Source organism: Vanessa atalanta, chromosome W (assembly GCF_905147765.1).
Source record: "Vanessa atalanta chromosome W, ilVanAtal1.2, whole genome shotgun sequence".
NCBI lineage: Eukaryota > Metazoa > Arthropoda > Insecta > Lepidoptera > Nymphalidae > Vanessa > Vanessa atalanta.
Window position 1 is genome coordinate 9,164,941 of NC_061901.1, and position 72,089 is coordinate 9,237,029.

General features: G+C 38.1%; 2 protein-coding genes and 2 pseudogenes across 2 annotated transcripts; 3 read left to right on the forward strand and 1 right to left on the reverse strand.

The window, feature by feature from the left end:
* The first annotated feature begins 4,560 nt into the window (after positions 1-4,560).
* Positions 4,561-5,388, forward strand: LOC125075662. Its single transcript, XM_047687371.1, has one exon. The coding sequence runs from the start codon at positions 4,561-4,563 to the stop codon at positions 5,386-5,388; it is 828 nt and encodes a 275-aa protein (XP_047543327.1).
* A 4,599-nt stretch (positions 5,389-9,987) lies between these two features.
* Positions 9,988-31,805, forward strand: LOC125075663 (annotated as a pseudogene).
* Positions 31,806-34,592: 2,787 nt separating this feature from the next.
* On the forward strand, positions 34,593-36,836 carry LOC125075664 (annotated as a pseudogene).
* Positions 36,837-39,991: 3,155 nt separating this feature from the next.
* Positions 39,992-42,033, reverse strand: LOC125075665 (piggyBac transposable element-derived protein 3-like; the record flags this gene model as incomplete). The annotated part of the gene is made up of 2 exons (XM_047687374.1): positions 41,562-42,033; positions 39,992-40,182 (listed from the first exon to the last, which is right to left on the reverse strand). Coding segments are annotated over exons 1-2 (618 nt in total), but the record flags the coding sequence as incomplete, so codon positions are not given.
* Between the last annotated feature and the right edge of the window lie 30,056 nt (positions 42,034-72,089).

The window sequence follows — 72,089 nt, forward strand, 5'->3', positions numbered from 1 at the left end:
TCTGATCATTTTTGTATAATATTACTTATTTTATACATAGACTTATTAGGATATAAATATATACATAATTCGACATGTAGTATTAAAGAAAATAATAATACTAAATAAAAATAGTTATCATAATAATTATAATATATACTCCGTATGACTATAGTACTAACTGTTTTATTCTGTGCCTCAGAATTACAATTAATAAAGTTTTCATAGTAACATATAATTGATATATAGAGGAACTCATCTGCCAAGGACACGACTACAAACGTGTGCGTGTGCGTGTGCGTGTGCGTTTGCGTGTGCGTGCGTGTGTGTGTGTGTGTGGCTGAAGCTGTTCGACATACGTTTTTAATGACACGTTGTTTACTGTATTCGTCGGCATGATAGGGGGTTATTCTATGTTGTATATATGTTAGACGTATAGTTGCCTAACCGTTAGGAGTTGACATTTTTCATACAACTTAATTGTAGAAAATCTGTATGGGCTAGAGGTCATGACTTTTAAGATAGATCTATGCGCTCTTTCCAAGTCTAATATAAAGGTTTTACAAGCACCACCCCAAGCTTTTATACAATATCCAATGACTGACTGAACTAGTGCGTAATATATTGTGCGCAGAAGATCTAAATCAGCAACGTGCCTCAACTTCTTGAAAACCCAAATAAATTTTCTGGTGCGCGTAGTTGTGATGTCTATATGACAGTGCCAGCTAAGTTTTTCGTCCAAAATAACTCCTAGATATTTGACGGTCGTACATTTAGCTATCTCAAAGCATGAACAGGAAGCAAGAGAATCACTGGGGTAGTTACATGTGTGAAACTTAAGACTAATGTTATCTGGTTTTGTTTTGGCCACAGAAAACTGAATAAATGAGGTTTTGGAGAGATTCAATGTCAACAGGTTTACACTAAGCCATTGATTGACTCTGTGGAGTCCTACATAACATAAAACATACATAAGCAGCCCGTAAATGTCCCACTGCTGGGATAAAGGCCTCCTCTCCCTTTGAGGAGAAGGTTTGGAGCATATTCCACCACGCTGCTCCAATGCGGGTTGGCGGAATACACATGTGGCTGAATTTCGTTGAAATTAGACACATGCAGGTTTCCTCACGATGTTTTCCTTCACCGCCGAGCACGAGATGAATTATAAACACAAATTAAGCACATGAAATTTCAGTGGTGCCTGCCTGGGTTTGAACCCGAAATCATCGGTTAAGATGCACGCGTTCTAACCACTGGGCCATCTCGGCTTTATCGGTGGAGTCCTAATTGAGCATAATACCGTACTTGTCCCAAGTCTCTCCGTGGAATACAAGCGCAGTATCATCCGCGTAGGTAAAAATTTTACCATTTCTTAAAATTTGTTCACATAAGTCATTAATATAGATCAAAAAGAGAGTTGGGCCAAGAATACTGCCCTGAGGGACGCCACAAATGACAGGTGCCTCAGAACTGACGTGATCACCAATTTTTACTTGTTGTGAACGATTAACCAAAAAGTCCTTAAATATCAGGAGCGGTTTGCCACGAATACCGAGGCATTCCAACTTGTTCACAATAATGGGAATTGAGACGGTATCAAACGCCTTAGCTAGGTCAAGGAATATACCTAAACACTTTTGATTTCTATCTACCGGAGAAGTAAAATAATTCGTTAATTTGATGACTGCGTCTTCAGTACTTTTCCCAGACCTAAAACCAAACTGTGAGGCAGATAAAATTTTGTTGTGTTCTAGAAAATTAATTAGTCTGTTATTTAGTAGTTTTTCTAATATTTTGGAAAGGGATGACAGAACTGATATAGGTCTATAATTAGAAACTTGGTCTCGCTTCCCACCCTTGTGAACAGGAGTGATAAGCGATCTTTTAAAGACCTCAGGGAACACTCCCTGAATTATGCAAAGGTTAAAGAGCTTAGAAAGAGCTGGGACTATTATATGCTTAGATAATTTTAGAAGCTGGGCTGGTACTAAGTCCCAGCCTGTAGCGCAATTATTTTTGAGGTTCATTATTAACATTTCTATCTCTGCCTCATCTGGTGGTAGTAATACTATGGAATTACACTCTGGAGGAAACGTGAAGTTGTATGAATTAGTGTTATTTTCATTATACACAGTTGCAGTTTCGGCAAGCTGCTTCCCTATACTAGAAAAGTAATTATTTACAGAGTCTATGCTATTATTGATATTATTGTTAGGACTTAAAAGATTTTCAGCTGACGTTTTCTGTTTCGTATAATCTATAATTGATTTGATTGCATTCCAAGATTCTTTATTAGTTTTTGCATTACGTAAAAGCGTTTTTTCAAAGTTTCTTTTAAGCTTTCTCAACAGAGAGTTACAAAAGTTCCGGTATCGCTTATATGTAACCTCGAGCATTACGTTATTTGGTTCTTTTTTGTATTTTTTGTGTAGTTTATCTCTATTCCGGATACAGCGTAGGAGTCCAGTGGTTATCCATGGTTTAAGTGTTCTTTTCTTACTAGGTATACGGCTAATTTCAGAGTTCAGTTTAACAGAGCCAGACAGTATATCAACAAACCTTGATGCTGCTTCATTAGCATCGCAAGATAATGTGATAAAAGAGAAGTCCACTGTCTCTAAGTATTTAATTCAGGCATCAAAATTAATTCTTTTGTAAGTGATCGGTTTTTTAGACTTACAGGGGGCGAGGTCAATGCTGAGCAGTACTGAGGCATGGTCCGTTATGGTAGAATCAACTACAAATACCGATGCTCGAAATACTGTTTTTAGCATAATATGATCTAGACAGTTGTACAACCTAGTAGGATATGTGTGCCCAGGCAATAGTCCCAGTTCAGCGGTTACATTTAGGTAAGCTGCACAGTTCCTATCAATAGAACAGGCTTTAATATCAATGTTTATATCTCCGGCAATTATCAAGTTATTTAACATATAATTAACTCTCTTATGATGCCATTCATGTTAATATAAGCCACCGTATATTGTTCTATATTGATATTATTTACTAGATACATTATGTAAGTGTATTAATAATAAAAACTAAAAAACGAAACAAAAAAAATTTAATTTAATAACATAATAGTAAGGACTAACGAGTACCCAAGACTTTGCTTAATTAGTACGCATAAATATTTATTTCATTTTAAATTATATTTGTGCCAACCTGACTTGCACCAAAAATTTAATAATGTCCGTATCAGTCCAAATTCGGTGGGAGGATGAACCTGGTTCGCGTCGCACATATATTTTTCCATCTCTGGACCATATGTAACGCCAACCACATCTCTTTCCTTCTTCTTTAGCCCTGTGAAATAGATGTTGATTGGTGGCCGTTAACCGCTCGTTAATGTAGATGCGCTTCGGCGCTCCCTCCATGATGCCCGACGTATCTATAACGCGCCGCACTCGTGCCGCTTGTATTATAGCGTTTCTCAGTGTACGCCGCGCCAGTCTGACCACTACGGGCCTCGGACGCGCCTGCTCGCCATTGAGTGCTACGCTTCGCCTTGGTCCAGCTCGCTCGGCGCTAACTACATCACGGACGTCAATTTCGGTGCCAATTTTTTTAGTGATAACCTGACACAGGTGCATGAGGTTTTCACCCTGTTGTTCGGGTAGCCCACTGATTTGTATGTCGTTTAACATACTCTCCTGTTCTCTTCGGCTTAGGTCTGCTTTCAATTGCTGTAGTTGGGTTTGCAATCATTGCGAATTGTCGTGTTCGAAATTGTGATTCGAAACTTGTTGTTCCAGGGCGGTCATACGTTCCTCGACTTTATTAATTCTGTTATTGAACTCACTCATAGTTGAGTTCAATTTCGCCATTTCTTGGCAAGATGTCGCCATTGCGAGCCGAAGAAGTCTTATTTCCTGCACCAGGGTATTATCGGCGCTGGTTTCTCTCATGTCTGCATCTGAGTATTCCTCCGCTGGATTTACATTTAAGCTTAGAGGACTCTCAGTGGAAGTAGTTGGCTTAGTTTTACTGCTGTCAGTGTTACGATTCACTGTATTATCTTTTTCTGCACAACTTCGACAGAACCATTTGGCTGATATGCGAGAGTTAGGGCTTATGTTAGTACATTCTCGATGGAATACTGAAGTACACTTGCAACATTTCACGCCATCTGTTGGTGACAGGAATTTTCCACATTGATAACACTTGTTAGCCATAGTATGTGATGTACTAATATTGTAAGCTGTATCTAACAGATGTCGCTGTAAATTAGTTTTAACTATAATATTTATAATTTAATCCAAATAATACCCTTCACGCACTATATTTACTTGCTACAAATAGATTCCTTCTTGTTAATTGTTAAAATTTAGTTAATGACTATTGTATATGTGCCGTGTGCACATAGGTATTTAATTTTGTAACACTATATTTTTGTAATAAGATAGTCGTGCTCGATGTTGTAACTTCTCTGTACAGCCAGTCATACTGTAGAAAGCGCAATAAAGAGACGTAAAAATTGGATTCGTAGTTTGTTCTGCACCTCTTATAATATTTAATTAAATTATAAAAAATACCTACAGTAAAGGTATATTTGGTGACCCCGACACAAGAACCTACATAATGACGAGCGCCAACAGTTCAGGAGCAGCAGCGCAAAATGACTCCTCCGGTTTAGCATCGATAACAGTTTCGTCGAGGATTCCGGAGTTCTGGTGTGATAAACCCAGATTATGGTTTGTACAAACTGATGCAATACTTGGACCGCAGAAGCTGAGCGATGAAGCAAAATACAATTTGGTTGTTGCTAAATTAGGCAAGGAGGTGATTCAACAAGTAAGTGACATTTTATTAAAGCCGCCCGAGACTAAGAAATTTGAAGCTCTAAAATCACGCTTATTGCAAGTATATGAAGAATCTGAAATTCGGCAATTTCAAAAATTACTCAGCGAGATGGAATTGGGAGATCAAAAACCGTCTCAATTACTTCGAAAAATGAAGGAATTGGCGAGAGATAAAATTCCAGACGAAACCCTATCTATTATGTGGCAAGGACACCTTCCTGCCTCAGTGCGAGCTGTCTTAGCGGCTACAGATGTAAAGAATGTAGAAAATCTGGCCGCTATCGCTGACAAGATAATAGAGAGAGAGAGAGAAATTTCGGAAATAAGGGCTAATACTTCAAGTTCTAATGACACAGCTTTAATTTTGGCCGAAATAGCTAAATTAAATCTGCGGATAAATTATTTAGAAACACAAAAACCTATATTTAGAAATCGCATACACAACTTTCGGCGCGCACGCTCTCGGTCTACATCGCGACGGCGTAATATGAGCCGGCGCACGCCCGATAGTGCGGATTGGCTTTGTTTGTATCATTATCGGTACCGGAATAGAGCAACGAAATGTATGGAGCCGTGTGCTTGGAAAAAGATCAATCAGGAAAACTAAATATGGTGCAATCGGAGGCGGAGATTGGCACCATTTTGACTTCTAAACGCCTATGTGTTATGGACAAAAACAGTGGTTACAATTTTTTAGTGGACACTGGTGCGAATATTTCAGTTATTCCAGCGACTAAGTAACTAACTTATCGTAGTAACAGTTGTAGTGAGTACAGACTGTACGCAGCTAATGGGACCGAAATAAAAACATGGTGTAAAAACTCTTATTTTAGATTTAAATTTACGGCGACCCTACCGTTGGACTTTCGTTATAGCAGAAGTAAATCAACCAATTTTAGGCGCAGACTTTTTAAGCCACCATAAATTAGTAGTAGACGTATTCAGGAAGAAACTAATAGACGAAATGACGAATTTATCTGTGTTAGCGTCAGTGAGATTACATGGTCAAGGATCGATAACAACAATAAACTCTAACCATCCGTATAGTGACTTATTAGCATTATATCCCGATATTACTAAGCCAATGTGTTTCAAAGATACTCCACGCCACTCTGTAGTCCATTATATAGAAACAAACGGGCCGCCTGTGTTCACGCGCCCGCGTCCTTTACCACCGGATAAATTTGAAAAGGTAAAGGCTGAATTCCAAAGGATGCAAGACATGGGCATATGTAGACCAAGCAAGAGTAACTGGTCTTCTCCACTTCATGTAGTAGTCAAGAAAAATGGAGAATTACGACCGTGCGGAGACTATCGGCGTTTAAACTTTATTACTAAGCCGGACAGATATCCGATTCCTCATATACAGCATTGTGCATACTTATTAGCTAATAAAAACATATATACGAGATTAGACTTGCAAAGAGCTTATCATAATATCGGTATAGCGGAGCAGGATATAGAAAAAACTGCTATAACAACGCCATTTGGTTTATACGAGTTTCCACGAATGACGTTTGGCCTTAGAAATGCAGCTCAAACGTTTCAAAGATTTTTAAACAATGAAGTTTTTCAAAATCTCAACTTTTTATTCTCATACATTGATGACGTCATCATAGCGTCATCTTCAGAAGTCGAACATCAAGAACATTTAAAAATCGTATTTGAGAGGTTAAATAAATTCGGCTTAACGATAAATTTAGCGAAATGCGAGTTTGGGAAAACCGAACTGGACTTCTTAGGGTTTCACATTTCTAAAAAGGACTAAGCCCCTTAGAAGATCGTGTTAAGGCATTAAGTGAGTTTCCAAGGCCACAAACAGTTGATGAGTTAAGACGTTTTTTAGGGATAATAAATTTTTATAGACGTCTTCTCCCAGGTGCTGCAGGTGTTCAAGCAAAATTAAACATGTATTTGAGGAATAGCAAAAAGAAAGACAAAAGCTTGATACCTTGGACTCAAGAGACGATAGAAGCCTTTGAACAGTGTAAACAGAGCCTAAAAAGTGCAGTTACACTATCATTTCCTATCGCGGGTGCTCCTATCTCTATCATGACAGACTGTTCTAACACGTGTGCTGGAGCAGTACTTCAACAAAAAGAAGGTACCTCATGGAAACCTTTAGGTTTTTTTTCAAGTAAGCTTAGTGAGGCTCAACAGCGCTATAGTACATTCGACAGAGAATTATTAGCTATATATATGGCAATAAAGTATTTCCGATACTTAATTGAGGGACGACCCGTAACAGTTTACACGGATCATAAACCTTTAGTGCAAGCATTTTCGAAGAATTCTTTTGGAAATAACGATACCCCTAGGAGATTGAGACACTTAGACTACGTGATGCAATTTTGTACAAGAATTGACCATATTAGTGGTTCAGAGAATACTGTGGCAGATGCTTTATCTCGAATCGCTACCATTGATTTTTCATCCACAATTAATTATGAAGACCTAGCTAAGGCACAGGGTAAGGATGCAGAGCTACTAGAACTATTAAAGTCTAAAACTCTAAATATTAAAAAGGTGAAAATTCCTAACTGTAATGCATATATTTATTGTGAAACATCGCATGGAAAAGTTCGTCCTTATTTGCCGTTGGAATTCCGCGCATCGGCTTACAACGCGATTCATGGAATTAGTCATCCCGGCATACGAACAACGAGAAATATGATGCGAGAGAGATACTTCTGGAAATCGATGAACAAACATATTGCATCATGGACTAGATCATGTTTGGAATGCCAAAGGTCCAAAGTTCAAAGGCATAATATTTCACCATTTAAGTCGTTTGAAAAAAGTGATAGATTTGAACATATTCACATAGACATCGTGGGTCCTCTTAAATATTGCAATGGATATCGATATATATTAACAATGTTGGACAGAAGCACTGGTTGGCCTGAAGCGTATCCTTTAAAGGACATAACATCAGAAAGTGTAGCCAAAGTCGTTTATTATGGCTGGATTACTAGATTCGGTTGTCCATTGAGAGTAACGACAGATCAAGGACGTCAATTTGAGTCGAACTTATTTAACCAACTAGCCAGAAGAATGGGAATAACAAGAATAAGAACTACAGCATACCATCCACAGCCAAACGGTGCAGTTGAAAGGTGGCATCGTTCTCTTAAAACTTCTCTTATATGCAGAGGTAACACAGATAATTGGGTTAAAGAGCTACCTAGCGTATTACTAGGATTAAGAGCAAGTTACAGGGATGATACTCAGATAAGTGCAGCTGAGTTGGTGTATGGTGAATCTTTAAGACTTCCTGGTGATTTTTTTGAGCTGAAAAAGCCAGAAATCTCAAGTGAAGAAACATTTTTACAAGCGTTAAGGCAGAAAATAAGGCATATAGCAGCAATACCAAGGCGCCAATTACGTCAAAACAAAATTTTTGTACACCCGGAACTTGAAAAATGTTCACATGTATTTGTTCGTTGCGACCGAGTGTCAAGGCCGCTTACTCCTCCGTATTATGGTCCATACAAAATTTTAAGTCGAACAAATAAATATTTTAAAATTCAAGAGGGAGATACGCAGAAAATTATTTGTATAGATAGACTCAAGCCCGCGTTCACGTTACACTCTGATGACATAGCAATATCGGCCAGTATAGAGCCATGTAACATTAACAAGGAGCCCATGGTAACCAGATCAGGACGCATCAGCAAACCTACAGTAAGATTCACTCCCTAGTCGACTGTCATCGTATCGACTGTTTTAGCTGGATCTCTATATTTTAATAATTTTATTTTTCGAAAAATAATTAAATATGGGTAAATCAGTAAGTAAAGAAGAAAAAGAAGAAATCGTTATTGCACAGACAGGTGCTGGAAATAGCGCAACGGCTTCAGAAACGACCACGCATCTTAGCACTAGGGTAGAGTTGTATACTCTCACAATTCTGACCCTGGTATTGTGTGTTATTTTCTATATTGTATGGAAACGTGGCAAAATTCAATTCACAAACTTTATGAGAAGGACACTACTGGATACTTTTTTTGTCGTCAGGGGGCAACCAGAGAACCCTATCCCCCAGAAGAACCCGGGATGCCAGCAAGTGATTGTGTAGTGAAGTGTAATAAATTTAGAAAGTGTTAAATATAAGTTTAAGTCACATACATATTTTTAATATAGCAGTATATTGTGTACTTAATCATAATCGTATTTGTTAATTGTGTAACCATGATATTAGTTAATGAGTATGTTCGTAATATTATATATATATATATTTTTTTGTAATTGTTCAAAATATTAAATTGTACTAATTTTTTTTGTGTGACTAGGTGCAAAATTTATGTTTAATTATTTTAAGAATTTTGAACATTTTGTAACAATGCTTTCTACTTATAACAATTTTTTATACTTTTTCCTTTTTTTATGTTTTTTAAATTTTTTACAATATTTTTTGAAGGGGGGTATACTGTGCCGTGTGCACATAGGTATTTAATTTTGTAACACTATATTTTTGTAATAAGATAGTCGTGCTCGATGTTGTAACTTCTCTGTACAGCCAGTCATACTGTAGAAAGCGCAATAAAGAGACGTAAAAATTGGATTCGTAGTTTGTTCTGCACCTCTTATAATATTTAATTAAATTATAAAAAATACCTACAGTAAAGGTATATATATAACTAATGGCTTTTGGATAACAAAAGTATACTTTAGTGGGTACATACGATCAGCTGATTGTCCAGTTCTTTTTTATCGCACTGTTCTTTGTAAATATATATTTGTAATTTACACTTTTATTTTAAGTTATTGCACTTCACTAATATGCGTATGCGTTAATGTAACACAAATATGTTTATTAAACACTTTTTATAAACAAACTATTGTCTTTTTTTATTTTTAATACAATTTTATAATGGGAGTACTTGTCACTGCCGTCATGAAAAAAGCCGTCGTTATAATGCAACTTGGCATCAACAGTAAAGCTGAAGCCGCACTACGATGAAACCGCTGCAGTTTTTAATCGCGTGAGTTTGTGTATTAAGGAAACTAAAACAAGCGGCCGCACCTGCGACTGATATCAAAACCGTGAAATGGTAAACAAAATGCAAAAAACCGCGACAAAATTTGTAACCCATAGAATTTAACTAACGCGCACACACTTGCGATTACCGCGGGCGGTTTTTGGTCAGTGTTCGGTAGACCACCGCGCCGTAAGGAGTGGTTGCATTAGCGCGTCATTGCAACTATGTCGTCAACAGAGTCGGAGTCTAGTTTCAAACGAACCAGAATATGAAAGTTTATCTCAGAAAGTCATCGTGGAAGTACAGAAAAGACCAGCTTTACACGACACTAGTTTGCGTCAATATAGCGATAGAAATACGAAAAATAAACTTTGGGAGGAAGTATTTCAACACGTAATAAATAATTGGATGACACTATCGGAGGCTGAGAGAAAAAAGAAACGTAAGTATATAGGTATTTTATAATAATAAATATTTATTTATTTATTTATTCTTTATTGCACCCAAACTTAAAACTAAAAATTACATTATTGCTACACAAAGTTGCATGAGGTGCAACAGGCGGCCTTATCGCTCAGCAGCGATCTCTTCCAGGCAACCTTTGGGCAGAGGATCATAATACTTACATATATGGGAAGGGTACAGTTATTTAAATCATAATATAATACATACATAATACACAGATAACAATAAATATATATAATATAAATATATACTATTCTTAGAGGAAAATCCCTCTCAACCTAGTACATCGGCGCGATGACGTCAGGTGGAAGGGATAGCAACACGAGAACGGAGCAATACCGTGCGGCGCTTCACTTTTGCATCGGCGCTGGGGCGAGACGGTTGTGTGGTTGTGCTCTCTTTGCTGTTCGGCTGTTATCGGGCCAACATCTCGGCAACGTCATTCTGTCCGTTGGGTTTTTTTGTTAGATTGTTCCGTAATTGTTGTAATAGCTTCAGAGGTGTTTCATTATTAGTTTTCGTTTAAATTAATTTTGGTTTGTTAAATTTAATTGCTTTTAAATTTAATTTAAAAAAATAACTTCTGGTCTTATTTCTAAGACTATAATAAATATTTACATAAATAAATACATAAAATATATATAATAAAAGGAGATATAACAGAAGAAAAAAATTAACAACGACAACGACTGCTTAATGCGACAAGTAAAAGTCCTTAACCATACTTTTAAAAATGGCTAACGACTGTGCGCGTCTTATAGCTAAGGATAATAAATTCCAAATGCGAGAAGCTTCAACAGTGAAGGACTTAGAATAATAAGAAGAAGAGTGGGGAGGAATGGAGAGAATTAAATTTTCATTTGAGCGAAGAGCGCGATTATGAGTCTCCCTAAGGAGAGTGAAACGCTCTTTAAGATAGAAGGGTGTCGCTGGATTAAAAAGAATAGAATAGAGAAGAGATAAAATGTGTAATATTTAATATCATCATAATATTAAGTACGTATTTATTATATAGAACTCAAACTGTTGTGTCGGACCTTTACATTTAAGAAAAGCAACTTAGTAGATACCAAAATTAAAGTAGTATTATCGACCAGAAGTGAAATTAATTAAAAAAAAATACAAAACGAACACAAAATTATATTCACAGGTATTACAAAAATTATTAATTTAATTATATTTAACTATTACACAATTAAATGAATTTAGCAAGTAAACTACGTCCACACGCTCCGACGGTCCGAGCAAAAATGTGTCCACGACACCGCGAGTGTCCCCCATCTTGAAACCTGGCATGACTTGATGGCGTGATCGCTAGCCACGCCCCTTTCCTATGGCTTATCTTCTAACACGGCCTCTCCTGACGGGCGGTCGTCCACGTCCGCAACCCAGGTACGCTCTGTTATGCGATGTTTGAAAAATCGGTTTTAAAAAAAAAGAGAAATTATTTTCACTCACGAACTTTTATTTAATAACATTAATTACGGATATGGATAATTTTAAGTACGCGAGGAAATAAATCCTTAGGCAACCGCTCGAGTCAGAGGATAAAGACGAACTGAACTCTGGACTACAATTCGAAACTAGATTTACAGGAGAGGTAATATTTAAAACAATATATTTTGGTATTAGTGTAGTACTTTTACAATATCCGATACAATTCTTAGGGATGCTAATAATGCCTGTACCTAAAATATTTGTTTCATACAATTTAGAATTCAGACAGTCAATAGAAATTTTGTTAGGTTCCGATTGTATGAAGAGCCACTTATTGTTCGTCAACAATTTCCAAATGTCCAGTTTTCCCACTATGATTTTTGTTTCGCACTGTAATGGTTTTTCACTTATCACTTTTGCTAATAATTCACTTTCACAGGTAGGTTTCGCGTCAGTGGAATACACATTTTCGATGTCGCATATGAAGTTTCCTGGGCTTACTGATTTGCAAATTTCCAGAGTGTCGAATATACAGTAAAAGGATTTGTCTTTGGTCATTGCTATATATTTATTATTGGGTATGATTAAGCTAAATGAACTAGGTTCTTCCGGTCTATAAGGTGTAGGCATTGCAATACTATGGAATAATACGTATTCCCTGGTTTGGACCAGTGGCACTTGTAGAACAAAAACAATCTTATTATTAACATAGTAACAAACTAACTTAGATATATTTAAAATAAGATGGATAGAACTTATATCTAAAGCAACAGGCAATTCGAGGTCGTTTGGTAGACGTCTGTAGTTATCGGCGAGCTCTTTGTATAATTGACTTGGTGTGATTATTGCAGGATGCAGAATATTTTGACTACTAAATAAAATTGCGTTAGTTATATCTTCTAATTGAAATGATAAAGTAAGTATTGATGTTTCTAGGATGTCAAGTAATTCATTTATATTAGCAAGTATTTGTAATCCGTTAGTTATTTCAGAAATATTCTTGACACTAAGAGAGAGCTTGTCGATAGCTTCACCAAGATTAGCTTCGTTATTTTTAATTTTATGCAAGGTATCATTATAATAAGTCAATATTGAAGTAGTAACTAAGATATTTTCTTTCATCAGTGAAGTCAACTGCTTTTCATTATTTTGCAAGGATATTATCGCCTCATCGTATTTCAAACCATCGTTTTCATCTAGATTACCAAAAATCTGTTTTAGGATTGTTCCTATACCTCCAATCCATGCATTACGTTTGATTCTATTATCTATTAGGTGCGAAATGGATGCAAACTCTCTACTCATGTCTTGAAAGCGCGTTGTTAATGGTTGTAACAGACTTTTACATTCTGCATCAGCTTGAATAATATAAGTTTGAGAACACAAACGCCTTGTAGTTCCTAAAGCTGTTTCGATATTTTGTATGTGAGGGCCAAAATGTGAAATATCTACAGGTATTACAATTTTTAATTGGACATTATTAATTTTGAGTTTTCCTAAGTAGTCAAAGTAAAGACCCGAACTTGAAGTAATCGGCTGGATGAAATCTTGAAAAGATTGACCTCGAACCGAACTGCAAATCTTAATTAACAGTAAGCTAATATACGTAGGTTTATATAGGTATAGGTATATAATATATAAATATACTCTCTTTTACTTTATTTAAATTTTAAAACTTTATTTAATTTTAATTTTACCCATTACAAGTTATTATTATACGAGTTTGTTCCGATTTCGGCAGGTTTCACTTGGTCGAAGTGATGCGTGACGTGACGTCGGTTAATAAGTAAAGTAAGTGTACTGTTACCATTAATTCTTATTATTTTGTAGGGCCCTTTCCAAAGGGGTGAGAGTGCTTTACGCATTCTTAAATGATTTTTGAGATATACGTAATCGCCTGCCTTGTATTTAATTGTGCGTGTTCGAGTGTCATAATAAGTCTTTGAGGAGTCTTTTGATTTCCTTATAAAATCTAAGGCTTTCTCTCGTGAATATTTTAATCGGTTCTGAAGCATGCGGACATAATCAGGGTATGTTGCTCCTGATGATTCTTCATAGATGGAATTTGGAATGATTGGCTTACTCCCGAACATCAGTTCGTAGGGAGTGAAGTGGGTTGTTGTATGAACGGTTGTGTTATAAGTGAGCATAGCTGTATAAACATAACGAGGCCAATTTGACTGCTCTGCGTCAGTGAAAGATCTGAGATACTCCTTAAGAGTCGAATGGCTTCGCTCTAGAGCTCCTTGGGTTTGTGGATGATACGGGGAGGACCAAAGGTTCTTTATTTTGAGAAATTCGCAAGTCTTTTTGAAAAGGTCGGATGTAAAATTTGTTCCTTGATCTGTGAGGATTGTCTTAGAGATACCGAAGATAGATATGTAGTGAAGTAAACATTCACTCGTTTCCTCCGCTGTGGTACTACGGATTGGATATGCAGAAGAGAATTTCGTAAGGTCGTCCTGTATTGTTAGAATGTATTTTAATTTGGCTGGTCCTGCTTCAGGCAGTGGTCCAACGATATCAAGAGATATTCGTTGACAAGGTTCTGTTGACGTGCTAGTGATTTGCATCGGGGCACGATTTATTTGCCTGAGAGCCTTATTAGTCTGGCATTGCGGACACTTTTTAACAAAAGTTTCAATATCGCTACGCATGTTTTTCCAATAGAAGGTTTCCCGTATTCGGTTGTACATGCGACTGCTACCAAGATGTCCAGCGATAGGGATATCGTGGTTTTCCCTAAGAATTTTCGGAACTTCAGAGAGTGACGGGTATATTATTTTATTTTTATATATATATTTTTATGGATATTGATGTTCATATTATCGAATAAATACAGAAACATGTTATAAATTTTAATAAATTGATGAACTTCAAATGGGTTTTTAAATTCAGTTATTGCTATATCTGAAACAACATCGTTATCGAGATTGTTAACCAATTCGTTTCTGAGTGACTTAAGACTTTCATAAATGTCTTCGTAAGTGGATTTGTCGAAATGATGGACTTTAAAGAAGAGGAAGTAATACGTTTTGTCTTCGTGTGTGAAAGACAAGAATGAATTAAGAGTTCTTTCTTTACTTAGAATATCGGAGCTATCGGGTATGATGTCAAGAATATTTTGTACAAAGGGATTCGATTCGTCGAGGTCAATAGAAGTGGGTATAATAACGATTTTTTGTTTTGACTTTGTTATGTCTTCGTTATGTTCTTGAATGTCTGTGGTGAAAGTTTTATCTTTATTATTCATTACTCTTAGGAAAGTAGAATAATTATCATCAGGTAAGTCTAGAGGGGCATTTGCAGGTGACGTTGGAATAATGATTTGAGCATCAGTGGTTGGCGATTGTTCGGGAGCGGGCGAGAGTTCAGGCGGATTCGTCATTTCATTTTCAATTTCCTTCCTAAGGATATCAGGAATATTAGGAGGTAAGTTTATTTCAGGAGGTGGTACGATGTCCTCACTGGGATCAAGAAGATTCGGAAAAGGTGAGTTTATAGGTACTTCAGGTAACGATAAGGTATTTCTACCAAGGTCAAGAGGGTCAGATAAAGGTTGGTTTAATTCATCTGAATTAAATGATGGTGGTGATATTAGTAGGTCCATTAGATCCTTGTCTAATTCATGAGAGGGTTCTTCCTCTATATTAGGATTAGTTTTAGGGACATTTACAGGCTGGACTGGATTGACAGGGAATCGAGATAAAGCGTCAGCATTTGTGTTAATTTTCCCTTTCTTGTATTGAATTTTATATTCGAACTCCTCTAATTTCAGACGCCAACGGATTAGCCGTGATCCCGGATCTTTACAATTAAATAACCATTCTAGTGGTTTGTGGTCCGTCAGGACTGTGAAATTATGACCATATAGATATGGTCGGAATACTTTCGTTCCGAAAAGGACGGCTAGACATTCCTTTTCAGTGACACTATAATTGCACTCAGCTTTATTTAGGGTGCGTGACGCGTATGCAATCGGACGATCTTTTCCAATTGGTCCCTGTGACAATATTGCAGATATTGCGAAGTTGGAAGCGTCACATGTCAATAGAAAGGGTTGTGTGAAATCTGGGTATGCCAGAATTGGTGCAGAGACGAGTTTATTTTTTAGGGTATCGAAAGCAAGTTGTTGTTCATTGTGCCATTTAAATGGGGTATCTTTCTTTAAAAGAGATGTTAGAGGTTTAGCCAGCTTGGCGAAATCTGGTATAAACCTTCTGTAATACGATGTCAAACCCAAAAAGGATTTGATATCTTTTGGAGATTGGGGAACTGGAAATTCGGTTACGGCTTTGGTTTTGTCTGGATTTGGTTGGACACCATCTTCACTGATAATATGCCCTAGATAGGCAACTTCCTTCCTTAGGAACTCACATTTTTCCGGTTGAAGTTTTAGATTAAAATCACGGATTCTATCGAAGACAGCTCTCAGATTTTCGATGTGAGAACTTAGGTCATGAGAGTAGATGACGATGTCGTCTAAATAGACGAAACATCGTGAACCTTGAAGGCCAGAAAGACAGTTGTTCATAAGTTTTTGAAAAGTAGATGGGGCGTTTTTAAGCCCAAAAGGCATTCTATTGAATTGGAAGTGGCCTTGGGGTACGGAGAAAGCTGTTTTAGGAGCATCTTCGGGAGCAATGAGAATTTGATGGAAGCCGGAAGTGAGATCCAATGTTGAGAAATATTTACTATGTCCTAACTGGTCAAGAATTTCGGTTATTTGTGGAATAGGGTAAGTTTCTCCAATAGTTATGTCATTCAATTTTCTATAGTCAATTACGATTCGCCATTTACGTTGGCCCTGAGGGTTTAACTTTTTGGGCACTATCCAAATTGGCGAACTCCAAGGTGATGATGAAGGCTCTATGATGTCTTGTTCAAGCATCTTATTAATTTGAGTTTCAACCTCTTTCTTGTGGCATTCTGGAAACCTATACGATTTGGTGTGGACAGGGATATCACTACTCGTCTTAATTTGATGATTAAGGGCTGAAGTATAGGTTAGCTGATCGTTCGGCAAATAGAAAATATCGGAATATTGGGAACAGAGTTCTATAAGGCTTTCTCTTCCTGATTTAGGTGATCCTTTCTGAGTGAATTAATTACCTCGTCAGTTCGGTTGACCACTTCTTGGGTGTTCGTATTGATTGGATACGCAGTAGAATGCAAAGGTTCGATATTGAGATTTAAATTTGTTTTGACATTTACAAAGGTTTCTGATATATTGGCGACAGTTAAATTAACGCGGTTATTTTCTTTTATTTTTACCATGCAATTAGATATGAGTAAATTATCAGAAATATGTTGATCCATAATGATACCTTCTTTAAGATCAGTTTTTTGAATCGAGCATTCGATAACAGCTTCTGTACGAGGTGGAATGACGAAGAAAGGTTCAGAAAAATGTAGTTTAAGATCTAACTTTCCTATTCTCAAGATATCATGTGTATAATCTATTTTGCATCCAAAGGCGGTTAGGAAGTCGGTGCCTATGATGCCGTCATAAGGCAGATTGATGTTTTGGACTACATGGAATTTGAATGGTATGGATTTACTATCTTTCAATTTTAGTTTGAGTTGGAAATGACCTTCAGTCTGGGTCGATTCATCATTGGGGTCTATGCCTTTAAGTTTAATCGATTCTTTGACTAACTTCTGGGTTTTTTGGATGCTGGATTTCTTTAATAAACATATAGCAGAACCTGAGTCGACCAACAATGAAAGGGGTAGGTCTGATGCTTGTGTATCAAGTAACACGTGAGGTAGTAATCTTTTGGTAGTATCTATGTTCACTTCATAGATTTTTTTATGGATATTATCGTTAGACGAGGGAGGAATACTTGGATTGTTAACATCATGTAGGGTTGATTTGAATTTTTTCAGTTTGGGGCTGGTTACCCTGTTGATTGGCCTTATTTGGTTTCTGAATTAGGACTCTTGTTTGGGGCTGATTACCCGAGTGGTCCTTAGGATTAGAGAACTGGACGCTTGTTTGGGGCTGGATACCCGAGTGGTCCTTAGGATTTGAGGATAGGACGCTTATACGGGGCTGGTTACCCATGTGGTCCCTGGAATTAGAGGATAGGGCGCTTATTCGGGGCTGGTTACCCATGTGGTCCCTGGAATTTGAGGATAGGGCGCTTATTCGGGGCTGGTTACCCAAGTGGTCCCTGGAGTTTGAAGATTTTATTGGTGTGTCGACTTTTGGACTTTGTCTCGGGCGACACCGTGACGAGACTTCTATTCGTTTAAATTATCGGCGGGCGAGTCTACTTCGTCATAGCCGATATTTTCCTCAGATTGTTCGAGGAAGTTTACACGAGGGGAAGGCCTGAAAGGGTTGGATTAATCACTTGGTTTTGTTGAACCCTGAAACGATTGTTATTATATTCGCGTTTCTTACACACAGAGATATCGTGTCCAGCGGTTTTGCAGTAACGGCAAAATACATTGCTAGGACCTTGTGGCGAAGGGCTTGGTCTCTGAGGAGAAGGATACGTATTAAAATTTTGTTTAGAAGGACCGGCTTTGAATTTATTTATTTTTATTTTTTTTTTTTTTATTTTATTTTATTTGGGAAACAAACAGTACAATAAGTCTTAATATTAACAAATACAAATTAAATCACAAGCCAATCAAGTTTCCACTCATAAATAATATACATTATTAGAGCAACAAGAAAAAAAGGAGGATATTACATAATTACAATTTTATTTTAATTTAAAGGATAATTTATATAATTAACAAAATTAAAATAATCTGAGCTTGTCTATAAGATAAATTATGAAATCAATAAGCAATTATCAAGAATAATTATAAACATTAAATCAGTTATGTAAGATACAAAATTATAAATTAAATTATTAAACAAATAGAAAATTTATATATATTATTAAATTATAAATTATTATTATTATCATTAAGCAATTGCAATATCTTTATTTTCAATTTATTAGCATTATCTACTTCAAACAGATCAATATTATTAAATTTTTCATTATAATAATTACATGCACGATTAATAAAAACGTTTTGAGCATATTTACTTCGTGTTAAAGGCACATTAAACAGTAGATGTTTACGAGCAGCTAACCTGGGACATCGAAAGTTTACACAATTTAGCAAGTATGGAGAGTCTATGAAACCTCGAACCAATTTATACAGAAAAATTTGGTCCCTTAAAATTCTTCGATCAGCAAGAGAGAGTATACTAGTGCTGTTATTGAGCTTATGAGTGTTGTCATTAAATTTAAACTGTAGGTGTTTTAAGTACTTCCTCTGTACACTTTCCAAGCGGTTGATGTGCAATTTATAGTGCGGATTCCAAACAATGGATCCATATTCTAATATGGGTCTCACGAGAGAATTAAATAAATGAGAAAGTGTGGAGACGTTTTTAAAGTCCTTAGCAGTTCTAATTACAAAACCAAGCACACGGAATGCTCTTGCTACCGTCAGATTAATATGGGACTTAAAAGTGAGCTTTTGATCGAGATGTATCCCTAGGTCTCTCACCTCGGTCACACGATTTATTATCGTATTATTCAGACAATAGTCATGTGTAAAAAGACTATGCCTCCTAGTGAAGGAAATGATGTTGCATTTTTTTACATTTAAGAATAAAGAATTGTTCTTGCAATATGCACATAGGTTATCAAGGTCATCTTGAAGAAGTAAGCAGTCCGTAGGAGACGTAATCCTTTTACAAAGCTTAATATCATCTGCATATAGTAAGATTGAGGAATGCTTAATAATTTTTGAGATATCATTTACATACAAGATAAAAAGAAGAGGACCGAGGTGAGACCCCTGAGGTACACCTGAAGGAACTGGAGCAAAAGACGAACAAAAACCTTTGATGGTAACTGCTTGGCTTCTATTATGAAGGTATGATGTCAGCCACCGAAGAAGGTCACCATGTATACCGATTCCTCTTAATTTATTAATTAATATGTTATGTGAAATTTTATCAAATGCTTTAGAGAAATCGGTATACACGACATCCGTTTGGAACCCTCTATCCATGTCTAAAGTGACTTCATGGATAAGTTCACAGAGGTTGGTTTCAGTAGACTTCTTACTAATAAAACCGTGTTGTTGATCAAGAACTATAGACCGCAGCAGAGGAAAAATTTGATCGTAAATTATTTTCTCAAATAATTTAGCCAAAACGCATAATTTGGAAATCGGTCTATAGTTCTGAACGTTGTGTTTATCACCTGATTTGTACACTGGAACAACATACGATTTTTTCCAAATTAATGGGATTTCACCACAGCTCAAAGATTTATTGAATAATAAGAAAATTGGATAGGCAAGAGACATTTGACATGATCTGATAAATAAAGGAGGAAGACCATCTGGACCATAACCCTTAGTTATATCTAAAGCTTTTAGGTACTTATAAATTATCTCGAGAGATATTGACATGGATCCAATAGAAATATGGGTTTCAGAGGGGTCACTTGTAAGGCTCAACAAATCATAAGTATCCGGTGGTTCATACACTGATTTAAAGTAGGAGTTAAAAAGGTTGCAGATTTCAATACCTCCACGTCCGACAGTTCCATTAAAAAACATTGATTCGGGGAAATCATTCAATGTTTTTTTAGATTTTACAAAGTTCCAGAAAAATTTACTATTCTGTTTAATTTTTGTTTCGGCGTTATGGATATAGTTATTGTAACATGTCAGTTGTGCTTGTTTTTGTCTCCCCCTTAATAAACTAAACGTATCATAATCAATCTGTCTTTTGTAAAGCTTCCATTTTACATGAAATTTCAGTTTCTCCGCGATTATTTTTCTTAAAGATTTAGAATACCAAAAGGGATAGTTGTTAATATGTTTAACTGTCTTAGTTGGTACCATGTCATTAATTATATCATTAATGGTGGTATAAAATAAATCTACAGCATTAGTTATATCAGAATCATTAAGTAATTCAAACCAATCAATGCTAGCCAATGCACTATTTATTGCATCGTAATCTGCCTCACGGAACAAGCGTATTGTACGGGGAGCATATTTTATTGCAGACAATAATGAGACCTTAAGAGACAAGATTAATGCAGGGTGGTGTGGGTCTTCCGGTACTAGTGGATCATTACATCTACATACCAGACATTCACAACCACTTATAATTAGGTCAAGGTATCTACTATTAGCATTAGAAACTGAATTAAATTGTTTTAAATCATTAAAATTTAGAAAATAGAAAAGTGAGTTAATGTAAATGTCATCGTCATGAAAATTTCTAAGATCCATATAACCCATGTTATAAGAACACACCCAAGAAGCATTGGAGATGTTAAAATCTCCTAATATAAGAAAATTATCACCAGGGTGACAGATTATATCTATTGAGACTAAATCAAAAAATTCGCATAAAGCCTCGTAGTGAAATTTACTATGCGGGAAATAACAACAATAAATATGTAATAACTTAGATATTGGAAGAGAATTAGTAAATACAGAGACTTTGATAACCTCAGCTGCTGAATTTTTTAATTTAATCGGCATTGAGGAATGGACATTTAAATGTGACCGGAGAGCAATCAGCACTCCACCACCTAAGCTGTCTCCACGAAAGACATAGTCGCGGTCATTTCTATAAACAGAGTACCGCGAGTCGAAAAATTCAGTATCAAATATAGCATCATGCAACCAGGTCTCACTAAGACATATTACCTCATAATCTGTTTGGATCAGATTTCTATAAAAAATATTCGTCTTGGTCCTAAGTCCACGTACGTTCTGATAAAAAACACTCAAATTAGGCATAATTATAATAAGTAGAGTAAATAAAAATTCTCATCAACATAGACCATAAAAAATTTAGTACGTTCTTTTCAAAAAACTCTCCGCAAAGCAATTGTAAAAATATTTTTTCAGTGTATAGCCTACCAAAACAGAAGAAAAAAATATAAGTATAAGTATGAGCCCATTTTAACTGCTTGTCCTTAAACATTAACAATAATAATAAATTAATACCAATAAAGCAATCACAAAACAAAATATTATTACATAAAAAGTGCAATAATTTCTTATAATAAAATTCTAGAAAATATTCATTCATAATAACAGCTAAATTTAGTAAATGATAAAATGTTAAAAAAATATTATGAGACTGAAATAGATAAACAATAACACCTACACAATTTTTTTTACGTCACACATGTTAACAAAATGCAAAACCGGACTAGAGTCATTACGTCTCGCCATGATACAACAATTTTTGACCCACACGTATCGATACGCTTTGTCTTTAGCGGTTTTCTTAACAACTTGAAGGAGTGCCTTGTTTGAGCTGGTAAGATGATCATTAAAATATATATTGCTATTGCAAGCGGCGAACCCCAAATCATGGCACTTAAGTTTGAGTTTCCTTGCTTTAGCAAGAAAATCATCCTTCTTCCACCGACAGAGAAATTTGACAATGATGGGCTTAATTTTCTTTAAATCTTTATTTTTAGAGGATACTCTTGTAACAAAGTCAATGTCCGTGGTAACATTGAGATCAAAACCAGCCCGGTCAGCAATATTTTGCAAAATAACAAGTAGATTTTCATTCTTTTTTTCAGGAATGCCATAAATCTCCACATTAGACCTTCTCGCCCACTGCTCACGGTTGTTGGAATCCGTTTCAATTGTCTGTATTCTCGACTCTAAAGACATTACTCTGTCACAACGCTCAGAAATAAGTTTCAAATCCGATTCGCATTTGTCGATTTTACCTCTAAATTCCTCATATTTATTGTTAATAAAATCTAAACCATCTTTCAGACTTGATACCTCATCGCGTAACACTTTTAGATCTGTTTGGATAGGAGCAATAGTTGATTTAAGCTCAGATCTAAGTGATGACATTTCTGATGAAATGATCTGCCGTATCTCTCTCAAAAACGACTCATTGGAGTCTTCGGGACTACGGGGAGAAACCACTCCGCAGGTCGACCTACCTCTACGCAATGTGATGTTCTCACTATAGTCAGATTTGGCTTGTTATTGTTATTATTATTGGGTCTTTGGTCCACCTGTGGGCGTCTGTACAGCGTCTGCTGTATGCGTTCTTCGGAAATAGCGAAATTGATCGCCTCATTTAGTGATTTAGGAGATTTACATCTTACAATGTTCGAGATTCGGGGATGAAGTCCCATGACAAAGTGATGGAGAGCGAGGTCTTCCATGGCTGCAGTACGACCAGCTAGTTCTTTGGATTTAGTGTTGGATAAAGATATTTCCGTCAATAATTGTGAGAGACATGTCTCTGTGCGTAACGCGTATTGACTCACACTATCTTGTGGGTTTTGTTTATTTTCTTGGAGATCGGTAAGAAGGTGCGAATAGTGTTTACGCTCACTAAATTGCGTTTTTAGGAACTCTTTCAGCTGATCCCAGGATGCAAATTCTTTTATAGAGCAGGCAACTTCTGCTTTACCATTTAACTGGCTGAGAATAAATTTAAACAAAATAGGCTTTTGAGTGTCGGATGCAAGAGCGAAAGCATTATCGCAGTTTACAAGAAATGAGTTAATAGTTTCCCTACTACCATCGTATGGTTTAATGAATTTGAACAAAATATTTAATTCGAGCTCAGCCATTGCGTGAGCTGCTGCAGTTCTCCTGGTAACTCGAGGAGAAAGAGCAGGTGACTTCACTTCAGTATCACTTTCACCCTGATGTGGTTCAGGAATTTCAACAGTTAATTTACTTTCCTCAGTTTTGGGAACTTTTGGCATAATTGTATTTACGAAACGAAATTAAAAGTTCCAGGTATGAATACCAAACATCAAATTGTTTTAGCGATAAATAAAAAATAGCTTAAATTTAGTCTAGACAATGACCAAAGACTCACAGTAAGAGTAGCGCGAAGGCGGCCGATAAGAAAGCGCCGGTGACCGGGAGCATTCCGCTGAGATAAGGCACGTTCTTGTGACTTGATCCAGACGCCTTTCTCCAGTTACCGATTCTCGGATAATTTCGAGTGACGAATATGGTTCTCGGTCGTATTACAGATGCAGGATATATGTACGCCGAATGTATGTATGTATGTATGTATGTTTCAGATTTGGAGTTTAGAACACCTTTCACGTAGCCGAAGATTAGAAATTTTGGTTCACCCCACAATAGTTTTCTTTACAGGATATAGTAGATTGATGCCGGCAGTAACAGCTCAGTTATTGCAATGGTTTATTTCTCACTGAATAAGCAGACCTCTCACAGGATCTAGCAGGATTTCGTAATGAAACGTTAAGGATAACACCATAAGTATTATTTATTACACTTATGTTTATGCACTAACACAGGATATGGTTTAGAACACTTTGTCTTTGTTTTATTTTAATTTCGAGATACGGAACGAGTTCGCGGAGCGGTGCCTGGCAACTGGAAATTTCCACCGCTGCCACCAAAATTGTTATGCGATGTTTGAAAAATCGGTTTTTAAAAAAAAGAGAAATTATTTTCACTCACGAACTTTTATTTAATAACATTAATTACGGATATGGATAATTTTAAGTACGCGAGGAAATAAATCCTTAGGCAACCGCTCGAGTCAGAGGATAAAGACGAACTGAACTCTGGACTACAATTCGAAACTAGACTTATTGGCAAACCGCTGTACAAGCTAGTCAGAGTAGACCTGTCAGCAATAAGCCTAGCAGAGCCAGGGTATAACAGCTCGCAGCTCGGCCCTGGCTGACCCTCTGCCGACGCATCGTGCAACAAGTCATCTGATTCCGCTAAGAATAAAACAAATAAATATTAGAATTTATCTTTTAAATTCCTTAATAAGCACTCCTTTCATATACAAATATTCATACTTCATAATATTGCACACGAACATCTCTCATAAAGCATTCAAGCGATTAACTTCATACATACATATCGATCTATCGAGGGCCCCCATTCGCACACACATGTCAATTGACCAAATCACGCATATAATGGTAGTGACTAGTATACCATGACAGCGCTCCATCTGAGCTAACTGCCCTGCCGTGACAGAGATTACATCTCCATGTCAACGTGAATATGACAAATACTCCAATGAGTAAGTCATCTGCCGTGACAGAGAAAACATCTCAATGTCAACGTGAACATGGCAAATACTCCAAATGAGTAAGTCCATCTACCATGACAGAGAAAACATCTCAATGTCAAAATGATTATAGCAAATACTCCAAGAGAGTAAGTCTACCTGCCGTGACAGAGAAAACATCTCCATGTCAACGTGAATCTGGAAGGGGTTCCAGTGGAACATTCCATCTGTCGTGGTATATAATCACACTCAATACCATCACTCAAAATTATACGTTTCTATAAACAAAATAGAATTATATTTGCACAAATACACCAAAAAAAAAAAATGGCAATTGTAACTCACAGTCAAAAAATGCTGCGCAGCTCTCGGGAGTCCACTCGCCTGCCCATGCCACCATATTTTCCGCTGCGGCTTCTGTACGCTTTCCGTACGAGCCAGCTAACAACTCCAACTCATAGCGATGATGTGGAAGTTGTTTAAGGACCTTGTAGGGGCCACGCATGCAAGAATCTAATTTGCCTACTGACTGAGATGTTTTAATCACGAATACCAAATCGTTAACATTAAACACATTCGGTAATTTACGAGCTTTATTCACGTAATCATCTTGTTTTTGCTGATTAGTCGTCAAAAGTGACGTGGCACGTTGTCTACGTAGCGTCATGGTTGCCTCACGGTTAGGTTAGGTTAGCAATATCTATCGCAACATCTCGGACAAGGGCGCGTATTACTGGTGTTGAAGAGTCGCTACCAATAAGTAATTGAAGAGGTGACATATTAGTGGTGCTATGTTTAGTACTATTTATTATGAGTTGCGTTTTCCACAGCACATCAGACCAACTTTGATTTTTATGGTTCACTTCGATTCGGAGTAGATTCAATAACGTTCGGCAATACCGCTCAGCCTGTCCATTTTCGTGGTGCATACTTGGCGTGATAAGATGAATGTCACTACCAAATGATTTAACCATATCTTTAAACGCGGCGCTTTCAAACATCCGGCCTCGATCAGTGACCAAAAGTTTTGGAGACCCAAACAGTGAAATCGCGTCGGTAAAAACTCTTTTTAACTCATTTGTATCTTGACGGTAAAGTGAGTATAAGAGACAATATTTTGTGAAAGCGTCAATTATTATCAATATGTACGTATAACCTTGAGATTCTGGTAAAGGACCAAGAACGTCCATATGTACTACCGAAAATGGAGCATCAGGCTTAGACCAGGACTCTATAGGTTGATGAGGGGCTCGTGGTACCCGTTTGTGAGAAAGACATACGATACAGTGCTTTAGATATTTCCTTACAAAAGCACGCAAACCGGGGAACCAAAAATGCCGTAATATGAGTTCTACTGTTTTATCATAACCAATGTGGTCTTGGTCGTCGTGAAAAACGTGCAGTAAGCTTAATCAATACCCCTTAGGAATATAACATAATAGGGGGGATTCTTCACCAATGGCACAATATTTAACATATAAAAGTCCATTTTTAAGGACATATCGGGAAGAGTCTAATTGCCCATTATTAAGTTTATCAATAAGGTTAAGCGTCTCTTCGTCCGCGGATTGAGCTAATTTAGCCCAATTTTTCGGGTTTTGTATATGACATACATCGACAGGGTTCCGACTCAGATAATCGGCGTGAGACATAAAAGACCCCTTCCTATACTCAAATGTATACTGGAAGTCTTGCATGAAAAGCCACCATCTGGCTACACGCGGAAGTAAATCCTTTTTGCGTTCGGTTAATTTTAAGGCGTTACAGTCAGTAATAATTTTGAAGGATATTCCTAACAAGTATTTTCTAAAATTTTGAAGGGCCTTCACTACAGCCAAGGTTTCCAGTTCATAGGAATGGTACTTGGATTCCGCACCTTGAGTGGATTTACTAAAATACGCGACCGCGCGCCTGACTCCACCCGCGTGTATTTGTATTAATACCGCACCATAACCTATTGCGCTTGCGTCGGTATGCAATTCGGTCGGTAATTTAGGGTCATAAATAGCAAGGACGGGTTCGTTTGTCAAGCAATCGATTATGAACTCGCGTGCTTTATCTTGTTCTGGTCCCCACTCAAAGGACACATTATTTTTAGTTAGACGCGCAATACAAGCTGTTCGCTGAGCGTAATTCGGAATGTACCTTCTAAAATAGCCAGCAAGACCGAGAAACTGGCGAATTTGTTTGACGTTACGTGGCTTAGGCGAATCTATCAGTGCTTGTATTTTACGTATACTCGGCCTAACCTGACCATTTTTAATCACCCTCCCGAGATATTCGATTTCACTACTGAGGAAAGTGCATTTTTTCAAATTAATAGAAAACCCCGAAGATGTCAGCGTTTCTAAAACTTGTTTTAATAAAATTAACCCTTCAGATACCGAGTTCGATAACAAAAGGACATCGTCTATGTATACTAGAACCTGTTCCGAATCTATGAAACGCTTTAGTGTTTTTGAAATAATTCTTTGATAAACTACCGGCGCATTAGATAACCCGTATGGCATTTTAATATACTCAAAGTGACCTTCCGGCGTCACGAAAGCGGTTTTGGCAATTGAACTCGCTTCCATAGGTACCTGGTGGAAGCCAGTGGCCATGTCTAGGCTAGTAAAGAATTTACTTGATCCTAATCTGTCGATATGATCCTCTATTAACGGTAACGGGAATTTATCTTTAATAGTTCGTGAATTCAAAACCCTATAATCGACACACATTCGGTCGGTACCGTCCTTTTTCTTAACTAGGATCACGGGACTAGCATATGGAGACACGGATTCACGGATTATCCCTTTAGTCATTAAGTCCTTAATAATATTTCGAACGCGAACTCTCTCGTCATGTGACAACTTATACGGTCTATAACATACCGGTTCATTATTCGAAAGCTCTATTTTCATGCTACCCGTCGTAACTGTTGAAGAAGCTGTGCCACTTATAAATGAATTTGAAAAATTATTAATAACTGATAAGAGCTGCTCTTTTTCTTCACCTTTAAGAAGTGTGTTAACATTATTAACGTCAAAAATATTGTTTACGTCCATAGGCGTAATTGAATGCGTCAAAAGTTGGACTCCGTTTTGTCGAATATATGTGATGCCCTCGCGGTTTAATATATCAGTGCCAATAATAACCGGAGTACTAATACAACTATGCGGTACTACATAGAAATCAGCTTCGATAGATATGTGAGGTAGTTCAACAATTAAAGTTACAAACGAAGTACACTCGACAAGCTGACTTCCTATACCTCGTAAAGCGCGATAAGTTGGTTTGTGGCTAACATTAAAATGCTTTAATATTGAGTTAGAAATAAGTGATATACAAGAACCACCATCAATTAATATATCTATCGGCACACCGTTAATTACTGCGCTTGTAATATCAGTGTTAGATTTTAATATACCACTATCTGATTTCGTACAGAAATTAACATTACGTTGGTTAAGATTAGTGGATTCGGAACGCTGTTTTACGAAACAATCGTTAACTAAATGACCGCTCTTTTTACAAAAGGTACATATTTTCATAGGAACTGACTCGGTTTTAGGCGACTCTAAATGGTTAACTGGACGCATCCTTTTTGCGCTAATACAATCTACACGTTTGTGTCCGACTTTACCACAAAAATGACAAATTAAATTGTTAAAACCTCTCTTGTTCCCGTTGTTACGACTCATAGAATTAGTACTAAAATGCGGCACACGAGAAACATCGCGGGTAGAACGAAAATCATTTTTCGGCTTTACGTACATTGACATAAATTGCACTAAGTCATTAGGTTGTAATTTAGCATTTGTGGCTGCGGCTTTAATATGAGGGTCGGAAATACCTCTCAAAATAATGGCAACAATTAACTCATCGGACAACCCTTTGACCAAGCGCAATCTTAACAACGAGCGTCTAGCATATTCGGCATAAGAGGCATAGCTTTTGGAATCCTTGGTCATCACTTCGTAGAGAATGTTCGCAACATCGACGGCTCGCGGGCACAATGCTTTAAATTCACGTTTAAAGTTTGTCCATGAACGATCTTCACTGGACCACTCATTAAGCCATAAACGTGCTTCCCCTTTTAAACAATTTCCGATTCCCGATAAACACTCATTGTCGTCCCAACCGTTAATCTCTTTAGCCTTATCTACTTCCTCACACCAAGCGTCGATATTGTGAACATATGGGTCAAAGTTAGAAATAAAATAATTATGAGACCTTACTTTAACTAACGAATTGATGGCCTCCGCGATTCTGCCAGCTGTGTCCTCGCCTGTGGATATGCTGCCTCGTGACACCGAAGCCGGTTGCTGACCCGCGGTCGAGTCGTCATCCCGCGTATCGTCGGTGTTCACATCGCTCGTTAGTGTGGGTAGTATTTGCGGTGGCTGCGATGTGTGCCCCAAAGACGTTGATGGAACCTGTAACAATAGCTCGGACGACGGTGGCGGTGAAACAAAACGATCTTCAAGCGCGTTTAATCTTGCAAGGATGGTATCTAGTACATCCTTAGTTGACTCACGTTTACGTTTCCGAGAACGAGATTGATGCTCAGACATTTTTGTTTTCTCATTAATTAGCCAAAACTTAAACACAAATTAAAGCAAAATAAAAGTAATCTAAAGATATAAACAACAAAGTTAACTCTAATGTAGGTCAGGTTTACCAAAAGCGGGTAGGCAATCAGGCACTATCCCACTTCTGATATTATCGACCAGAAGTGAAATTAATTAAAAAAAATACAAAACGAACACAAAATTATATTCACAGATATTACAAAAATTATTAATTTAATTATATTTAACTATTACACAATTAAATGAATTTAGCAAGTAAACTACGTCCACACGCTCCGACGGTCCGAGCAAAAATGTGTCCACGACACCGCGAGTGTCCCCCATCTTGACACCTGGCATGACTTGATGGCGTGATCGCTAGCCACGCCCCTTTCCTATGGCTTATCTTCTAACAGTAGGTATTTTGAGTTAACAATGCAAGTCGGGTTTTTTTTACAAAAATAGTCACTTTTTGAGGGTTGGATATTTTAAATACTGTCATATTGCCAATTCAATGCGCCCGCAGGTGATGTAAAATAATCAGCATATAAATTTCTTATATTCATTGCTGAATTTCATTTGCTTAATATGTGTTTATAATTCATCTCGTGCTCGGCGGTGAAGGAAAACATCGTGAGGAAGCCTGTATGTATCTAATTTCAACAAAATTCTGCCACATGTGTATTCCACCAACCCGCCTTGGAGCAGCGTGGTAGAATATGCTCCAAACCTTCTCCTCAAAGGGAGAGAAGGCCTTAGCAGCAGTTGGAAATTTACAGGCTGCTAATGTATGTAATGTAATTGTTTGAGAGGATTCACTAAATTGTTTGCCATCATATTGTCTAACAAAGTTGTGCATTATGCAAAAATCTAATTTCACGTCTAATGGTCTATGCAAAATACGTCATTTATTTGCCATAATTCCAAATGCACATTTGACAGTCCTTCTGGCATAGGATAATCTGTAATTATAAACTCTTTGCTTTATGGACATTTTTATTTGGATATGGTCTCATTAAGTGCATCGAAAGTAGGAAAGCTTCGTCATCTACGAAAACCAAACGATAGCCGGCGTCCTCATAATCAGGCAATGTTCGAGACTCTGGTAAATGCATTTGATTATTCAAAAATCTTTTGCCAAAATTTGAGTTTTTGAATACGCTTGTCACTGTTCGATTCATAAACTCCAACATCTATAGCAGTAAAGCAGTAGTCCGCATCAGCAATAGCTAATAATATTAAAGTAAACTTTTTGTAATTGAATGCTTCTGAAGCAGTATTTTCAGGTCTTTCTATTCGTATATGCTTTCCATCTATATAACCAAGGCAATGCAAGGCAAAATATGTTCGTTCAAAAATAAGTTTTGCTGTATTTGTCCAACCTTTTTCTGTTTTTCAGGTATATATGTAGATTGCAAACATATCCACAAACACTTGCATGTGTGTTAAATTATTTTACTTAGAGTTGTTGTATCGAAATATTCAAAATACAGCGATTTCATACTGTTTCAAGATACCTGAAAAAAAAGAACATTATATCAAAGTCGTGTCAGTTACACAACTCAAAAACGGCTGTATGGATTTAGCTGAGAATTGATGGAGATGTAGCTTAAAACACTGATGGATGGTATACTTTTTATCCCGTTCTCGTAGGGTACGTGTCGGGTAGGCGTAGGATAGCCGGGACAGCTCGTTTATAATATTAGTAAGAAATTAAGATTTTTATTTTCTATATTTAAAATATATTCTTTAATTTTATTGCAGGCGGTACTATACAAAAAAAAAATGGAAAAATATGCGCGACAGTTTCGCAAAAGAATTAGCTTTGCAACGTGGAAAATCTGGTAAAGGTGCCATAAAAAAGAAAAAATATTTCTCGAGGCTGAGGCTCATCCTTCGTCATCAGAAGTGGTACAATTTTGTACGGCTCTGTTGGTACAAAATGAACATAATAATGAAGCGATATTTGGCGTGCCATGTTTGAACAACAAACTGATCTTCGAAATTAAACTTAGCTAACATGACTAAGCATAATATATTTTTTTCTACATATTTTATTGCTACATATTGCTATACAGTTCCTACTCAACATTTTTATTATTATTTTTTGCTTTTTGGTTATTACCTCACCTACTTAAAATGACTGCTTTAATATTAATAATGATAATAGAAGTGTTCATGCGAGTATTCAATAAGGCGCACAACTGGAAATCACGTGGTAGCGACCATATACACAACTATTGGTATAAAAAGTTCACATCAACCCATTCATTACTACACAAACACATGAACAATTTCATTCAAATAACAAATATAATGCCGCACTTCGTTACACAGGGCCTTACCTTCATGATACCAAAAGACACTGACCATCAAAATCCAGCTAAATATCGTCCAATTACTTGCCTTCAAACCATTTACAAAATACTTACATGATGTACCATTGAACTCCTACACAAGCATATTGCCGCGACCAATATTCTTGCTGAAGAACAAAAAGGATGCCGAAAAGGTAGACAAGGTTGCAAAGAACAGCTCGTAATAGACTCAGTACCAATGAAACATGATATTTTTAAGAAAAAAAAATTAATACCATGTATATAGACTACAGGAAAGCATACCATATAGCTTCTTTATGTAATACAACACTATAAAATTCACCCACAACTTATTTATTTACGCAGCTAGTTTCACAATAAAACAGTTACATCAACCCTTTATATATACTTACAAGATAGATTGCGACAGAATAATAATAATAATAATAATAGAGCCTTTTATTTCCGAAACTTACACTTTACAAAATTTACAAAGGAATTACGTTAAAAGTAAATATTTCTACTAAATAATGTCTCTTAATTCGGTATGCCTTACGGCAAAGGCCTCCTCCAATTCTTTCCACTGCTGCCTGTCTGCTGTTGCTCTGGTCCAAAAGGGTCCTAGGGTCAATTTTAGTTATCTTCCCATCTTCTAACTTTGCGACTTCTACTCCTAACTCCATCTCTTGGGTACCACACTGTCACTCGTTTGCTCCATTTTTCTATTTTACAGCGAAGCATATATCCAGTCCATCTCCATTTAAGTTGATCAATTCGTAAGAGTATGTCCGTTAGTTTCGTTTTACGCCTTATATTTGCACTTCCTTCTTTATCTTTCAATTTTATACCTAGCATGCTCCTTTCCATGCTTTTTTGACATTTCTCCAGTTTGTCTCTATGTTGTTTCGTCAGGGCCCAGGTTTCACAGCCATATGTGATGCAAGGCAGAATACAGACATCGAAAGCTTTTTTCTTGATCTTTAAGCTCAGTTCCTTGCTTTTCATAATTTCTTTCAAAGCCCAATATTTTTTCCACCCAATCGCAATTCTTTTGTCTATTTCCTTTGACATTTGATCACTTGGAGATATTATCTGTCCAAGATAGACGTATTCTTCTACATATTCAACTTTTTGTCCATTGATGGTTATATCTGTAGGTACTGAGTTTGTCATCATTTTGGTTTTACTTGTGTTAATATCAAGACCTACCATCTTACTTAAGCCTACTAGGGTTTGTACCATGGTCTCCAGTACCTTAGGGTCTTCTTCCAATATAACAAGGTCATCTGCAAATCTTAGGTGACTCAATCGTACTCCGTTTATATTCAGACCTAGATGTTCCCACTCCAGTTGTCTGAACATTTGTTCAAGTACTGCTGTAAACAGCTTTGGTGACAGCGGGTCACCCTGACTCCCTTTTCAATTCTAAAGACATTTCCTATAGATTCTAGTCGGATACGCGCTTTACTTTGTCTATAAATGTTTTTAGTTATGTTTACATAGGCTTCATGTATCCCCTGTTCTTGTAGACTTTTCCAAACGTATTCGTGCTTGAGGCTGTCGAAAGCTTTGGAATAATCAATAAAAGCTAAGTATATAGGTTTCTTATATTCATTGTATTTTTGTATAAGTTGTTTGATTGTATGTATGTGGTCAATTGTACTGAAATTTTTTCTGAACCCTGCCTGTTCCACTGGTTGGTTTTCGTCAAGCCTGAGAGATATTCTGTCTAGAATTATTTTAGCAAAAATCTTATATACATTTGAAATGAGCGACATAGGTCTGTAGTTCCCGATGTCATCTTTTGAACCTTTCTTATGTAACAGTATTATATGTGATTCTGCCCATTTACTTGGAATTATGCCTGTATGTACTATCTCCTTGAACATCTGTGTTGGAATTGGACTTATTTCTTCAATGGTACCACTAATTAGTTCGTTAGTGATTCTATCGGGTCCAGGAGCTTTTTCCATCTTCTGACTTTTTATAGCTTTTTCTACTTCCGATTGTAATATTTCTGGTATGTCTTCAGTGTCTTGGGTGCTATAATTTTCTGTTTTATATTCTGTATCGGGCAAGCATATTTCTGTTTGATTTGGGCTGTGTTTTTGACATAATGACCTATAATAGTTCGTTGCTATATTTTGGATTTTGCTGCGGGAAGTGGTTGATAGTTCTTTACCTTTTAGTTTTATTATCCATTCTTTTCCTTTTTCTCGAAGTTCTTTGAGTGCTTTTCTTGTACCTCCTGTTTTGTCTATGTGCTTCTCTATAGTTTTGGTTCTTCTTTTTATCCGGTCCCTTCTCATATTTTCGCGAATCTGTTTACTAAGGTCTGAAATTTCTTTTTGATTTTCTTTCTTATTCTTCTTTGATATTAAGTTCCTTCTTTCTTCAAGAAGCTTCATAGTTTTTTCGCTTAAATAGGATACTATCGGTTTAGTTGTTTGATATTCTGCCTGTTCTTTGAGCTTGGTTTCTATTCTTTCGTATTTTTCGTTTAGATCCATATCTGAGGTTAGAATTTCCCTTAGGTCTTCTATGGTATCTTTTGAGTCCCTGTTTTTACTCGTGTTTTTTAGGTAGTGCATTAGAATTGCTTTCGGTCTAGGCTTTTTAAATCCTCTTTCATTTATACAGCTCCGTACCATGCGATGGTTAGTGTTAAAGTTTAGATTTTGTACTACTCCCGTGTCAGTAAAGGCCTGTAGATTATTAGTTATTATGTAGTCAATTTCGTTTCTAGTCTTTCCATCTGGAGACACCCAAGTCCACTTGTTTTTAGCTTTTTTGCGAAATTTTGAATTGAGAATTGTTAGGTTTTGCTCAAGTAAGAATTAAACTAATTGTTCACCGTTTTTACTTCTTTTCCCTTTGCTATATTTTCCTATTATATGATCTTCCCCTGCTTGTTGTGCGCCTACTTGAGCGTTGAAGTCACCCATAAGCACGATATTGTTTTTTTTAAATATTTTTCAGTAACTTCTGTCAATTTTTCGTAAAAGTTTGATATGTCATTTCTGGTTGCTTGTTCTGTTGGTGAGTAGACTTGAATAACTGTCCAAATTTTTGTATGTCTTGGTAAATTAATATGTAACACAGCTATTCTATCTGATATTCCTTCAAACCCAATAATTTGGTTTTTAAGTTTGACCTTTATCAAAAATCCTATTCCTCTATATCCCGCTATTTCACCTTTATGGTATATAATATGGTCTCTCTCTTTCTTCTATTTCTTCTCCTAATCTGCGCATCTCACTTATGCCCAGAATGTCACACTTGATGTTTTTTATTGCTAGCTCTAGCTCGTGCAAACTTTCTGGTGTTCGCAAGGTCCGTGTGTTTAGTGTACAAATGTAAAGACTAGTTCGTTTGAGTATATTTAATTTTGTATTACATTCAAATGTTGTTTTAGTTGATGTATTTGATATATTTGTTGGAGGGTGTTGGTCAACTTCCCCCATGGGGACCAGCCGGCTTGGGGTGCAATTTTTAAAATTTTCATTTGTGTTTTCGTTTATCTTTGAGTTTTTATGTTTATATGTATGGGGTAATATATAGTTTTTTTCTAATGGGTGTATTTTTATACTATCTTCTTCGGTCTTCCGGTTTCTGGTGTTCGTTGGTTGCTATTGTTTAACAAGTCCCGATGTTGAGTGCGACCTGTTTTTATACATCCGGTCAAAAGCATTTATTTTATTGATTTTAGGCTGCGCGTTCCCTATGTCATTTGTTGTTTTTGGTGAGGTGGATTCTTCTCTCTTCCTTTTATCTCGTGAGACAACATTATCATTATCATATATATTTATATGTAACGTATGTAGGTTATATATATTTTACATTAGTATGTATATGTCGGCGCAAACGCTTTAAATTGATTATTTAATCAAGTTATTTCTAATTAATTTGTGTTGTTATTATGATGTTTGCTATAAAAAGCAGTGCGACGGTTGCTCGGGGTTCATTCTTATTCGAGCCGTCGGACTGTTCAGACGAACGTTGTGTCCTGATCGATTGTTGAATAAACCTATTATTTTGCTGAAATAGTTTTATTATTTCATTGCAAAATGAGCCATCAAGATCATGTTGGTGAAAGTGACGTCAGCAATGCTGACGTCACGCTTTTTAAAAATAACCCTGGAGAAACTTCTTCGTCATCAGAAGTGGGATCGGAACAAGCTCCGATCTCAGCCAAATCCTCATCAGCCGCGATTCCACCTGTCACATCAGGATCACTACAAGACTACAAGACAGAACCATATTACGACGTGCTGTATCTCTAAGCACCACACACCTGCCTGGTGGAAATGCCGGAAGCCATGGCTCCAATAAATCATTCATCGGCTCCAAGACCCAAGACCAATGAAAGGACGTGCCAAGATGTGGATAGATGATTGGTTGATAGCCACATCTTCAAGGAATCAACCATCTAAAGCCAATATCCAGTCATATCATTGATCGAGTTGAAGACCATTTATAACATTGACTCCATCAGGGTACAAATACTGTTCTTTGTGGTTCATAGTACAAACCTCAGTATATTAATAACATCAGATGGTACCAAACTGAAGCACCAACCGAAGATTCATCATGTGAGCACTACTTTATCCAATTGAAAAACCAACGGAAGCTTTCCAGATGATTCACATAGATATCACGGGGAAATAGTACACTCAAGATGACCAATACGCCAGGAATCAGCCGAGCAAATGGCTATGTGGAAAGAGTTGTCGCTACACTAAAAAGCGCTTTAATAATAATCAAGAACTATGAGACCGAACAGTGGCACAGTGTATTGGACTAACTACAGTTGGCAATGAATTGCGCCATGCATCGAGTAACTGGAGTTGCGCCGCTCATATTCATTACGCAAAGAATACATTGCGTAGCACTTGAGCTTCCTGGTCGTCATCAATATCCAAACGGTCGACATTGAAGCGCTAACAACACAAGTTCAGCAACGAATGACTCGGAATATAACGGAGAACGTTTCAATTCCCACAAAGCTAAAAATTATTATTTTCAGCATGAAGATTAAGAATCCACGTAATTAAACATTACTTGATCTGACTAATTCAGTGAGTATTTTGAGATTTTCAGGTTTCATAAAAAAGACGAAAGTGCAGACGATGGTCGGCAGAAGGCGTCTCCGACAGGCCGCTCGTGATCAACTTCGTCGTGCACCGCAGCCGGGCGACCAAGGTACCGTGTCGGCGGAAGAAGATGCTGAGATTCTTCAGTGCTGCCACAACTGATTCCGATCCAGTGGTCCACAAAGACGAGCACTTATCATCGCATTAAAACTGTGAGGCAAAATTTACTTACTTTACCTCTCAATATCTACGAAAGTGGTACCTTTGAGCTAGTAATGTGCTACCATTGTGCTATAAACCACGACAATTCAATACCATTGAGATACCTCATGCAACCGTAACTAGACACTTACACACCGGCTTTAGATTGGTACCTCTGAGCTGGTTGTGTTTCCACTGGCCAAAATCACGGATCCTTGATGTATCCACAGAGAACCATGAGATACCGTTGAAAGGCCTTGTGGAGCCGTGATAGACATGTATTCACCACAGATCTACCAGAATCTTTTACATTATTAAATGACCTAGACATTATGACAGTTATGAGGGGTACTCATAAAATCTGCCCATACTTATTACAAAACAGGTGCATGAGAGATTTCTTTGTGTACTGCTTTTACAAAACTATTTCAAAGACCAACATGTGTAGCTTACAGATACCTGCTTCAAAAATCATTTTCTTGATTCTCAGATTTCAAATCGCACAACGCAGGCAGGTGCAGAGCACGTACCGCCTGTCAGAATGGCCGTGTCGGCGCAAACGCTTTAAATTGATTATTTAATCAAGTTATTTCTAATTAATTTGTGTTGTTATTATGATGTTTGCTATAAAAAGCAGTGCGACGGTTGCTCGGGGTTCATTCTCATTCGAGCCGTCGGACTGTTCAGACGAACGTTGTGTCCTGATCGATTGCTGAATAAACCTATTATTTTGCTGAAATAGTTTTATTATTTCATTGCAAAATGAGCCATCAAGATCATGTTGGTGAAAATGACGTCAGCAATGCTGACGTCACGCTTTTTAAAAATAACCCTGGAGAAACTTCTTCGTCATATACTATTAGTCATTATTCTCTTTTATCTTGAATATTATTTTATTTTTATTTTTTGCACTATCCTGTTTCTGCTTTTGCAAATCCTTTCACCAAAGGTTGTCTGTTAGAGATTGCTTTTGCAATAAGACCGCCTTTGCACGCTCTTATTTTCTTGTCTTTGTTGTAATTGTTCTCTTTATTTGTATGTCCTTTTATTGTGTGTGCAATAAAGTATTAAATAAATAAATAAATATCTTCTTTTATTACTAATTTATCGTACTTTTTAAACGCAATATGACCTTTGCTTCTTTGTTCCTTTAGTTGGGGTAAAAGTTGTCGTCTCTTTTCTAATACTTCGTTATCAAAGTCTTCTGAGACAAAGATTTTTTTAGGCAGCAGTTTCTTGTGACGTAATATGTATTCTTTTTTCCAGGAGTTTAACATGTTTACTAAAATTGGGCGTGGTTTTTTTCCGACTTTTCCAATACGAAATGCTTTATTTATATCTTGATTAAAAATTTCAATGCCTGCATCTTTTAAAGTTTTTGATATTTTTTCTACTATATTTTTGTTTTCTTTTATCTCCTCAAAGCCATAAAATATCAAATTGTTGTCCCTTTTACTCAATTCTAGGCGTTTTACTTTTGCGTTTAACGTCTGTACTTCACTTTTCAGTAGTTTATTTTCTTCTATTATTGGTTGAAGTTTTTCTTCCATCTCTTTCAGTACTGCTTTAGTAATAGAATCAGTTAAAGTTACGGTTTGTTTCTCCATCTCTAGTTTTATTTTCGAAAATAAAAGTTCCATTTGGTTATCCATTTTTTTATTCTGTTTATTTTATTTTTTTTTGTACTTACGTATTTATAATAATATTAGATATTATTATTATATTTAGATATTCTTATTTATTTATTATTTTTTTTTTGTATATTTTTTTTTGGGGCAATGTATACGTTTTTACAACAGGATCCCAGAAAACGTTCAAAATTATTCAATTATAAAATTCAAAAGAGTCGTTAAAGAGCGTTTGTGTGCTAAAGGATATTACAACACTAATGACTTTTTAGTTGACTGCACACCTTGGGAATGAAATGATCGCCTCCAGGCTGTTTCAAACAACTAAAATATACTTATCATTGTACCTACATGGAAAATGGTTAAAAAAAAAAAAATATATATATCCCGCTGAGTTTCTTTCGCCGGTTCTTCTCAGGTCCGAGGTGCTAAATTCCGAACCGGTGGTAGATTTTTGACAATCAATAAGCAAGTGCAAACACTTCTATATTGAATAATGATTTTTGACTTTGACTTTTGACTTTGACTTTGACTTTTGTATTTTTTTTTTCGGTAGAAATTATAATTTTTACTTGGCAACCCAGGAGTGTTCAAAACGGAACGCAACTTTCGTTTGCCGAGGTTGGTATTACTGTATGTTAAGTCAATCTAGTCAATGACCGTTGAATGACAGTTCGGTTTGTGTATTGTAGGGTTATCACAGTAATATCGGCACTTTTATAGCAGTTTTCGACACTTTTTGTGAAGTTAAGTCACTCGTATTCGTTTTCAGGCTTTTATTGTTTGAGCACTTGCACTAATTTAAGCTTTTATGACGTATTTTACCAATTTTATGAATATTAATTACGAAGCACTCTCAATCGCGTCTACACTTGTGACAGAATAATGAAACTCAAATTGATAATAAGAAGAAAATAGAAGAATGGACCCTGAAATCTCTTCATGGGGACACCGTCACGATATTAACTATCCTAACGTTGACAAGAATGCGTCAAGCGAGTGGTTGAGCCGAGGTGAACTTTTCCCAGAGACGGAAGGGTGTATGATAGCCATCCAAGATCAAATTATAGAGAACAGAAATTACCAAAGATATGTAATTAACACGTTCCCTGCGCCATCACTTTCAAAAAACTTTCAGCTGGTGCTTTGGAGACCTAAAAGATCTCCAAACTAACCTACCATTTGGTGCGTTTGAGACCTAATCGGTCTCCAAAAGATACAGTTATCAAAATAGTTTATATCTTCCAAAAAAACAATCAAATATATTTAGAAGTTTTGTGGGTGAAAGATAGCCTGTTGCTTTATATTTTGCTAGGTTCGCACGCAGTTATGACATTTGAATAAACTACAAATACCAAAAAAAATATGATATCGATTGTTTCTCGTACCGCAACGGAAGATAGTTCAATATGTGTAGTAAGTAGTGATGGGAATAAAATAATATCTCAGTTGTCGATTCAAAAAATTTTATTATAATAATTATGGAAAGTGTTTTTCATTAAAACATGGTAGGCACATTGATTGCTTGCATTGCGCGCAAATGGTAACAATTCTTTTAGTTTTTTTTGAAGCGTCAGTGCTGTTTAATGTGCGTCGTAATTTTTCATAACAACCCACACAACGTCTTTTTTTGTCGCCACGTTGGAAAACATGGTCAGTACATCTTCCTTCGGGTAATTCTGTAATAAAGTGCATTGTATAAATAAACAGCATGCAACCATGTCAGTGAAGTAGGTAAATGCGATAGAATCTAATTTTATTAGTTTCGTTATTCGAGTGTCTTATTTCTATTTTTGTCTTAGGCTGTTGTTGCTTTAAAAAAATATACGGAGGTATTAAATGAAAGCTGGATGTCACAGGTCTCTTGTAAGTTTACTATAACTACGTTTTTGTTTTAATAACCGAAATTTAGGCTACCAGAAACTTACCAGAGAAAGATGTGAACCCCCCCCCTCTCAACTCTGTGTAGAATAATGCTTACATAATTAAAACACTCTAGCATTAGAGATAAGTAGCAAAGCCCACCAGAAATGCTACTAAGCTAAGACAATCTCAAAAACAACCAAAAATTTTCAGGCATTCAACAGAAGAAGTAGGTACATAACGCGTTTCAAACACAAAAAAAATAAAAACCACATAATATCGAAAAAAAGGCAGGCAGATGTTAGTTGGAAATAAAGTCTCCCCTCTTTAATTTATGTTATTTGAATTGTATTCAAGAAGACTTTTGTTCAGTTAACTCGAATGATAAAGTGCATAATATGCTCAGTTTCATGCAAAGCGTACTGCAGTTAGTTGACGATGCTAAGCTTACGCGTTGTCTGGAACCATTACCTAAGTTTCTGAAGAGATTTTAGCTACCTTACTGAGTAAGAACAGTTTGTTTTCTAGAACTGTTAGGTATGTTGACCACGGCAATATTCTGACACGACCACGCTCGCCATCGGATTTATCCGCATACCCTTGAACCTAAACGGTTATGCTTAGAACAAATTAAGATGTGTTTCCTCAAAAAAAAAATTGACTACAACATGATACCTACTCTGCAAAAATGGTGAGAAAAACGCAGTAGGTAAGTACACAAGTATGTGTCTAGTATTTTGAGCGCTCTTAGGCAAGAAAGCTGAGATGGCCCAGTGGCTAGAGCGCGTGCTTCTTAACCGAGAAGTACGGGTTCAAATCCAGGCAAGCACCGCTGAATATTCATGTGCTTAATTTGTGTTTAAAAATTCATCTCATGCTCATCGGAGAAGGAAAACTTCGTGAGGAAACCTGCATGTGTCTAATTTCCTAGAAATTCTGCCACATGTGTATTCCACCAACCCGCATTGGAACAGCGTGGTGGAATATGTTCTAAACCTTCCCCTTAAAGGGAGAGGAGGCCTTAGCCCAGCAGTGGGAAGTTACAGGCTGCTGTTGTAGGCAAGAGGGATGGTGTAGTGTATCTGCTTTACATTAGATATCATGTCACAAGAAACCTGCAGGTTTTATATACACGCTTGTTGTCACACGAGTTGTATTAAAAATAGTAATTTGTGCAATAATAAGTTAATCATACCTGTTCCAGAAAATTTTCGGCCTCCGTATGTTTCGATTATTGATTCTGTGAATTCTTTTTTTGACATTTTCTTGTCTGTATTTGCATTGTATATTATCCATGCGTTTATGAGTGCAGTACCAAATAATAATTCCATCATCACTTTCCGATACCACTTTAGACCTCGTCGTAAAGTAGTATAGTATACCGACATTTGATCTGAGTAGTCTATCCCTTTTTTATTATCATTATATGTTAAAATGCACAGTGGCTTTCTGATCATTTCATTAGTTCTCTTATGTATCTTACCTGTATCTACTAGAGACGCTTTATGTGCTTTACAGGAAGTTATCATTGAAACTTGGCGCTTATCGTGCCATTTAATAACTTTCACACCACTAGGCAGCATTATCCCTTCAACTTCGCCTTTTTTCAATTTTTTAGACATAAATTGCTTGGGAAGTCCTCTTCGGTTTGATCTTAGCGTGCCACAGTAAAATGTTTTCTTTTCTAAGAGTTCCTCTACTAAATCAAGAGAAGAATATAAGTTATCGGCTACTAAAACTCGTCCTTCATTTTCTAGACCCTCTATGAGCTTCATAACTACATTTTTTCCATGGTTCACTTCTCTGCTATTTCCTTCTTTCCCTGTATATACTATGGTTTTAAAAGTGTAACCCCCAGGAGTACATAGTTTATATAATTTAACTCCATATTTATGCGATTTATTTTTGATATATTGGCGAAAAATAAGTCTTCCGCGCCAGGGAATCATTGATTCGTCTATCTCGATAAATTTTCCTGGAGTTAAAATATCTCTAAAACGATTATTTAACATATTAAGTATTTGTCGAATTTTGTAGAGTCTATCTTCAGTATCATTTCTTTCATCGCTGAAATGCCAAAACTTTAGAAGCAAGATAAATCTATCTCTTCCCATGAGAGAGCATATATAATCATTTCTGTAAATGGATTTCTTTGACCAATAATCGTGAAAATGTGGAACCTTATTTAAGCCCATCGTAAGTATGACACTGAAAAACTGACGCATTTCATTTGCATCTGTAGGTTTCCAAGCTTTAGAGCGTGATTTTGATGAAATTTCTTTTTCTAATAAATATTTATCAGCGTATTTATTAGTTTCTTCTACTATTTTATCAATAATATCGTCAGTTAGAAACAAATTATAAATATCGACGGGCAATTTATTATGAATAGGTACATTTGTCACGCTATCAAGTATGCTCTCATCGAAGCTCAATACGTCATTGTCGGGAATGTCAATCCAATCTTTATCACCCCCAAGCTCTCCACCCTCACTTTCTGATATATTTTCAGACATATTATCTTCATCTTCACTTATTATATCGGATGAGAGATTTTCACCTGTATCATCATCACTTCCATTTGAAACGATTTCTTCTATTTCAGTATTGGTTGCTTCATCAGTCTGCGTCTCCGGAGCGTCTTCTTGTATTTTTTCGTTTTCTACGTCCTGATCTAGTTCTTCCACTTTTTCATTTTGTATTTCTAGACTTATATTTTGCTTATTCTGGTCTTTTTCTCCTATTATATTATTTTCTTGTTGATTTTCAGTGTTTCTCTCTTCTAAATGTTTTTGTAAATTATTGTTCAAGTTGCATTTAGACGTTTTTCTTTCTACTTTTTCGTCATAAGTGAGCGCATTATCCTCAAAAGTATACTCAAAAGAAAATCGACTATTTTTTGTATTACCTGTGGTTCTTCTATCCTTTATAGTTGTTTTAATCAATTTTTGCATACTGCTTTCATTAAATTCTAAAGGTAATAAGTTCGAACATGAAATATTATTCAAAGACGAGCACCTACTTGATGTACATAAAGCATTCAATGAGGCAGGAGAAGCTTTAGCATTTGTGTTGGATGTTTCTGTTAGCATTTGTGTGCATGAGCTAGAAGTAGATAAACCACTATGGTTACGAGAAACAGTACCACAAAATCTACGAGTAGGTGTCATAGGATCAGTAGGTATAGTAGGTGTAGTATTCGTCATCAATAATGTGGTATTATTGTTACTACTTTTTGGACTGGATATCGTATTCTGAAGCACACTAAATCGTTTTCCAGTACATGGGCTGATATATATATTATTTTCATTTCTTAGCTGCGTGTGCTCCAACGTAGAAAGGTTCATCATTTTCTTTTTAGGGGCTTCAAATATTTCATAATCAGAATCACTGTCATTATTAGCCAATGGAGGGCAAATTTGAAAATTTTCCAAAATTTTTATTTTACTGGACGATGCAGCAGTATAATCCGGCGTTGATTTTTTGTTGGAAATTTCACCAAAATTAATAGATTTTTTACACTTTTTTCTTTTAAAAGCACTCATTGTATAAAAAAATTATAATCAACACGTAGGTATATACGCGAGTGTTATTTCGCAAACGTGCGCGCGACCTCCCACGTCGATGCTAGGACAACACTAAAACGAGTCACGCAGCGCCCGCGCCCCCCACCTTCACTCTCTTGCGTCTACGAGGCGTACGATTCCACGAGTACCGACATATCTCCTAACGCAAGGAATGAAAATAATTACAGTACTGTGCGTTAGGGATCTAATCCATCTCTAATTTTTTTTTTAATGTCCTTGAATTCATCTTTAAGTAGGAAGTAAATATGTATATTTGTCCTACTCATACCTAAAGAACTTTACACGTTAGATCCTCCCGCAAGGAGTGAAACAACACGATTATGTTCAACGCACAATACAAAAGTCCTGCAAGAGATCTGATAGATCTCGTAATGCAACGAACGTGTTAAAATACTAAATTTACCTACTGATATATGCAGACGATGTTACAGTACTTTGGAGAATTGTCTTCGAACATATCACGGGAGCTTGTAAAAGTATAGTAGAGACGGACTACAAACATCGCCATGATCAAATCGCAAATATTATACATCAAAAGCTGGCTCTAAAATTCAATTTACTTTCTAGTCAACCAGTTCAACCCTACTATAAGTATAATCCGAAGACTATATTAGAAAATACCTCTCACAAGTTGTACTTTGACCGAGCTATCCTAATAGACAAGACTACACATTACATAGACCAGATATAAAACTTGTAGATAAAATTAACAAAAAGGCACAGATAATAGACATTGCAATACCAAATACTCACAATATACAGGACACAATTGCCACTAAACTCATAGGTCTGCATAAGAATACATACATTCAATTGCAGAAGGCTAGCATACTAAATACTTGTAGAATAGTCTGAATATTTCTACCACAAAACACCGCACAAATCCAAAATAATACCCCATAGTAAGACAGGCGTGCACTTGGCCTGGGCCCGTGTACATCGACTAAATCCGTCCTTCTACCTGTGGCCTCTCCATCTCCATCTACTTTCACGTTGGACAATGTAATGAAAGAGATCATTAAAATAAATGCTAAGTTGAACCCATTGCTTAGCCTGGTCGATGATGTTCGTTCCATTACGGATGACATACAGCAAATAAAATCCCAGCAAGTTTTGTAATCTCAATATAAAAATGAATGAAGGTGATCAATGGCTGAGACCTAATAATATCGAAATCAAAGGCGTTCCGTTGAAATCTAATGTAAACCTTTTTGATGTTCTCGGAAAAATAGGATCCCTGATTGACTACAACACTACCTAATCATAGATAAACTATATAACGAGAGTACCATCGAAGAATCCATCAACACCTAAGCCGATAATCGTATCTTTCTTATCGCGCTATGTTAAAGAAGATTTTATTGCGAGCAGCAAACTTAGAAAAGAGCCTATTCTTCAGAGTTCCCTTGGATTCGGGAATTCCTCGTCTAGAATATTTATCAACGATCACCTTACGGCTCACAACAAGCTCCTTTTTTTTTTATGACATAGGTGGCAAACGAGCAGGAGGCTCACCTGATGGAAAGTGAGTAACACCGGGGGGCTTGCAGGTGCGTTGCCGGCCTTTCAGGAAAGAGTACGGTCTTTTCTTGAAGGTTCCCAAGTCGTATCGGTTCGGAAAAACCGCCGGCGAAAGCTGGTTCCACAGAGTGGTTGTGCGAGGCAGAAAATGTCTTAAAAATCGCGCTGTTGTGGATTTTCGGACATCTAGGTGATGCGGGTGATATTTGGAATTTTGACGAGATGTCCGAAGGTGAAATTCAGCAGGCTGGATTAATCCAAACAATTCCTCGGAACATTCCCCGTGATAAATTCTGTAGAAGATGCAGAGCGATCCAACATCTCTACGCAAAGCCAAAGGATCAAGCAGATCGGAAAGGGCTTGATCGTCGATAATTCGAGCCGCTCTACGTTGGATACGGTCAAATGGAAGGAGCTGGTACTGGGGAGCACCCGCCCAGAGGTGAGAGCAGTATTCCATGTGAGGCCGAATTTGCGCCTTGTATAGTCTTAGACAATGGGCCGACGTGAAATACTGTCTTGCCTTGCTGAGGACACCGAGCTTTTTTGATGCCAATTTAGCTTTGCCTTTCAATTGATCTCGGAACTGAACGATGCTCGAAACATCGACGCCAAGTATTCCGATACTAGCTGTGGCGGCTAAAGGAATGTTCTCGAATCGTGGAGATACGACAAATGGTGTTTTTTTAGCAGTTAACGCGCAAACTTGCGTCTTTTTGGGGTTAAAATGGATCCCTGATTGACTACAACACTACCTAATCATAGATAAACTATATAACGAGAGTACCATCGAAGAATCCATCAACACCTAAGCCGATAATCGTATCTTTCTTATCGCGCTATGTTAAAGAAGATTTTATTGCGAGCAGCAAACTTAGAAAAGAGCCTATTCTTCAGAGTTCCCTTGGATTCGGGAATTCCTCGTCTAGAATATTTATCAACGATCACCTTACGGCTCACAACAAGCTCCTTTTTTTTTTATGACATAGGTGGCAAACGAGCAGGAGGCTCACCTGATGGAAAGTGAGTAACACCGGGGGGCTTGCAGGTGCGTTGCCGGCCTTTCAGGAAAGAGTACGGTCTTTTCTTGAAGGTTCCCAAGTCGTATCGGTTCGGAAAAACCGCCGGCGAAAGCTGGTTCCACAGAGTGGTTGTGCGAGGCAGAAAATGTCTTAAAAATCGCGCTGTTGTGGATTTTCGGACATCTAGGTGATGCGGGTGATATTTGGAATTTTGACGAGATGTCCGAAGGTGAAATTCAGCAGGCTGGATTAATCCAAACAATTCCTCGGAACATTCCCCGTGATAAATTCTGTAGAAGATGCAGAGCGATCCAACATCTCTACGCAAAGCCAAAGGATCAAGCAGATCGGAAAGGGCTTGATCGTCGATAATTCGAGCCGCTCTACGTTGGATACGGTCAAATGGAAGGAGCTGGTACTGGGGAGCACCCGCCCAGAGGTGAGAGCAGTATTCCATGTGAGGCCGAATTTGCGCCTTGTATAGTCTTAGACAATGGGCCGACGTGAAATACTGTCTTGCCTTGCTGAGGACACCGAGCTTTTTTGATGCCAATTTAGCTTTGCCTTTCAATTGATCTCGGAACTGAACGATGCTCGAAACATCGACGCCAAGTATTCCGATACTAGCTGTGGCGGCTAAAGGAATGTTCTCGAATCGTGGAGATACGACAAATGGTGTTTTTTTAGCAGTTAACGCGCAAACTTGCGTCTTTTTGGGGTTAAAATGGACCAGGTTCAGCCGACCCCAGTTCGAGACTTTGTTCAACGAAGACTCGATTTCAGACACAAGCTTGTTCCGGCTTTCTTCGACGTTTTCCCGAGAAATATTAGCACGGCCGGTGTATGAGGTGTCTACGGTGCTGTCGTCTGCATAGCAGTGAATGTTACTGATTTGCAACAAGTCATTGATATGCAGAAGAAACAGAGTGGGTGATAGAACTTAGCCTTGTGGAACACCAGCATTGACGAACTTTAAGTCAGAGCATGCACCGTCGACAACGACCTTGATGCTCCGATCTGCCAAAAAACTGGTAATCCAATTGCATAATTTCCCGGGAAGCCCATAAGAAGGAAGCTTCGAAAGAAGCGCTTTGTGCTACACGCGATCGAAGGCCTTCGCTATGTCCAGACTGGCTGCTAATGCCTCCCCTTTGCTCTCAACTGCTTCCGCCCATCTATGAGTAAGGTAAACTAGAAGATCACCGGCTGAGCGACCCCGACGGAAACCGTACTGGCGGTCGCTAATCAGCTGGTACTCCTCTAGGTACCGCAGGAGCTGGCAGTTTATAATGGACTTCATTATCTTGGAGAACAAGGAAGTGATGGCTATAGGCCTATAATTGGACGGGTCTGAGCGGTTGCCCTTTTTAGGGATCGGATGCACCAAAGCAGTCTTCCAGGAGTTCGGGACGACGCCGGATGCATAGGATTGCCGGAAAAGATGCGTTAAGACCGGCGCCAACTCGGGAGCACAAGTCCGTAGCACGATTGGAGGAATGCCATCGGGTCCACTCGACTTATGAATATTCAAGGAAAGAAGTGCTTTACGAACTGTACTTTGCCGGAATTTAACCTCCGGCATCGTGGTATCACACCGCGGGATTGTTGGTGGTGACTTTCCTCGGTCATCCAGAGTCGAGTTCGCCGCGAAGAGAGAGCCTAAAAGATCAGCCTTCTCCTTCGCTGTATGGGTCAATGACTCACCGTCCTTGTGCAGAGATGGTAAGGAAGGCTGACAGAAATTCCCTAAGACAGCCTTGGCGAGAGACCAAAACGCACATGTTCCTGAAGGGAGGCGCACCAGTCTCTCGCCAATTCTGCAAAGTACTCCGTCTTCGCCTTAGCGATCACGTTTTTGAAGGACCTAGAGGCAGAGTTATATTCCTTTCTGAATGCGCTAGTATTTACATCACGAGACGCTGATGCGTTAGCCCAGTCTTGGTAGCGTTCCCATTTTCGGCGCGAAGCCGTTTTGCAGAAACGACCAAACCAGGGCTGGGACTTGCCATCGATGGGGACCGCAGAATACGGAATGAATAATTCCATACCCTGAAGTACCACATCAGCGACAGAGTCAGCAACAACGCTCGGATCATCCGGCGAGAAACAAACCTGCCCCCATGGGTAGGATGCAAAGAAGGACCGCATCCCATCCCAATCTGCTGACCTGTAGTGCCATACTCGGCGGCAGCCCACGAAACGAGGTCGTGAGTACCGCGCAACCGGCACTGTACTTCGGACGAGACAGTGGTCCGACTAGCCCAGAGGGGGATCGACGGTAACCTGGTAGCCATCCGGATGGGAAGTCAGCAGAAGGTCCAACAGGGAAGGTGTATGATCTTCCACATCTGGTATTCGCGTTGGCGAGGGGACTAATTGTGTCAAATCATATGCTAAAGCGAAGTCGAGAACAGATCTACCCGCATGATCGGTAGTGCGCGATCCAAGCCATTCGGCATGGTGGGCATTAAAATCGCCAAGAATTACGATCTCTGCGGAGGGGATCTGCTGCAGCACGGAATCTGTAGCCATTTGGACGTGCTCAACCAGTCGGTCGGTTTCGGCATAACCGCTATGGGACCTATTAAGGCATGCGTAGATTCGCGGATGGTCGTCGCAGTCTACACGCAGCCAGATAATCGATAGGTCCTGCCCTTCAAGGCTGCCGAGGCATCGAGAGCAGATATCATCTCTGACGTAAACGCACACCCCAGCTCGTGGTACGAAGGAATGTTCCAATTTGTACCCGGAGTAAGTGAGAAAAGTCGTATCGGCAGGAGAGGATATCTGGGTCTCGGTAAGAAAGAGCAAGGCCGGCTTCGCCGTCTCAAGGTGAAAGTGAACGGCGTTTAAGTTGGAGTTGAGTCCCCTTTTGTTGCAGAAGTCCACGGTGAGGGTGGTAGGGGTTGCCTTATGATGCCTGCTCCGCTTGCCCCGAACAGTGGCGAGCGCAAAATTGCCCCCCCCAGAATTCGGAGGGCAGCCTGGGCATCCCTGCTCAGGTTGTGTACGTCCTGAGCATGGATGCCCAGAAAGGGTTTCTCCACCGCAGTTGCTGATGGTACCCTCCTGGGGTAATAAAACCAAATTCTGCACAACCATTATGTTTTGGGGGGGAGGGGGATCGGGCCTCCGGGACTCTCACATACCGGACGAAACGCAGTAGCATAGCTACCACTTCACGCCGATTTTAAGTGAGAGAGTGGTACTTCCCCGGGCGTGCCGGCCCATTCGGCTGCAACTCGAAAGTATGCAGTGTGGCACTACCAACCACCTGCTGTCCCGAGCGAAGAATATAGCCAAAAGTAGCAATACGACTATGTGTGGGTTAAGCATTGCAAAATTATGGCACGAAGAAACTCTCTAAGCTGATTCGGATCCGCAGTGAGGCCGATTTTTCCAAATTCCAAAGAAGTTAATCATTCTTTAAGTACTTATTTTTCTCTCAACCCTTTTTGCAGTGTCTATTGTTGTTTGCCAGTGTTTATATATGTGAAAATTTTACCTTTTTTGTTAATTTTAAGATATCATCAATTATTTTCTGTGGAATACGTATTTGATAGCCGAATATTAAGTATCATTGTCTATGTTTTTGTAAACAATTCAAATTTGCAAGTAAGTAGAAAAGCGTATTCCGGGGATCTGTTTTGTCGGGGGAACAACTTAGTCTTGTTGAAGTATTTGTTTGGGAGTTTGTGCTTGGTTACACTACGCGCTGTTTTATGTTGCTGTATGTTGTCGATTTAATTATTTTTTCTACTTCGCGTAGCGTAACTGATTTTACTACCGTGAAATTAATTAGTGCTATCAAAGCTGCTTAAGTCATTGCTTTCCTTTGTGATGTTGTCTTTGTTGTTAGGTTGAACCAGTATTCGGCGTATTTATTTACATACTATAATATTTTTCAAGTGGTAGTGCCACATTGCATACCTTCGGGTTGACGCCAAAGTACCAATCTACGCCCGGGGAAGTACCACTCTCTCACTTAAAACCGGTGTAAAGTGGTAGCTATACTACCGCGTTTCGTCTGGTATGTGAGAGCCCCGGAGGCCCGATAAACCCCCCCCCCAACATGATGGTTGTGCAGAATTTGGTTTTATTACCCCAGGAGGGTACCATCAGCGACTGCGGTGGAGATTCCCTCTTTGGGCACCCATGCTCAGGACGTACACCACCTGAGCAGGGATGCCCAGACTGCCCTCCGAATACTGGAGGGGGCAATTTTGCGCTCGCCACTGTTCGATGCAAGCGGAGCAGGCATCATAAGGCAACCCCTACCAACTCAAACTTGAACGCTGTGCACCTTTACCTTGAGACGGCGAAGCCGGCCTTCCTCTTTCTTATCGAGACCCAGATATCCTCTCCTGCCGATACAACTTTTCTTTCCTACCCCGGGTATAAATTGGAACATTCCTTTGTACCACTAGCTGGGGTGTGCGTTTACATCAGAGATGATATTTGCTCTCGACGCCTCGGCAGCCTTGAAGGACAGGACCTATCGATTGTCTGGCAGCCTGTAGATTGTGTCTCCCATCCGCGAATCTACGCGTGCCTTTATAGGTCCCATAGCGGTAATGCCGAAACCGACCGACTGGTCGAGCACGTCCAAATGGCTACAGATTTAGTGCTGCAGCAGATTCCATCCGCAGAGATCGTAGTTCTTAGTGATTTTAATGCCCTCCATGCCGAATGGCTTGGATCACGCACTACCGATCATGCGGCTAGATCTGTTCTCGACTTCGCTTTAGCATATGATTTGACACAACTGGTCACCTCGCCAACGCAAATACCAGACGTGGAGGATCATTCACCTTCCCTGTTGGACCTTCTGCTGGCTTCTCATCCGGATAGCTATCAGGTTATCGTCGATCCCCCTCTGGGCTCGTCGGACCACTGTCTCGTTCGGAGTACAGTGCCGGTTGCGCGGTACTCACGACCTCGTTTCGGGGGCTGCCGTCGCGTGTGGCACTACAAGTCAGCAGATTAGAATGGGATGCGGTCCTTCTTTGCATCCTACCCATGGGAGCAGGTTAGTTTCTCGCCGGATGATCCGAGCGTTATTGCTGACTCTGTTGCCGATGTGGTGCTTCAGGGTATGGAACTGTTCATTCCATATTCTGCGGTGCCCATCAGTGGCAAGTCCCAGCCCAGGTTTGATTGTTTCTGCAAAACGGCCTCACGCCGAAAATGGGAAAGTTACCATGAAATAAAACTAGTTTTTTAACGGATTTAATCGCGTATATTAATTATTTTAACATCCCGACGTTTCGAGCACTTTGCAGTGTTCGTGGTCACGGGCAGACTAAGATGACATTTGTCTGTTCGAATTAAAAAGAAATATTATTACAACTACCGCCAACGATTTCTTAATTGGTATCTTGAGTAGCGTTCCGGTTGCACGCAGAAGGCACTAACTGTATCTTTAGGTCTTGCAGTCTGTTGGATTTGGGATTTTAAATTTTTAATAAGTGGATCCCAAGTGTTAGAAAGTCTCCAACCATCTTCTCTATTGAAGTTCGGATGTTTTTGAATTTCAATAGCCTCGCGTATCATTATAGGAATGAATCTGTGTTCTCTAGCGAGGATCTGTGGTTTATCAAATCGAATAAAATGGTTAGGTTTATCTGGAGCATGTTCACAGACTGCAGACTTTGAAGAACGCCTATTTTTGACATCTCCTATATGTTCCTTGACCCTAGTACCGATACTTCTCTTTGTTTGACCTATGTAAGATAAACCACACTCACATTCGCGTTTATATATTCCCGCAGTTTGTAAAGGGATATTACTCTTGATAGGTCAGTTGAGCGACAACCTGCATTTCTACCATATGTGAAGGGAGTTACAGACAGGATTGGCAATATCTTGAAGCGAGCTTCGATTAAAACCATTTACAAGCCTCATAAGAAAGTGAGCCAGTTCTTGAGACCTATCAAGAGTAATATCCCTTTACAAACTGCGGGAGTATATTTCAATGTGTAATAATCGCGAAAATCTAAGACAACATTAAAGTTACCATGACTGGGCTAACGCATCGGCGTCTCGTGGTGTAAAGACCAGCGCATTCAGAAAGTAATATAACTGCCTCTTGGTCCTTCAAAAACGTGATTGCTAAGGCGAAGACTCAACATTGGCAGAATTGGCGAGAGACTGGTGCGCCTCTCTTCAGGAACACGTGCGTTTTGGTCTCTCGCTAAGGCTGTTTTAGGGAATTTCTGTCAGCCTTCCTTTCCATCTCTGCACAAGGTCGGTGAGTCATTAGCCCATACCGCGAAAGAAAAAAGCTGATCTTTTAGGCTCTCTCTTCGCGTCGAATTCGACTCTGGATGACCAAGGAAATTCACCACCAATAATCCCGCGATGTGATACCACGATGCCGGAGGTTAAATTCCGGCAAAGTACAGTTCGTAAAGCACTTCTTTCCTTGGATATTCATAAGTCGAGTGGATCCGATGGTGTCCCTCCAATCATGCTACGGACATGTGCTCCCGAGCTGGCACCGGTCTTAACGCGTCTTTTCCGGCAATCCTACGCATCAGGCGTCGTCCCGATCTACTGGAAGACTGCTTTGGTGCATCCGATTCCTAAAAAGGGTAACCGCTCAGACCCGTACAATTATAGGCCTATAACCATCACCCCCTTGTTCTCCAAGGTAATGGAGTCCGTTGTAAACTGCCAGCTCCTGCGGTATCTAGAGGAGTTCCAGCTGATTAGTGATCGCCAGTACGGTTTCCGTCGGAGTCGCTCAGCCGGTGATCTTCTAACTTACCTTACTCATAAATGGGCGGAAGCAGTTGAGAGCAAGGGGGAGGTATTAGCAGGCAGTCTGGACATAGCGAAGGCCTTCGATCGCGTGTGGCACAAAGCGCTTCTTTCGAAGCTTCCTTACTATGGGCTTCCCGGAAAATTATACAATTGGATTACCAGCTTTTTGGCAGATCGGAGCATCAAGGTTGTTGTCGATGGTGCATGCTCCGACCAAAAATTCGTCAATGTTGGTGTTTCATAAGGCTGCGTTCTATCACCCACTCTGTTCCTTCTGCATATCAATGACTTGTTGCAAATCAGGAACGACGACAGTACCGTTGACACCTCATACACCGGCCGTGCTAATATTTCTCGGGATAACGTCAAAGAAAACCGGAACAAACTTGTGTCTGAAATCGTGTCTTCGTTAAACGAAGTCTCGAACTGGGGCCGGCTAAGCCTAGTCCACTTCAACCCCAAAAATACGCAGTTTGCGCGTTAACCGCCAAAAAAACACCATTCGTCGTATCTCCACGATTTGAGATCATTCCGATAGCCACCACAGCTAGTATCGGAATACTTGGCGTTGATATTTCGAGCCTCGTTCCACGGTCAATTGGAAAGCAAAGCCAAATTGGCATCAAAAAAGCTCGGTGTGCTCAGCAAGGCAAGACAGTATTTCACGTCGGCACATCGCCTAAGACTCAAATTCGGCCTTACATGGAATACTGCTTTCACCTCTGGGCGGGTGCTCCCCAGTACCAGTTCCTTCCATTTGATCGTATCCAACGTAGAGCAGCTCGAATTATCAAGGATCAATCGCTTTCTGATCTGCTCGATCCATTGGCTCTGCGTAGAGATGTTGGATCACTCTGCATCTTCTACCGAATCTTCCACGGGGGATGTTCCGAGGAATTGTTTGGATTAATTCCGGCAGCTGAATTTTACCTTAGGACATCTCGTCAAAATTTTAAATTTCACCCGCACCACCTAAATGTCCGAAAATCCACAACAGCGCGATTTTTAAGACATTTTCTGACCACTCTGTAGAACCAGCTTTCGCCGGCGGTTTTTCCGAACCAATACGACTTGGGAACCTTCAAAAAAAGAGCAACGCACCTGCAACCCCCCTAGTGTTGCAGATGTCCATGGGCGGTGGTAATCACTTTCCATCAGGTGAGCCTCCTGCTCGTTTGCCCCCTATAACATAAAAAAATAAAAAAAAAATAAACTATCTCTAATAAAAAGATGTTGTTCTAAAAACAATGGGTAATATTAGTATTTTTTATCAGAATATTAGAGGCTTGCTCACGAAGACCGATGAGTTGACCTCAAGAAACTTATTGCTGAATAGTTACGATATTGTTTTGCTTACTGAAACATGGTTGACTGACAGTTTTTATGATGGTGAGATTTTTTATTATTATTGATGGTAGGTACTTGGTCTGGAGGCGTGACAGGAACCTCAATAGAACTTATCAAACTAGAGGAGGTGGAGTTTTGATAGCTACTAAAGGGTTGTCGGCTGAAGCCACTCCAATGGCACTCTAGCGCTGAGGACTTATGGGTAACGATAAAACAACCAAATTCAAGTTTAAAATTGAATATTTGTTGCGTCTATCTCTATAATGAAAACCGAGGCAATACTTTTCAAGACCAACTGTATAACTTTCTCAGTAAATTATCGGGTGCCATGATGGAGCGTCCATCTGATAATTTTTAATAGTAGGAGACTTCAACATGAGTGATATCGAATGGATTGAGTCTCAAACTGGTCTAGTCCCTAATTTTTCCTCTAACCCAATGTATTTTCATTTCGTTGACACATTTCTCCCTGGAAGAATTTTGCGAGGGTAAACGAGAAAAATTCGAGCTGGCCCTCCAACTCATAACCTCGAACAACAAAAGGAATATACATTTCAAATGTGAAATCTGAAACGACAAAACAAAGTGGAAATTCATCTTAAAAAAATTACCATACACTACAACAATCTTATATTCAGCAACAACCAAATAAAATATACTAAGTCCCACAGTATGTGCAGAACAAACTCAACTAAAGCTTATACTCAACAAAAGCTTAACAACATGCATAACTAGACACATGAACAAACTAATATCTGCCCTAACACAAATAATATGAGATTTAAGAAGCATTCTTTAAAAAAAAACTATTTAGTAAGCTATACCACTAAATAAATAGAGAAAACAATGATAAGGAAATTAACTAAATCACAATTCGAACCCACGAGAAGTTAACAGTCAAAACCTTAATACGGTTAAATAACTTTTAACACTAAACAAAAATACATATACAAACCAACAGACATATCAAACCATAATAAAGCCAACTGTCAGGACTGATGGTACTCACACTTAAATCTCTCTTCTGTCCAGACGAAAAACAACACTAGTTAGGTAATATGAGATGGAAAAAAATATAAGGAAACCTAACAGATACCACACCAATACAAAAGTGGATATTGGGAGGTGACAAAATGTCAAAGAAAAATAAGCCTTAGGACTATCCTAAGGCTTATTTTTACAGAGTCACAAACCGCTCTGAGTAGTAAGGCTTCTTTTTACAGAGTTACAATTCTCTCTGAGTAGTAAGGCTTATTTAAAGAATCACCGACCGCTCTGTAGGGATATAAGGACAAGGAAAAGGAATAAAAGGATGCCAAACAGATACCACACTATTACAAAGTGGATACTGGGCGGTCACCAAACGTAAAGGAATAGTATTAAGGCTTATTTTGACAGAGTTACAATCCGCTCTGAGTATTAGGGCTTATTTAAGGAGTTACCAACCGCTCCATGAGGATTTTAGGAAAAGGAATAAAAGGATGCCAAACAGATATCACTTTATTACAAAGTGGATACTGGACGGTCACTAAACGTGAAGGAATAGTATTAAGGCTTATTTTTACAGAGTAACAAACCGCTCTGAGTCGTAAGGCTTATTTTGATAGAGTTACAATCCGCTCTGAGTATTAGGGCTTATTTAAGGAGTTACCAACCGCTCCACAAGGATATAAGGACAAGGAAAAGGAATAAAGGGAAACCTGCTGTCCAGACTAAATAATTTGCATGACCTAACGACAATACCAAACCTTCATAAACCAACTGTCAGGACGGATGTTACATACCTCTACTCTCTGCTGCCCGGACCAAAACAATTTGCATTACCTAATGACACTATTATACCGTAATGAACCAACTGTCAGGGCTGATGTTACATACCTCTACTCTCTGCTGCCCGGACCACAACATTATTCCCGATGGAATAAAAATCAATAGTAGGTGCAGAATCACTATCACCCACATCGACCAAATGCGTTAGAACATTCGTTCGACTTAAATGCTTCCTTTCGAACGACAATTCCAAAAACTTCCCTCGCAATTATACTTTGCGAAGAAAACAATCCTCAGGAAACTACAATGGTTTCCCAAGAATCAATGCTTATATAAAGAAAATAAGCTTGGATTCTATAAAATGTTGGTGTTAAACCAAACATACGCCTTTTATAATGTTGGTGGTAAACCCAACACAGGCAAATAATATAACGCAAGCTAAACCAAAAACCTAATACATATTCTTCTGACCATTTTCTCCAAAAATCATTTACCATTCTTTGTGTCATCTTCCATCTCTGCAAGCCAGTTACATGTACGTCAGTCGGAGCCTCATCAGGAATCGCAACCATTTGCTCACCGATTAAAAAATGACCGGGAGTTAATGGTTGTGGATCTCCAGGGTCTTCACTCAAATATGTCATAGGCCGTGAATTAAGGCAGGCTTCAATCTGGGTCAGAACAGTTGAGAGTTCCTCGAAAGTTAAAGTTGAATCTCCAATTACGCGTTTAAGGTGTGTCTTGGCTGATTTTATGCCTGCTTCCCATAGACCACCAAAATTAGGTGCATTTGGCGGGATGAAATGCCAAATGGTTCCGTCGTTTGCAAGTGCCTGAGCGATTTCTATAGGGAGCTTCGATTGGGCAGTGAGGAACATGTCTCTTAACTCCTTTTCCGCTCCTACGAAATTTGTCCCGTTGTCGCTATATAAATCAACGCATTGGCCTCTTCGAGATACAAATCGACGAAATGCAGAAATAAAGCCCTTTGAAGATAAGTCCGATACTGCTTCTAGATGTATTGCTTTGGTAGATATACATATAAAGAGGCATATATACCCCTTATATGATTTTGATCCTCTTCCAGGTGAAAACCTTATATTTATAAACCCAGTGAAGTCAACACCAGACGCTTTAAAGGGTCTTGAAGGTTTCAGCCTGCACTTAGGTAGCTGACCCATAAACTGGTTGTTATTTTGTTGGGAAAATCGTAAACATTTAACACATTCTCGATAATATTTTTTAACTCTTTCTCTAGCCCGTACTATCCAATATTTGGAACGTAGATAATTTAGCATGATTTGCGGCCCACCATGCATAGTTTTATAATGGTCATCAGTTATTAATAATGAAGTAAGATGGCTATTACTCGGTAAAATAACTGGATGCTTTACATCAAATCTCGCTTCTGACTCCTTAATACGGCCATCTACTCTCAAGACTCCATTTTTGTCTAAAATGGGGTAGAGAGTGTGCAGTGAACTTTTTCTTTTAACTTCTCCATGAGACCTTATCTGCTGTATTTCTTCCGCATAATAAATATGCTGGGTGTTTCTTATAACTGTTTGAAGAACTTCTTCCATTTCTTTCACAGTAATAATTTCAAACTCTTTGATCCTTCGTTCTTTTGATAGTATTACTCTATTCTTCCTTGATAATCTTAATATTTCTATGTATCTCTTACAATATGCTAAAATCCTGACCATTCTTGTTAAGTTTGAAAATCTTGTCCAGACAAATTCCTGTTCTGATTGAATGACGGCTGTTAAAGTCTTTATGGGTCGCTCCTCAATAGAGGTGGAGAAATCATCGCGAAAATCGTACGTACAAGTGTGGTACAGGCAGTCTGGACCGTGCCACCACAGCGTGAGACCAGCTAAATCAGCGTCTTTTATACCCCTCGAAGCAAAATCTGCAGGATTATTAGTTGTTTCGATGTGACGGAACTGACTGGAATCTAGCATGGTATGAATTTCAGAAACCCTCTTACTAACAAATGTATTCCATCGCGTCGGTTCTCCACGGATCCAAGCTAACGCAACTGTGGAATCTGACCATGCGTATAAATCTTCTTTAGATATTTGTATAATTTGCGAAACTTCGTGAATCAATTTAGTCGCAAGCAAGGCGGCGCATAATTCTAGCCGAGGAATACTTATTTCTCTTTCAACTGGAGATACCTTTGTTTTGGATGTCACTAAATTAACGCGAATATTGCCGAATGCATCCGTCACTTTCATATAGACAGCACCAGCGTACGCTGCCTGAGATGCATCTGCAAATGTATGTAATTCTATTTTATCACCCTTATGAGACTGTAACCATCTTGGTATAAAAATATTTCTTACGTTGTGCAGATCTTCACGAAATGAGCACCATTCCTTATACAACTCGATGGGTAAGTTCTCATCCCAATCTAACTTAGCTTTCCACAATTTTTGGATGAATATCTTTGCTGTTACAATTACTGGCGAAATCCAGCCCATTGGATCATACAATCTAGCAATACCAGAAAGAACCTTGCGCTTCGTAACACGCTCACACAAATTCGGCAATTGTAGTGTGTACTCGAAACTATCAGTGGTTTTATTCCAACTGATACCCAACACCTTAATCATGTTATTGATTTTAAAAATTAAGGGTTGATCTAATTTCTTGCATCCATCTTCAATATAATTCATTAATCTCTCACTGTTACTACACCATTTTTGTAAACAAAACCCACCTGCACTCATTAGGTTATTCATTTCTTCAAATATCTCTACTGCTTCCATCTCCGTCTCACATCCTGTTAGCAGGTCATCTATGTAATAATCCTGAAGAGCGATTTTAGCTGCACGCGGATACTGTGCTTCTTCATCCTTTGCAAGTTGTTGTAATGCCTTGACAGCCAAATAAGGCGCACAGGCAGTACCAAAAGTAAGTCTCAAAAGTTTATAATGTTCAATTGGATCATTAGGGTTCGATCGCCAAAGAATGCGCTGAAAGTCAGTGTCCTTCTCCTCTACTCGAACTTGTCTGTACATTTGTACCAAATCTGCTAATATGCAAAAAGGATGACGTCTCCATCTCATCAAAATGTGGCGCAGATCTTGCTGCAGCTTCGGTCCAACAAGAAAACAATCATTCAAAGACACCTTGTTCATTCCCTTGCAAGACGAATCGAAGACGATGCGTACTTTTGTAGTCTCTTTATCTTCTCGGATCACAGGATGATGAGGCAAGTACACTGCCTTTGGGTTATGTATGTCTTCAATATTCTGAATCTGTACAATATGATTTTGGTCCTTGTATCCATTAATTACGCGTTTGTATTCTTCATATAAGGGTGGATTATTTTGTAATTTTCGCTCTAAGTAGAGGAATCTACGCAAGGCTATGTCTCTTGTCTTACCTTCAACACATCTTGGCTTATGCTCCTTGAACGGTAAACGCACCACGTATCGACCTTCGTTATCTCTTGTAGTAGTGGCTTCAAAAAATTGTTCACACTTGATTTCTTCCTTCGTAAACTTTTTCGTAATTGCATCAGGCTCTCTTTCAATTTCCCAGAATTTTTTTAATAGGTCATCCTCTGTTACTCTTATATGAAAACCGACTAATTGGGGGTTTTTTGAAATGATATTGTTTCTTACTCGACCTGATAGAACCCAACCAAATTGCGTCTCTTGCGCTATCGGGCCCTTCTCTGTTGGATGTTTTAAAAGGCCCTCTAGAATTATGTCTTCATACACTTCTACTCCGGAGAAAGAATTTGATACTTTTTGGGGTCGAGGAAGAAGAAGCTAGCTACCATAATTTGGAGGCAAAAGTCCTGAATATTATTAACAAGATATTTAAAATAAAATGCGAGAAACACAATATCGAAAACGTGAGAAGACTCGGAAGGAAAGGCAACAAAGTCAGGCCTATTGTAATCACTCTGTCGACCATGGGCATAAAAATAGAAATATTAAAAAATAGAAAGCACTTTGGTAGTACGTCTTATTACATCAAGGAAGACTTCCCACAAGACGTCCTCCAAAAAAGAAAAGAACTTCAATGTGAAGTAGAAAAGGCAAGAGAAAAAGGTGTAAAAGCGATAATAAAATATGATAAACTGGTAATTCTGAACAAAGAAAATAAGCAAATAGAATACACAACAACACATAACAAAAAAAAGAGAAGCCTATCAGAATCCCCCGAGCAAACCACCAACTCTACGGTTACCGAAATCCAGACTAAAAAACAACCCGCTAAAATAAATAAAACTAACAATATAAACAACTACATTATAAAAAAACCTACATTCACGCCACCTGAGAAAACTCTACCCCCCACGATACAAGCGAAACAAACTACTAAATAGCAACAAACGTCCGCCCCTCTCAACCTCAATCTCCCAACACGGCTTGTCACCGCGGGAGATTTAGACAATAACCCTCCAATATGTCAAAAACTCTATATTTGCACATACAATGTTAAATCTCTACTATCACCACAAAGAATGTTACTGCTAAAATACTCATTGGAAAAAATCAAATATGACATTATAGGCCTCGCGGAAGTAAGGAGAGAAGGTAATAATATTATAGAAGATGAGGATCACATTTTCTGTCACACCGGAGAGTCGAAAGGGATTCATGGAGTTGGTTTCCTGATTAAGAAAAAGTTAAGAAACAATATTGAAAATTACATAGGGATATCGGAAAGAGTATGTTTGCTAAATCTAAAATTCGAATCAATAAACCTTGCAATTATCCAGGTTTACGCCCCCACTTCCGAAGCAACTGAGGAAGAGGTCGATAGTTTTTACGAACAGATAGAGAACGCCCAGAACCTAGCAGTAGGTAGGGCTATCATACTACTAGGAGATCTGAATGCAAAAATTGGTATGGGGAAACCTGAGGAAAGTATAATAGGATCTTACTGTTATGGAAATAGGAACCCAAGGGGAGAAAAACTTGTCCAATACGCTTTAAAAAATAAATTAACCATAATTAATACAATATTCAAGAAAAACATAAAAAACTTATGGACGTGGATAACACCAGACCAAAAACATAAGAACCAAATAGACTACATTCTGAGCAACAAACCTAATCCTTCACGAACATTGAAATTATAAACAAAATGTATTTTCCTAGCGACCACAGACTCCTGAGGGGAACAATAACACTAATCAAACAAAAGAAAACCAGAAATAAGTTCAATCCACCCATACCCAACCTATCAAGTAAAAAATCACAAGAAATATACATATCTACTTTGTGCAAGGAACTAAATTGTATGTGCTGGAAAGACAATGACGACATAGAGACGTATTACTTCAAGATAGAGTCCGCCATTCAAGAAAGCCTAAAGAGCTCGATGTCCATCAAAGCAAAGAAAGAAATAATATCAGTGGAAACCTTAACACATATTGAAAGACGAACTGCTCTACAATATAAACCTTCAAAAGATAAAAATGATAAAAAAGAACTCTCAAAGTTATACAAAACTACAAGCAAACTACTTAAAAGGGATTATGAAAACTACAGATTAAACATAATTGAAAAACACTTAACAAAAACAGGAAGTACAAAGAGAGCGTATAAAGAGTTAAGAACCGAAAAAACATAGATTACGACATTGAATTCACAAAATACGGCACAGAATCATCAAACAAGAAGTGACCTAGTAAAAACTGCAACAAAATTCTTCGAGAATTTGTACAAAGATAAATCTATTAGTACCAGTAGTAGGTGCTATGAAAAGCTTCCAGAGCCTGCAGATATGATAAAAGTCCAACCATTCACTAGCGAAGAAATAATGATAAAAAATAAAAAACTAAAAAAGGAAAAGAGTCCAGGCAGAGACAACATACCCAACGAGGCCTTAACAGTTGGATGCCAAGTATTGATAGAACCTATTACTACTCTATTCAATAAAATACTAGAAAAACAGGAAGTGCCTACGAAGTGGACGAAGTCAGAAATAATCCTAATTTATAAAAAAGGTGATCCAACAGATATAAATAATTACCGACCGATCAGCCTACTGCCTACAATGTACAAACTGTTTGGAATGTGTTTGGAAAAAAGAATAGAGCCAATTCTCGAAAAGAGCCAACCAGTGGAACAAGCAGGTTTCCGGCAAGGGTATTCAACAGTAGATCGAATGTTCACCTTGGACCAAATAATAGAGAGGCATATAGAATTTAGAAAAGACCTCTACCTCGCTTATGTTGACTACGCCAAGGCATTTGACTCTATCTCACATAACAGCATATGGGAAGCATTACAACATCAAAATCTGCCATACACATACATCAATATAATTAAAAACATTTATAAAAAAAGCACTAGTAGTGTGAAACTCGATAGAGTAGGCTTAGAATTTAGCATTAGTAGAGGCGTAAAACAAGGAGATCCGCTGTCACCTAGAATTTTTATTGCTGTATTGCAAGATATAATAAAAAACCTTAATTGGGATAGGAAAGGAATTCTTATCGACGGAAAGTATCTCACCAACCTCAGATTTGCAGATGACATAGTCCTCTTCGCTAAGACTCCAAAAGAACTAGAAGGTATGCTTACAGAACTAAGTGATGCTAGCAAAACCATCGGCTTACTACTAAACACTTCAAAAACAAAGGTGTGTACAAATGGCAAGCAAACCCCCATCCAAATAAGTGGAACACCCGTTGAGTATGTTGAAAACTATATCTATTTAGGGAAACAAATTTCTTTTAAAAATTCAAGGCATATAGATGAAATAGATAGACGGATCAATATGACTTGGAAAAGTATTGGAGCCTTAAAGAAATTATGAAGTCGAAACTCTCAATAAATCTAAAGAAAAAAGTGATGGATTCCTGTCTACTGCCTTGCCTATCATATGGCGCTCAAACGTGGATCTATAATAACAAAATTATGTTAAAAATTCGTTCGTGCCAGCGGGCTATGGAGAGGAGCATCCTTGGTTTAAAAATCACAAATAAATGTCATAGTAGAAAAATCAGAGAAAAAACTAAGGTACTAGACGCACTACAACACACACGGCGTTTGAAGTGGAGGTGGGCAGGCCACATTGCTCGCTACTCTGAAGACAGATGGCCAAATCGCATTGTTAAGTGGCAAGGCCCGGGAGGCAAAAGATTAAAAGGCAGACCAAGAGCTCGTTGGATTGACGAAATAGAAAAAATAGTGTGTAAAAAATGGATGGTTGTAGCGATGGATAGAGAACGATGGAGACTACTGGAGGAGGCCTATACCCGAAAGGGGCCATGACGTTCTTTTAAATTAATATAGTATTAGCAATAGCCTAGTATATAAGTACTTTAAATCTTTTTCTTTCCTGCTATATTAACCTCGTAAATATATGTACTTTTATTTGTTGTCATGGAAATAAAAGGCTTATTATTATTATTATACACTTCTACTCCTAGAATCATATCAATTTTTGCAGGTGATCCATACTCAGGGTCAGCCAAGCTAAGTCTCTTTATTTCTGGCCAGTCGGTAATCTTTGTTTGACATGTTGGTAAAAATTATGTCAACTTTCTTAATACGTAAGCATCAACATTTATTGCGTGCTTTGATTTTTGGTTGTGAATTGACTCTAAGTTTAAAGACACCATGCCTCTTGACCGTGCCAACTTATCACCTATACCAGAGACTAGACCGTTGATATTGGTTCTCTTTAAACCTCGTTGCTTCGTTTATAAAAGAACCCTCTGAACATGGATCAATAAGAACTCGTACAACTTATGAGTACCCATTGGCGGAACTTGCTCTGACTATGGCAGTAGCCAACAACATCTCTTTTTGATTCCTTTTCGTAACCAAATGAGCTATCACTGGTGTCTCCCTTTCAATATTATCCTTATTGACCGGTTGCGCTTCTGTTAAGCTTGGTAGTTCACTCCTCTCCAGATGCAGCATTGTGTGATGTCGTCTACCGCAGCGGCGGCAACAAGTTGACGATCGACATTCTTTAACGGAATGTGTAGGTGCAAAACAATTGAAGCAGAGTCTCCTTGATTGTATTACCTCGGTTCTCTCTTTAGGAGTCTGCTTTGCAAATTGTTTGCATTGATATAACTGATGCTGACCTTTGCAAACAGTACAAGAAGGATTTGCTCGTTTGTAATCTTCTTGGGCGGTGGAATGAAACACCTTTGGTTTGGTGTTGTTGGAGTGTACATTTGGGGATTTTACAATGGACTTGTTGGTGCCACAGATCATTTCAAATGTCCGGAATCTTGACTCTAAGAAATTTACAAGTTGATTCCACGTCGGCAATGTTTCCGAGTCTAACTCACTGACTTTAGCTTCCCACAACTTTCTTGACTCTGAGTCAAGTCTTGACACCATGATGTAGTTAACGATTACATCCCATGAGGTGGTGTCTATGCCCATGTTTTGCAATGATTTGAGCGATGAAGATGTTACATCAAGTAGTGACTTGATGGAACTTGCAGAGTCAGTGGCATTTCTTTGTGAGAGCAAACGCTTCATAATTTCGTTGCAGTTATAGCGCCTGTTATTATTACGGCGAATCAATTGCTGATAAGCGTCTTCGTAATTCGAATCTGTTGTGGTTAAGTTCCTCAGTAATGTTTCTGGTTCCCCTATTAGACTACTCTTTAAATAGTGCATCTTCTGTACTGGACTCAATGCAATATTTTGATGAATTAATGAGGTGAACATATCATGAAACGTTTGCCATTCTTCATAAAGTTCAGAAAATTTCGGTAATTGGATCTGCGGTAATTTCACCTTTGTATTCGATAGGACCGATCCTTCAGGACCAAGTGATTGTGGTGATAAGGTATTTGCACTAAACAATCGAAGATCATCTTTAATTCTTGCTTTGTATTCTGTATAAATATCTTCGAATCCTGTGTACATATCATCGGTGAAGTATGGTAATTTAGCCCTTTCTTCTCTCTTAATGCTGCCAACTATCTCACCGTGTATATTCATGAAGGTTTCAAACAATCTATCTAAGTTTTCTAGTTTTGATTCGATATAAGTTGTCTTCAATCTATCTTTGGGTGTTTTTTTTATAATTTACGAAAGCTTTCTTTAATTGCTCAAACGTATCTTCTTGTTTCATTAGTAACTTCTCCATTGTACAATTTCCAAATTTTTCTAAGTTAATTTTAAGTCCAAATTTTCTAAGTGTCTTTTAGTGCAAAATTTTCTAAGTCAATTTTTAATCCAAATTTTTCTAAGTTAATTTTAAGTCCAAATTTTCTAAGTGTTTTCTAGTGCAAATTTTTCTAAGTCAATATTTAACCCAAATTCTTCTAAGTTAATTTTAAGTCCGAATTTTCTAAGTGTTTTTAGTTCAAAATTATAAGTCTTTAACACAACTCACCACCCACACAGTTTTTATCCCGAACATACACTTATTACTTTTCACTTACACTCTCATCTGAATTCCACACACTTCCCGGGTTTCAGCACCAGATGTCCTTACTTGTACTATTAAATCAAACTACACACTGTTGTTAAACTCGAACTTTATTAAACCAAAGAAATGTATTGTACAAATGAATAAAGAAAACTATTGCGTGATTTAGGATTGGTACAATGCCATCTAGTAGTCGGAGGCGCAAAACAAAAAAAATAGTATGACTTAATATGATTTTGACTTGAGCGAAACTATACCGCGATTCAGAAGTATACTAGCGCCATCTATTACACGTATGCTTAGTTACAACTTATAATACTAATGGAATATAATTATTAACTTTTATCTGTCCAATTCAATATTGAATTGGACAGGCTTCTTTCCTTTCTTTAAGGGATGGTAAGCATCTTCCGAGACTAATGGATTGGGACAATGCTTAACTTCAAAGTTTATGTTGCTAAATAAGAGATCCAAGGTATTGTGTTTGAAATTGACAATATTGTTTTGTTGTTTCAGGCCGGACAGATTACATATATCTTTGACGTTATTGATCGAATTTAGTAAATCGTTTGATTCACGGTTTTTTATAATTAGTTCGCAATCTGACCACACAACATTGGGTAAGTTGAAGTCACCAGCTAGAATAATGTAGTCGTTCGGTTGGCTAATAGTGATTTCAGCTAAACGAGAAGAGATTGAATCAAGCCGGGAAGGTAATAAGTTATCGGGAGGCGCATAAATTAACCCGACGTGAATTTTACGATTTTCTTGAGATTTCAGAGATTAAGCAGGTATAGTCACCCATAAGGATTCTACACCATGGCAAGTCCATTCACATCGATGTTGGATTCGCAATTTTTTGAGGGCACAAATAAGTACGCCTCCGCCCTTTTTTTTCTTGGATGTTTCATGGTTTCGGTCGCATCGTAGAACATCATACCTATTATCGCAGATTTCGCTGTCGTAAATACTATCTGTAAGCCATGATTCTGTTATCAAAATTAAGTCAAAATTATGACTTAAGCTATTATGCCTAATTGAAATAAAACTAGTTTTTAACGGATTTAATCGCGTATATTAATTATTTTAACATCCCGACGTTTCGAGCACTTTGCAGTGTTCGTGGTCACGGGCAGACTAAGGTGACATTTGTCTGTTCGAATTAAAAAGAAATATTATTACAACTACCGCCAACGATTTCTTAATTGGTATCTTGAGTAGCGTTCCGGTTGCACGCAGAAGGCACTAACTGTATCTTTAGGTCTTGCAGTCTGTTGGATTTGGGATTTTAAATTTTTAATAAGTGGATCCCAAGTGTTAGAAAGTCTCCAACCATCTTCTCTATTGAAGTTCGGATGTTTTTGAATTTCAATAGCCTCGCGTATCATTCTAGGAATGAATCTGTGTTCTCTAGCGAGGATCTGTGGTTTATCAAATCGAATAAAATGGTTAGGTTTATCCAGAGCATGTTCACAGACTGCAGACTTTGAAGAACGCCTATTTTTGACATCTCCTATATGTTCCTTGACCCTAGTACCGATACTTCTCTTTGTTTGACCTATGTAAGATAAACCACACTCACATTCGAGTTTATATACTCCCGCAGTTTGTAAAGGGATATTACTCTTGATAGGTCTCAAGAACTGGCTCACTTTCTTATGAGGCTTGTAAATGGTTTTAATCGAAGCTCGCTTCAAGATATTGCCAATCCTGTCTGTAACTCCCTTCACATATAGTAGAAATGCAGGTTGTCGCTCAACTGTGGGTGGCTTGATACGGCTTCTGCGATGCTGGCGAGGCACGGGCAGCTTGTTCTGGTGGAGTGCAAGCTTGACCTGAAGTAGCTCGTCCTCTAGGTGTTCAGCATTGCAGAGATGGTGGGCTCTCTGAAACAAAGATTTGCCAACGGTAGCTAACTGACTAGGGTGGTGGTGCGAGTCACCATTGAGGTATTTATTGGTGTGTGTGGGTTTCCTATAAGCTGTGTGACTTAATGTATTGTCAGGATTCCTGATAATAAGGATGTCAAGAAAAGCTAAAGAATTATTTGCCTCTAATTCCATAGTAAATTGAATGTTTTTATTTATAGAATTGAGATGTACTAAAAATGCAGATGTCAGATCACTAGGTAGTATTGTGAAAGTGTCATCTACGTACCGTTTATAAAACCTAGGTGTTATTGGTCCGGAGCGAAGAGCCCTCTCCTCTAGGTCTTCCATGAATAAATCAGCGACCACGGGGGATACTGGGGAACCCATGGCTACTCCGTCAACTTGTACATAGAATTCATCATTCCACAATAAACAACCAGATGTGAGGCAGTGATGTAACAGCTCTGCATATTCAATAGGCATGTTGTGTATCTGTAGCTTCCTCTTGACAATTTCGATGCAGTCTTGTATGGGTAAGGAGGTATACAATGACTGGACATCAAAACTAACCATTGTCTCGTTGTTGGTTAATTTAAGGTCTTTGATTTCACCAACAAACTGGTAAGAATCCTTGACATACGCCGCAGTGTGACCTCGGAGGGGTGATAATATCCTTGCTATGTGTTGAGCCAATCTATATGTTGGTGTATCGATTTGGCTTACAATAGGATGCAGCGGAGCACCAGTTTTATGGATCTTAGGTAACCCATACAGTTTTGGTGGCTTTGCACATGTAGGCACGAGTGATTTTTTGTCCAGATTTAATTTTTCTTGATGTTTAGATATTAACGCGGATGTCTTTTTAAGAATATTATTAGTAGGGTCTTTAGTTACTTTTTTATAAGTTTTTACATCCGATAAAATCGCGGAATTTTTCTGGTTATAATCACACGTATCCATCACAACGGTCGCGTTTCCCTTATCTGCTCGGAGGACTGTAATGTCTTTATTATTGCGTAAGTTCTTCAGTGCTATAGATTCATCACGAGTAAGGTTTCTTTTCGGTGGCCGGCTTTGACGTAAAACACTCGAAATGTCCTGTCGAATAGCTTCCGAGTCTTCCTTTGTGATGTTATTTTTGAAAAGACACTCCTCCACATTGCAAATAATGTCTTCAAACGGTATTGTGGATGGAGCCGGTGCAAAGTTTAATCCTTTATTTAATACCGCAATAGTCGATTCATCTAAACTTTGTTTTGACAGATTGACAAGTGACGCACGCGCAGGTTTTTGAATTTCCCCGGTGTTGCCATTGTTGAAATTCTTATAATTTGATTTTACTCCGCTGAGTTTTTCGAATTTTTTTATTTGTTTTAATTTTAAGTTATTATATTTTATAGCGGCTCGTTTATTAGTAAAATCGTAGCATTTTTGCCAATCTGTTTTAGATAATCGTGACTCGAGTTCTTTACTTAGGCTGTCAATTTGATCCGTTAACCGTCGCGCGTCAAATCAATGTTCTCGGATGAGTTGTAACAATAATTTCTTACTTGCCTGATTGAGTATTTTATCACCATGCTTTATGTCCTTCTTAGGTGCGATCCTTACACAAACCGGAATAAGATTATTGTCACGGCATCTTTTCAGGAAGTTCATGGACGTTACGAATCGGGCATGTTTAGCCCAGTGGTTAGAACGCGTGCATCTTAACCGATGATTTCGGGTTCAAACCCAGGCAGGCACCACTGAAATTTCATGTGCTTAATTTGTGTTTATAATTCATCTCGTGCTCGGCGGTGAAGGAAAACATCGTGAGGAAACCTGCATGTGTCTAATTTCAACGAAATTCAGCCACATGTGTATTCCGCCAACCCGCATTGGAGCAGCGTGGTGGAATATGCTCCAAACCTTCTCCTCAAAGGGAGAGGAGGCCTTTATCCCAGCAGTGGGACATTTACGGGCTGCTAATGTGTAATAATCGAAAATCTAAGACAACATTATTATGCCTAATTTCGTCTGTCTTAATGCGTAGACCTCGTACGTTTTGGTATAATATACTTAAAGGATTAGCACCTGAAGATGTGCATGGTGAGTACCGTAATATTGTTCAAATCCGTATATAAAGATGTGCGCGATGCACAACTCATATTATTAAAAAGTATAGAGAAAAAATAGGATACAATGCGTAAAATTTTATCTATTAAAGACAGATTTTTTCGAGATGATTGTTTGCTGTATGATGAATGCGATTTGGAATTACAAGCTGAAGTGTGTGTAATATAGTATCTTGTTTATTTGTGCGTTTGCGGAACTTGAAATATTTCAATTTTTGTGTTTTGAGTGAGAGTGTTGAGTGTGTGTAGTGTGTGCATTGCGAATATTTACAAAAAAAGATAAGGTCCATCAAAAATCCTGAAGCGTATTCAAACAACTCAATAATTATACAATATTTCAAGGTAAGCTTGTCAATGATTACTCTTTCTTCTGTAGGTCTTTTTCGAAACGTATATTCAGAGCCGGTGATTCTTCGTTTTTCCTTAAAAAAATGCTACAATTTCTGACCCAGACAAACTTGTACGCTTTTTTATGAGCTAAAGTTTTAGCTGCTTTAAGTAGCTGCTTGTTTTCTGGGGTAAGGTGCTCGTTGACAAAAAAAAAATTATCCATTCCTTCCATGCCTATGTCCCTTGTGTGCAGATACCTTTTTTCCTTTTTAGGCTAGAAATTATTTTATCCTTGCATAGTCGGTCCCTTAGCTTTACTACGATTGGTTTAGGTCTACCAGCTACAGTTACTTGTTGCTGGACTCGATGTCATCGTTTTTAGTTCAACACCAGCGTATTCAGCTATTTTCAGTACAACATCAATGGGCCTTTCAGCAGTGGTTTGTGGCAGTCCAATAATTTCTAAATTGTTAATTTGTGCTTGTTGCTGTTGCCTGCCAAATTGGGAGCGGAGTTCCGATATCTGGTCCTTGCAAATAGTGACATGTTTCTGGAGCGCACAACAATCATTTTTAAATTATTATTTTCTTTTTGTAGCTCACAATAGGAGGCCTGCAATTGGGAGAATTCTGAAGACAAAGCGACTATTTCATTCTTTAATTCCGTAATAATCGTATCTTTAAGTTCTTTTATTATTGCATGTTTAATAGATTCAAGTTTTGAGTCAAGAATGCTTTCGAAGCGGCTGATTAAAACTGCGTTATCAGGCGGAACAACGTTTGCGTCGGATTCGGGTACAGAAATAGTAGGGTCGATGCCGGCTGAGCGCTGTATCTTACTAGTTTTTTCAACTCGAACTGGCGTATTAGTATTGTCGCCGCCTTTACGCTGAGCCGCTACACAGTTTGGGCATTTCCATTGAGTCCTAGCAGATGAAGAATCTCCGGTAAATCTTACACAGTCAGAATGATACATTCGGCTACACAGACAACATTAATGCGTTTCGTCGTAACATTGATGAGAATCTGGCACGCTTCGCAGGTTCCAGCCATCGTAATTTATTTAGTATGCAGATAATTTTAAAGTGAAAAAGAAATGGAAAAAATACATTACTCTGATCCCAATGTAAATAGCTAAAGCACTTGTGTTATGGAAAATCAGAAGTAACGACGGTACCACCGTACACCCAGACCCAAGACAACATAGAAAATTAATGAACTTTCTCTACATCGACTCGGCCGGGAATCGAACCCGGGACCTCAGAGTGGCGTACCCATGAAAACCGGTATACACACTACTCGACCACGGAGGTCGTCTTGAGGTTGTCCTTGAGGCTGACGCCTATGCCACTAGACCAACGCAGTGTTTACAACTTAACGTGAAATATTAGTTCAGGATAAACAAATGATCCATTCGTGTTAGAGTACTATGTTGTATATTAGTTTTTTTTTCCACTTTTAGTTATTATTATACATTCACTCTTAAATATTTTCACTTTTAGATAATATGATTTTTTCAGTTTTTTTTTTTTTAAAACTTTTAATTATTATTCACTACCCACTTATACAAATAAATTGTGATTGATGAAGATCACTTTTGAAAATTATGCTTTAGCACGTATATTTAGATTAAAAAGTTATATAACTGCACTTCACTACGTCTTGATTTTATGCTATAATGATATTTCTTGAATATAGATTGGTAAATTAGTCGTTTCGAAATAAATATCACGGAAGCTCGTTACACAGGTCTGCTCTGTTAAACGTCAGATGACGTTTAACAAAGTAGACCTCTATATTGTAATATAGTAGTGAAATTAAGGTGTGATAATTAGTGACATTGTTATCCAGTGTTTTTGTATGCAAATTATTGTGTGCTAATCAATGAAAAACTATAGTGTAATTCTAACGTCTTTTTTCCATACCGAATATTAAACAAATAAATAAACATTATAAAACGTCCCTAAAGTGACTAAACAGACAAAAAATAGTGAATAATAACATAAACTTTATTAA

What these genes read in the sequence shown, in the direction of transcription:
- LOC125075662 (XM_047687371.1), top strand. Translation starts at nt 4,561, where the DNA reads ATGACGAGCGCCAACAGTTCAGGAGCAGCAGCGCAAAATGACTCCTCC.